The sequence below is a fragment of the Dermacentor andersoni genome, chromosome 1, assembly GCF_023375885.2.
Source record: "Dermacentor andersoni chromosome 1, qqDerAnde1_hic_scaffold, whole genome shotgun sequence".
Lineage (NCBI taxonomy): Eukaryota > Metazoa > Arthropoda > Arachnida > Ixodida > Ixodidae > Dermacentor > Dermacentor andersoni.
The window spans coordinates 322,097,260-322,169,348 of record NC_092814.1 but is presented as its reverse complement, the minus strand read 5'-3'; the positions used below and the strand labels follow the sequence as shown (position 1 = coordinate 322,169,348).

The 72,089-nt window shown below is 46.1% G+C and overlaps 1 protein-coding gene across 2 annotated transcripts; it reads right to left on the bottom strand.

Annotated features, from left to right (window-relative positions):
* Window positions 1–14,830: 14,830 nt before the first annotated feature.
* Window positions 14,831–65,361, bottom strand: LOC129381329 (uncharacterized). 2 transcript variants are annotated; one of them, XM_072285501.1, is made up of 5 exons: window positions 64,391–65,361; window positions 47,121–47,248; window positions 27,451–27,558; window positions 17,332–17,439; window positions 14,831–14,964 (listed from the first exon to the last, which is right to left on the bottom strand). In XM_072285501.1, exons 1-5 carry the CDS (start codon window positions 65,212–65,214, stop codon window positions 14,957–14,959), a joined length of 1,176 nt encoding a protein of 391 aa, XP_072141602.1. In that variant the 5' UTR covers window positions 65,215–65,361; the 3' UTR covers window positions 14,831–14,956. The 2 variants fall into 2 exon arrangements, with proteins under 2 accessions (XP_072141602.1, XP_054920049.2); XM_055064074.2 differs by having other exon boundaries at window positions 64,412–65,357.
* Window positions 65,362–72,089: the final 6,728 nt, after the last annotated feature.

The window sequence follows — 72,089 nt, the reverse complement described above, 5'->3', positions numbered from 1 at the left end:
CTTCAACTATGAGACCTCCTTATGCATACTACGCACATGTAATTTTCTGTATTTTTACCAATAAGTAAATTATGAAAAAAAAGTGCCAAGTGCATCTTTGGTTATCAGGCACAGTGAGTGGAAACAAAGGTTGTCTGGGCGTAACCTATTTATGGACGGGAAAAATGCAAAAGATCAATAGTTAGTGGAATGTCTAAGTGCCGTTATTGAGAATTTCGGCAATGATGCCGAAATTATCCCGTGAAGTTACATGAATGCCAACATACAGCATCTAGATGGTTATACCGAGAACGGGAAGTTTATGCTAGATCTCTGTGAGCAACATAACCTCCTTATAGTGAATACAGGGCCTAAGTGTTATGGCCAGATCATGTGAGAAGTCGACAATAGGCTATCAACCATTGATTACTGTCTGATAACCGAAGGAATTAATGATAAGTTGACAGAAACGGTCATTGACGAGGTAGGGTATAGCAGCATAGGGACTGAACATAAACGCGTCATATTGAAAATGGGATATGTAGTTGGGAAAGAGAGGAAGGAGCGAAAAATGGCCAATTCAAATTTGAAGGTTGAACGAATAACAAATATAGTCACAAGAGTCGAGAAAAAAAACTTGTCAAATGGCCAAGCAAAGAGTGGAAATATAGTGAGCTTCCAATTCTAATGACGAGCGAAATAAGGACAGAGAAGCGGCATGCTTGTTTTAAAGAATAAAAAGAAACCCAAAAGGTGGTGGAAGAGGGAGATAGGGAAGCGATCGATGAACGACAGAAAACATGCAAGGAAACATAAAAGGTAAGGTGAAAGTGAACGTTGTTGCCAGAAGTACGTGATAAAAAGAAGGCCGCACGTAGAATATTTTGGAAGCATATAAATTTAACAGGCAGGAAATATGGAACAGTTCAACAACATATCCTAGACGAAGATGGAAACAAACTGGAGAAGGACGCGGCTTTAAATTACATCCAAAAAGTAACAGCCGAATCATTTCGAGGAAATCACGAGGTGGTTTTTGAGAAGAAATAGAGCACGAAGAACCAGATGGAAAAGGAGCTGGCGCTGAGAAATTTCAATTGGAAGAAAGTCGAAGAGAAAATTCCTAAGCGCACAGCCACTGGGTTCGACGAAGTTCCGGTTAGGCTGATTTATGAACTAGCCCCAAAAAGCAAAGAAGCTCTGTTGAAAGCAGGAAAAAATTTTTTACAAGATAGGTGAATACGATACAGTTGGCGACAAAGTAGAAATAATTTAATTTGTAAAAGTAAGGGAGACAAAAATAACATTCACTCATATAGGACATTGACCATTACATCGGCAATGCGGGCGATTAAATGAAATTAAAACTGCAAGCATGGGCAGAGAATAATGGCATATTGCGAGAACTTCAGAATGGCTTTAGAATCGGAAGGCGTCTGGATAATAAATTGTTTGTTTTTACTCAGTGTACTTAAATATCTTGAGTAGAAGGGAGACCGTTATATGTGACTTTTCTAGACATTACCGGAGCGTATGAGAACGTAGACCGCTACATAGTGCGGGATATTTTGGAAAGGGAATGTTTAGGCGACCACTGTATACAGCTTTTGAGGGAGATTTACCCAGAAAATACCGTTTGTGTTGAATGGGAAACAATGATGAGTGAGGAGAAAGTTGATATCAACAAGGGACTGAGGCAGGGGTGCCCTTTATACCCGCTGCTGTTTATGATGCACAGGGTAAGGATGGAAAGGGCGCTAGAAGGAATCAATATAGGGTTTAATCTCTCATTAAACAGGCGCGCACAATAGTAGAGCTGCAACTTCTAGTTTAGTTTTATGCGCACTACATTGTGTTGCTTGGGAACAAGCAAAGTGATATGCAACGTCTGGCTTATATCTGTGAACAGGAGCGTTAGAACTTAAGCTTAAAATTTAGCGTTAAAAATCAGGTTTTATAGTATTCAATGAAACAGTGAATAGACAAAATATCGTTCAACCGACTCCGTAACTGAACTCTTCAGGAAGCTCAACCTACCTCCACTTTCAGAATGCAGAAGGATAGCTAGACTAAATTTTCTTTATCTGATCCGTCATAACTCGTTTAACCTTCACACGCAGCAGTACATAAAACAGCGTCTGTCTCGAACAGTAAGAAGCAGCAACCAAGAGAAAATTCAACCCATTTCAGCACGAATAGATGTACAGAAGTACTCGTTTTCCCCCAGAACGATAGAGGAATGGAACGCGTTGCCAAATCAATTACTAACAGTAGATAGTGTCACGTGGTGGTGAGGTTGAAGAACACAGTAGTAATACTGTGAAGGACAAAACTAACTTTTATTGGGCGAACCTTTGCCCACAAAAAGAGGCTACACTTATAGCACAACGATAGCGGCGAACACGGTCGGCGATCGTCGAAAATCTGATCAACGGGTCAAGCGCGTCGGCTTTTATACATAATCGTCGAACGTTCCAGACTAATCGTTGGGACCCACGTGCATTCCACAAAGTTCTACACCATTCGCGTCAGGTGATGAAATAAGATAACATAAGGTTCGGCGACGACAGACAGCGGATAGAAGCATCGATAACTTTCCAGAAACTTCGGATACATACAGGCGCGTCCCGCGCTGTGCGATAACATTTGTTAGGCGGCTAAACGTGGTCGCCCGATAAAGATAAGTACACGTGTCAATAGTGTAAATAAATTTGAAACCACACTAACAAAACTTTTTCCCTCGGCTAAAGGTACATAGCTACTACTTTAAAAGCTTTAATTTGTCTTATTAACTTATGTTCCCGGTTGTAATACACATGTTTAATCCAGCGGCTGGGGTACATTTGATGCCACGCTGATGTAATTTGTCTTTTCCTTCTTGCTTTTTATTGTGCCTTTTCCTCTGTATATGCCTCATTTGGTCTGTTACAGACTGCGGCAGCACTGATATCTTGTTTTGTTTGTCTTGCAACCGCACTGTAACGGCGTTCGGCCAACAGTATTGATAAATAAATAAATAAATAAAATACAGGGCCAGGAAATACCTCTGGCAAAAGAGTACAAATGCTCTAGTGTGTGGATAAACCAAGGCAATAGATATATATAAAAAGCAAGAAATAACGCCAAATTTAGGGGAATATAAGTGCGGCCGTAGTGAGAAACAGAGGGATATGGCGATGTAATAGGTAAGAGGTGCTCCGGGGTATGTGGAAGGTTTAATGGTTCGAGGATTTGCATTTGGAAATGCGGTTGTTTGCTTGAAGTGAGGGGAACAATCAGGGCTTGATGGTGACCAAAGGTCAGTGGGACGCCTCACATTGGGCGCTCACGGGAAGACTACAAATGAAGCTGTGCAGGGTGATATGGGCTGGGCTAGTTTTGAAGTGAGGGAAGCTCGCAGTAAAATTGAGTATGAAGAACGACTGAGGAACATGGAAGAAAGTTAATGGGCTAGGGGAGCGATGAGGTATCTGTACAGGAAAAACACTGACTCACAGTGGAGGAAAAGAACTAGGAAGCTTACCAGCAAGTATTGAATTGGATTTAATTCTGGGGTTCGACGTGCATAAACCACGATTTGATTATGCGGTGCGCCATAGTGGGGGGCTCCGTATTAATTTCGACCAGTAGGGGATCTTTAACGTGCCCGCAATGCACGAGACACGGGCGTTTGGTCATTTCGCCCCCATCGAAATGCGGCCGCCGCGGCCGGGATTGGATCCCTCAACGTCGTACTTAGCAGCGAAACACCATAGACGATAAGCCATCGCGGCGGGTAACCAGCAAGTATGCGACTGATATGGTAAGTAACACGGCCACAAAGAGCGTCAACCGCAAAGTCAGAGAGGCTGAGACAAATATCTTGCGTGACGGCAATGGAAAAGAAACCTGCTGTGAGCAACTACCTAAGAGGAAAAAACGATATCAGGGAAGGAACAATTTATAGTAACTCAAAGGGAAGCTCATTTCGAAGCGAGATAAGGACGCCATAGAACGCGTATCTATAAAGCGAGGTACACTAAGGAAGAAGAAGCATGTGCTTGCTGCCGTAAAAGGGAACCGTCCGTCCGTCCGTCCGTCCGCCCGTCCGTCCGTCCGTCCGTCCATCCATCCATCCATCCATCCATCCATCCATCCATCCATCCATCCATCCAGCCATCCATCCATCCATCCATCCATCCATCCATCCATCCATCCATCCATCCATCCATCCATCCATCCATCCATCGTTTACGTGTTCTCCTCTGAGTTCGACACACAAAAAATGCGACAACGTCCGAGATTTTGTAAGTTTTTGCACCTTTCAAATCAATAATGTCATGAAACAGAAGCGACGGACATTTTTAGCACCAGTAATTGCGTGGGTCTGCTCACATTACATGCCACGCTGCCCCTGAAACGAGCTAACAACAGTATCCCATGAACAGACGACGTATGCGCGGCCCCAAGAATTCACTCGCTCGCATGAGGTGTGCGTCCATGCGGTGTTAAGAATGGCCCGCTGAGGTGCAAGTTTTGCCAGCCTTTTGCGACAGCGGCGTTGACTTTTCCTGGAACGCCACCGCAAACCTCTAGCCACACGGCGTCACTAAGTCTACTGTGTCCGCAGGACAATGCACCACGTCCGCCACTCTGCGTCGCGGGATTGCCGAGATGAGTTCGACGAACCAGGCTTTGTGACTAAACACGTCACCGCCGACCCGATCTGCCGTGAGCAATTGAGGTCCCGAGGGAACGTCTTCCCACGCGCCTTTCAATACGCAAGACAATGGAGCACCGGCAGCCACGCTGCGGGGTTCAGCTGGGGGAATAAAATGCGCCTTTCCTGACATAAGCCCCGAGCTCTGCGAAGACCGCCTGACGTCGGTGGGGGCCGTGAAACTGTGCGGAAGTATGTGTGTGTCCCTCCCGCAGAGAGGCGGCTCGTTTACAATGCTTGGTCGAACGTTTCCCTCACTTGGGGTCGAGGGAGGACCGAGTGTTTATAAACCGGTGTTGTGCGGCTGCTCAAGGTACTTTCACGTCCTCAGCGTGGATAAGTTGGACGACGGCATGGGCCAGCTACCATCTAATTCATGCCCGACTCCAATCTTGACAACTGGTTAAGAACGGTGAGATTGACCTCCCAGTCCTCACAGCGGGCGTGCGTTGGTGACCTGGGGAGGCAAAGCTTCGATTAGTGAGGGTGTGATGTGCTCCGCCAAGCGAACTGTCTTGGTTCAATGTGTGCAGGTTTTCTGTCGCTCATGTTCTCGTGGGCTTCCGCATTGCGCTGACGGCACCGGTTTCTATGATAATATTATATATATATATAATATATATAATATATATATATATATATTGTGAGCATTATTCATACGCTTCATATTCTCACCTGTACATACTCATCATCACCGTTTTGGGGCCTGGTGGGGGGGCTCTCACTCGAGAGAATAAAGAAGAGACTGGCTGCCTAAACCTCGTCTCACAAGTGGTGGAGTGTGCTGTCCGGTTCCTTCGCCCTCTCGCTCCAGGTCTCTCTCCAGACTCACCTACGCTACATCCCTGGAGCTCCGCTCGGGTCGCCGCCTCTACCAACTGCACTCAACCATGTCGCAAGACCAGCAGACCAGTACCACGACATCCACCTTGCCTACTCCTGCGGGAACTCCTTCTTGGACAGTCACCACCCCTCAGAAGGATCCACCGGTATTTGCTGGGCTTCCAGGCGACGACGTTGAAGACTGGTTGGAGCTATACGAGCGCGTGAGTGACTTTAACCACTGGAACGAATCAGCAAAACTTGCTCACGTCGCCTTCTACCTAACCGGAGTTGCGAAAACGTGGTTTTCCAATCATGAGCTCGATTTGGTCAACTGGAGCATCTTTAAACACCATCTACGCCAGATTTTCGCGAACTCGTCTGTCCGCTCCGATATCGCTAAGAAGAAGCTTGCTGAGCGTGTACAGCACTCAGGCGAGTCCTACACTTCGTACATAGAGGACGTCCTCGCCCTCTGCCGCCGCGTGAACACCTCGATGGCAGAGAGTGACCGTGTACGCCACCTGCTCAAGGGTATTGGGACTGCGGCATTCAATGCTCTTGTAGTGCTGAATCCCACTACCGTCGCCGACATCATCACTACGTGTCAGCGTCTCGATGACCTTCATATGCTCCGCTTACGCCCTGACACATCTGATTTCCAGGCGTCCAACGACAGCGAGCTACGTGCTTTGATTCGCTCCATCGTCCGTGAGGAACTGCACGCCCAAGCTTCGTCAAACCGTCCTGAGGTCCATCTGACGCCCCCTGGTGGCGGCCTACGCCATATCGTGAGGGAAGAGATAGCTGCCGTGACCTGCCCGCAAATCACGAGCCCGCATCCTATCCATACGCCAACGTACGCTCAGGTTGCCTCTATAGCGCCACCCTCCCAACAGCCACCACAACAGGCACCTGCACCACACATGCCCCTGAATCCTATCACTGCAAGACCATCGCCTGTTCCGTCTTATAACGCATGGAGCCCACCTCGACCGGTTTGTTACTACTGCGGCATCCGTGGCCACATTTCCAGGTTTTGCCGACGCCGTCAGCAAGATGAAAGACGTGGCTATGACGGCTTTGAAAGGGATCAGTTTTCTGGCCCTGTACCACGACGTCGGCGTTCTGACTACGATTATTATCCACGACGTTCCCCATCTCCACAGGACTTCAACACTGCCGGTTCATTACGTTTCCCGCGTCGTCGCTCTCCATCACCGATGCGGCGCTCTTCTTCCCCTCTACGACCGGCTACTTCGTCCCCCGATCACCGCCCGGAAAACTAAATGGTGCAGCTTCAGGAGGGAAAGCTGCATCTTTTGGACAACGTGAAACTCCTCCGGAGCGCCCGTCAAATGTACTTCTGGTGTGTGTTGAAGGTGTCCGAATCGAAGCCTTGGTTGACACAGGTGCATCGCTTTCCGTTATTAGTGCTGACTTGTGTTCTCGATTGCGAAAAGTGAAGACACCGTATAATGGCCCTCCCCTTCGTTGTGCTAATGCCGTTCTTGTTCAGCCCTCCAGTGTTTGCACTGCGCGCGTTTTCATTGATGGCATCCTCCACCACATTCAGTTCGTCGTGCTATCTTCGTGCACTTACGCGATGATTTTGGGATGGGACTTCCTGTCCTCCGCCTCAGCTTTCATCTCTTGCCGTCAGCGAACTATTCATATGACAGACACTGAATCTTCATCCGCTGTCAATGATCATAGCCTGCGTTTTGTCACGTCTACCGACTGTTTCATTCCCGCGGGCAATGAGCATATTCTGACGCTGACTTCCGACACTATTATTAATGGTGATGTGTTCCTTGCACCGAGCGGTTACTGCATTTCTGGTGGGCTTAGCCTTACTCCTAGCCTAGTTCGGTTTCAGGGCGGTAGAGCGTTAGTCGCTGTTCATAACCCTACTTCTTCGCCAGTTGTGCTCTCCCAGGGCTCTACTGTGACATGCTTTACTGACACCGAACCTCTTTCGCTGGTACCGCTTCACACCGAATCACCACCTTTGTCTACCACAACTGATTATCACTCTGCTGCCGCTGCTTTAACGGCCGCGATAAATCCCGATTTGACCGCTGCGCAGAAAGAAGACCTTCTGGCACTCTTGCACAAACACAGAGCCTTATTTGACGTCCACTCCAAGCTTCTGGGGCGCACTTCCGTCGCAGTACATCGCATCGAAACGGAAGGCAGTTCGGTTGTCCGCCGCCGCCCGTATCGCGTGTCTTCCGCAGAACGGAAAATCATTGCGGATAACGTTGATGACATGCTAAAAAGAGACATCATTCGGCCATCCTCCAGTTCTTGGTCGTCTCCTGTCGTGCTGGTTCGCAAGAAAGACGGCTCTGTACGATTCTGCGTCGATTATCGAGCCCTTAATAAGATCACGCGCAAAGACGTATATCCGATGCCAAGAATTGACGATGCCATTGACTCCCTCCAGGGTGCAGAATATTTCTCTAGTCTAGACCTCCGATCCGGATACTGGCAAATCCCCATGCACGAAGCGGACAAGGACAAGACAGCCTTTGCCACACCAGACGGACTTTATGAGTTCAACGTCATGCCATTTGGTTTATGTAATGCCCCTGCAACATTTGAACGCATGATCGACACAGTTTTACGTGGCCTTAAGTGGAAGACCTGTCTGTGCTATTTAGATGACATCGTTATTTTTTCTACAACTTTTCGTCAGCACCTTCAGCGCTTGGACGAAGTTTTCACATGCATTTCCAACGCTGGACTCCAACTCAACACAAAGAAATGCCATTTTGCCAGAAAGAACATCAAAGTGTTGGGCCATCTTATCAGCAAAGATGGCGTTCGACCAGATCCCGAAAAGGTTGCTGCCGTGCTTCGCTTCCCTCGCCCAGAAAATCAAAAGCAGTTAAGAAGTTTCTTGGGCCTGGCATCCTACTTCCGCCGCTTCATCAGTCATTTTGCGGCCGTGGCGTCGCCGCTCCAAAAGTTGCTCACGTCGGGCACTGCTTTCCCTTGGACAGATGAATGCGAACTTTCTTTTCAAGCCCTCAAGCAGGCATTAACCACCGACCCTGTCCTCTGTCACTTCGATGAGAACGCACCAACTTGCTTGCACACCGACGCTAGTGGCCATGGGATCGGTGCTGTACTCTTACAGCGTGATACCACCTCACGAGAGAGAGTTGTTGCCTATGCCAGTCGCGCACTAACACCTGCCGAAAAGAATTACTCGATCACAGAACAGGAATGTCTCGCAGTAGTTTGGGCGATCCAAAAATTTCGACCATATCTTTACGGACGCCATTTCACGGTCATAACTGACCACCACGCCTTATGCTGGTTGTCGTCAATCAAAAATTTGTCCGGACGACTTGGTCGCTGGGTGGTACGCTTACAAGAGTACGATTTTGACGTTGTCTACAAGTCTGGGAAAAAGCATCAAGATGCCGACGCTCTCTCTCGCTGCCCGCTGCCACTATTAGCTTCGAGTACACCTCCCCATTGCTCGCCACTTGATGATGAGACTAAGTCGTCACTCCCGTTATTACCGTTATTACCTCTATCGGTTACTGACACGTTATCTTCCAATCGCGTCACTCACCTCGCCTCGTGTCAACGTTCTGACCCCTACTGCAACAGCATCATCCAACGCCTGTGCGGAACTACATCTGCACCAAATGCCAGATTACGTCGACAACTGCGACTATTTAAGCTTGACAACGATGTGCTGTACCGCTACATATACAACTCCGACGGACACCGCTGGGTACCTATTCTTCCACGTTCAATGCGCACACAAGTCCTTGAAGCCTTGCACGACGACCCATCTGCTGGCCATTTGGGATTCCACAAAACATACCACCGCGTTAGGAGCCGTTTCTTTTGGCCCGGCATGTCTACCTTTGTGGCCAAGTACGTCGCTTCTTGCGTTCAGTGTCAACGGCGGAAACGACCGACTTCGCCTCCTGCTGGGCTTTTACAGCCCATTCCATGTCCCGAGACACCGTTTGCCATCGTTGGGATAGACCTAGTCGGCCCTCTGCCCATAACGCCAGCGGGTCATCAATGGGTCGTGACAGCTGTTGACCAGCTCACACGTTACGCAGAGACCGCTCCTCTACGCTCTAGTTCGGCCTCCGACGTTGCCACCTTCTTTCTAGATGCCATTGTGCTGCGCCATGGTGCACCTCGTGTACTGTTAAGCGACCGCGGCAAGACTTTCATGTCAACAATGCTAGCAGAAGTACTCGGAGCTTGTGGCACAGTTCATAAGACAACATCCGCATATCACCCACAAACAAATGGCTTAACCGAGCGATTTCATCGCACACTAATAGATATGATATCAATGTATATCGGGCCAAACCACGACAACGGGGACAAACTTTTACCTTTCGTGACTTTTGCTCACAACACCGCTATCCAACGAACTACGGGATACTCACCTTTCTACCTAGTTTACGGCCGTTCACCGGCATTCACCATCGACGCCGCTTTCTTCAATGCCCCAACCAGCACCTCGGCCAGTATACCCGAACAGTTCGTCTCGAGACTTGAGGAATGCCGTCAACGTGCTCGCTTCAACACAGAAGTCAGTCAGCTAGATCGCAAGCAACGTTACGACATCTCTCGTCGCGACGTCTCCTTTCGTCCTGGAGAGGAAGTGCTCCTTTGGACGCCCATTCGTACACCCGGTTTGTGCGAGAAGTTTGAATCCCGCTTTCTTGGACCCTATATTATTAACGAACAAACATCCCCCGTGAACTATCGCGTTACTCCCGTAGACGTTTCTTCCGACCATCGTTGTCGTGGTTCGGAGATCATTCACGTTTCGCGCCTAAAACGCTTCGTTCGGCGTTCCCCTCCTGGCTAAGTCGCGGCCTGGCTGGCCGCTTACGCGTGCCGGGAAATTAGTGTGAGCATTATTCATACGCTTCATATTCTCACCTGTACATACTCATCATCACCGTTTTGGGGCCTGGTGGGGGGGCTCTCACTCGAGAGAATAAAGAAGAGACTGGCTGCCTAAACCTCGTCTCACAATATATATATATATATATATATATATATATATATATATATATATATATATAATGTAGACGCGCACGCCTTTGACGTCGATACAAAGGCCAGCGCTTTCCATCCGTGCCATTTGAGGAGGGGCGGAAATGTGCCGTGCTGAACTGCCGCAGTGGCTACGGATCCTGCAAGGAAAAGGTAATTACCTGCAATGGTACGCATTTTTTCGATGCTTCTCCATTGAGAGCACAAAACACTACGAGCTGATCAGCTTTTAGTGCAAATAGCTATGTGAGAATGCCGCAGCTGTCACTCCACTAATTAGGAAGGAGCCTTACTGAAGAGTGCATGCGCACAGCATATTTAACATATTTAGAAAAAATTCCCCGACGATTTCGCTTCCGTAAAGCGAAATTTGAGCGCAGCTCTATACGTGTATACGCGATATATTTGTCGGTTCGTACAGTATGTCTCGTGCGGCACGTTGAATACGGAGCGAAATGTGACGCGACTGCCTCGCTAATCACGACAGACAGCGCGTGGCGAACGTGCCACTCCTTACCAGATGCAAGTTGCGTGCTCTGTTATCAAAGCCAAAGTGCCAGTCGGTGATAATATCGTGGTACGACGGTATAAATGCGTACTTCCCTGAGCTAAAGTATACGGACCACAGATTCCGCGATAAGACCGATTATCTCGTCCGCCTGCAGATGTAACTTGAAATTAAGGAATGACACTAGAAACTAGCTTGGCACTGCGAACCTGCCAATGCACACGTCACTTCACGTTTGTGCGCCGGAATTACGAAGAAACTAACTTTTATTTCGTCGAGCCTGTGTCTGTATACTTTTTTCTCACGGGTACGTAATTGCCAAAGGCTCTAGGTCGTAATGAGATTAAATATTGCGTCGACATACGTCAATTTCTCTTCTGTGAGGCATGTTAAACCGATTCCGATTGCCCAAAGGTGGAACAAAATGCATCTAATAATTTATAATTTGTCATTGGTCACATTAGTAATTACGCGACCCGTTCTACAGTTATCTGTACTGTGGAATAATGCAGAGCTTAATATCAATGCAATTCGCCACACATTTTTTGAAACTGGTACTCAGCACAGAATTTCTGCTACATGCGTATTGCTTCATTACAGTTCGGCTTGAATGCCAGAGTTGTGGCATGCGCCGTATTATTATTAGTTAAAAACGTTCATTATTAGCTAAACTTTCTTATTAGCTAACGTCATACAGCAATTCGTAGTGATAGTGACGCCCGCCTGATCACGTAACCCAGCTCCTGTTATAGTAAGTCATTACCTAAAGTATCTTATGATTCTCATCAACCTATTTTGATGTCCACTGGAGGACCAAGGCTTCTTCCAACGATCTCCAATTATACCTATTTTGCGCTAGCTCATTCCAAGTTATGTCTGCAAATTTCTAAATTTCATCATGCCCCTGTAGTTCTCTGGCGTCCTCGAGTGCGCTTTACCTACCTTGGAACTCACTTTGTAACTCTAATAGAGCACCGGTTATCTGACCTGCACATTACATGGCCTGCCCAGCTCCATTTCTCCCTCTTAATGTCAACTAAAATATCGGCTATCGCCGTTCGCCCTCTAATCTACACCGCTGTTCTCCCGTCTCTTATACAGTCAACAATTTTGCTTTCCATCGCTCGTTACGTGGTCCTTACCTTCTTCCCAAAATTTTTTGTTGACTTTCAAGTTTTTGCATCATATGTTAGTACCAGTAGAATTCGGTGATCGTACACTTTTCTTTCCAAGGGATAGAGGTAGGCTGCCGGTCATGATGTGGTAATGCCTGCCGTATGCGCTTCAACCCATTTTTATTGTTCCGGAAATTTTCTTCTCATGATCAGGGTCCCCTGTCAGTAATTGGCCTAGATAAGTACTCTTGCTCGAATTCTATAGGCTGACTGCCAATCATGAATTTGTGTTCTCTTGCCAGGCTATTGAACATTACCTTTGTCTTGCCCATATTAATCTTCAACTCTACTCTTACACTTTCTCGGCTAGCATCAAACATTTGTTGGAATTGATCCCTGGCTTTGCGGAGAGGAACAATGCCATCTGTACATTGTAGCTTGCTGAGATATTCGCCGTTGATCCTTACTCCTAATTCTTCCTGGTCTATAGCTTGAACGTTACTAAGCATGCAGTGAATCGCAATGGGGAGATTGTGTGTAAGTCGTGAGGCATTGTGTACAAAGGGTCGCAAGCTGTTCAAGTAAATATACCCTCCATATTTTATAAATTGACTGTTATTCCATCTTCTTGTGCACTTTTTCCCGGGACATGTCATCTCTAGTTACACATGGAGCGTTTGTATACTGTTCGTCATTACTTCCAATCAGTGTTGCGTAGCTGCTCTGGATACTGTACACGTCAGTACAGAAGTCCTCTGCTGTATTTACTAGATCATCGAAATTGCTGATGACATCAGCTTGCTTATCTTTCACCGAGTACGTCTTGCTCTTTCCTAAGCCAAGTTTACTTGTCGCTGATTTCATGGTGCCCCCCTTTTCTGCTGCTTCCTCAATCTTTCCGACGTTATAATTTTGAATGCCACTTTCTTCTTTTTCATCAGCTTTTGCAGATCTGCGAATTCTATTTGACCTCTTGAGTTAGACACTTTCGTGATTTATGGTTTCTTATCAGGTCCTTCGTCCCTCGGGAGAGCTTGACTACTTGTTGCCTTGGCGCTTTACCACCCAATTCAATTGCTGCTTCTGAAATCACTCTAGTTACAATTTTATTCATTACCTCTATGTTGTTTTCACCTTCCTGTTCTAAATCCTGCACATTTGTTTGCGAGCACCAGCCTCAATCCATCTGCAGTTATGCTAACTGTGTCTGGTTTGGACTGTTTCCTCTTGACTAATGCAGCACTTTCTCTGTCCAAGTTGAGCGGTATCCTAGATTTCCCTAACCTATGATCACTGCCCTCTATAGCCTACCTAACACTTATACATCGAGCATTATGCAGGAGTGGGCACAAAGTATGAAATCTATTTCATTTCTTGTTTTGCTGTTAGGGCTTTTGCAGGTCCACTTCCTGTTATTGCGCTTCCGGAAGAAGGTATTCATTATGCGGAATCGGTTCCTTTCTGCGAATTCTACCGACATCTATCCTCTACTATTCCTGCAGTCGATGCCATAGTTGCCAATTGTGTGTTCCCCAGCCTGCTTTTTCCCATGCACTTTCGCATTGTAGTCGCCCATGACTGCAACTAGTATGCTGAGTTTGCGCCTTCCGCATTGATAATTCAGCACCCTCACAGAACTGTTCTATTTCTTCATTATTACTGTACGTTGTAGCGTAGGCTTGTACTACCTATAATCTATATCTCCTATTTAGCTTTATTACGACGACTGCTACCCTTTTGTTAATGCTGTAGAAATAATCAATGTTGCCCGCTATGTCCTTATGAATTACAATTCCGACTCGGTATTCTTTCTTATCTGAAAGACTTATGCAGCCAGCAGACGACGTGGCCATTAGTAAGCACTGTGTAAGCCTCAAAAATTTTCCCATATAACCTCACTAAGGCCACTGATATCTCAGGCAATGCCTGATGATTCCTCCATGAGATCTGCTAAACTAGCTTCAGTCGAGAGGGTCTCTTGTCCTAGCTGTCTCTATATATGCGTATATACCTATGTTCGCACGCACGGGTACTGATTAAGATGCCTCGCAAGGCAGATACGCACTCCAGAGCCACCATTGTATGTGAGCTCGAACTGCTAGCTGTTCGAGAGTCGGCCACAGTCGGTTCTAACTCGTGGACCACTTCGGCATCGGAGGGGCTTTCTCGTAAAAGCGTCGCGGGTAGCGTGGCGCGTACGAACTGGAGCCGTGTACGATGACCATCGGAGTCGGTGTCGAGGTTCATGCGCTCTTTTGTGCCGACGCCGTAACTATCACCGCGGATCCAGCTCGGCAGACGAGAAGTCGGCTGGACCTTCCATGAAGACGCTGCTGTGAAGAACTGTGACGTAACTTCGACTACGCATCTCAATACAGGGATTGCGGCATGGAGGAAAGAAAAAAAATTGGACTATTTTATTTCTGAACCAAAGCAGATTACCGCAGAAGCTGCGGACGCCATTGAATTGTTTGCCATCGATGCAGGGGCGCGCTCCTAATGCAGGCAGGCAGGGCTGTCGCACATGTCACTTAACCGTAAAGTGCAGTTTAGCCACGAGAAGCTCACGCATGTAGGATGCGTTAAAGAATCATGAAACATTTGTAAAACCGACTTGACGCGTCCGAGCGTCTGATCGACGAGACATATAATCACTTTTTTCTGTGTCACCAGTGAATTTATTGTAACTAGTGGGCTTAATTTTGCTCCTTTGTTACTATAGAAATGGGCGTCATAGCATGGTTGCGATGATTTTCTTTGGTAATTTGCCGGTGGATCCATTTACGCTCCTAGGAAGGAATGAACAAAAACAAGTATATAGAGCACATTGCTTTGGTAACCACAACTCTAGGCGATATTGCCCTGCTACGGCGGTAACTGACATTATGCGGGCCTTAGTCGTACACTCGAGAGACCATGAGGGTCAGAAAGAAGCGCTAGTCAAGTTTAAAAGCTCCTTGATAGGGAATTGACACCGTTTGCAGTAAAGTCGCCTTCCGAGGACCATGTTCACAAAACTTCTCGCACGTAAGTGTTCGTGGCACAGTTGTGTAATAACACGGACACTGACCGGTCGGTGTCCATGTGTTTTACTCAAGTGTGTCATGATCATCGCCGACCAGACAAACGTTCATCGAACCCTAAATTTAGTAATAGCGCTTTATCATTGGCTGCAAACTTTTATCTCGTATCATAGTGATAGCGACTGGCTCAATAACATCACGGTACCCACGACAATGGCGATATCACGGACGGCAGTTACGTAAGAGAAGTTTCGTGAATTCCAGGTACCCATGTTTTTTTTTTTTTTCTATTCCAGCTCGAGCCATCGATCTGCAAACGACATTTTCATCCAAAAGGTGCACGTACTCCTCCTCCTCCTTTTATTATTTTCTGTATCAAAAAAAATTATAATAACAAAACGCAGATTTTTTCACATCCCCATCGACAGAATGGACAGGATGTAGCCAACAGGTGTTGATGAGCATGATACCCCATCGCCCAGCGCATTCGTCCAGTGCCTTAATTAGATGTATATGCCTGCCTGTAAGAACTCTCTGGCCCATGTTAGCACTCTCACGATTGCTTTCCATATGCCGCAGAATCGCAATTGCACTTTCGACTAGCGTTCCGCACGCGCGCGGCGGGTACTGCGCACTCTGAGATTACCGCTGCTGTCAGGATGTTGTCGCTCTAAAGATGAACGGCGATTATACGAAAGCGGGCTGCTCACCAGAGTCTCCTATTCTGGGAAAGCCAGCTCCGAAGAGGGCTTTTTTGCATGACTGGCACGCACGCATGTATGCACGTCTGCGCGCACAGGCTTTGAGGCACGTCGAAAGTATCAATTACCCAGGCTACCGACTCTAAAGCATGAAATTGAACCCATAAAAAAAAACGCTGCAAGGGTGCAAACAAGCGGCAGCCGTATACGCATCCGCTGGCTGTGACGGCCGCTGAGCATATTCAGGTTCGTGATGGTGAGACATCAGGATTCGTAAAGCCGCTTATACGGCTAAGCTAACAGAACGATTCGCTTAGGAGACGCTCCCTTAAAAGTATAATACGACAGAAATTACAACAATGCAGCCTTCAGGTCTGTATTCACTGCTTTTCTGCATTTCGCACGAAAGAGGTGCGGAAACAGCTACAGTAGTCCGGTGTAGCGGTTGTTTGCGATACGAAGTCATCTGCGCAGTGACTGCCGACGCGTCCCACTTTCGCGCGAAAGTGGGGCGGAAGACGAAGTAGCGTACTTGTGGCTTGTTAAGTTTAAAACGGGACTTTAAAATACGCTTTAAATTTATTCCAGCAAGGTAAAAATGGTGCCGCCTGCAGCAGCAGCAGCAGCAACAACAACAACAACAACAAAAACAACAACAACAACCATTCAGCTGCTGCACTGCTGCCGTGCAGGACTCTAAATTTACAGCGGCAAGGGACCGATGACAGCTCGGTTGTTCCCGTAAGTCCTCACCCACCCATTTATGCGATCACATCACGATTGCTGGCCCAGGGTTTGTTTTTATATGCCAGCTAGGACCACCAGACAGGTGCTACACTTTCTTGAAACAAGGTAAATTTCCTAAACCGCAAATTTCTACTTTCTGCGTGTACGAATGAAATAACGAGCGCTTCTTGTCGGAAACTGCTCACCGGCGACCGCGAAAAAAAGAGACAAAATAATAACAAAAATAATAAAATTCGTCAAGCGGAATCGCATGCTACGTTGCCGCGTGGAAGGCCCTTTTTACAAGGGTCGTGTTCAGTTGGTCGAAAGACAACTCTACACGATCGATGTCACGCCAGTTAATCCGCGGCAGACATGTACAAACGCTTTTCGCCGCGTTTTCTGGAGTCTGCGCCATCTTGGACTGGTACACGAACAATCTCTCAGTTCCCTTGGCGCAGTGACGTCCTACTAACACGGCCACGAAACACCGAACGCGCCCGCACGGCCATGCATAGTAGTCGAATCTCTAGTACCGCGCATTTGGTTGTTACATGTATATAAAGCGGCAGCGTCAACCTCCTAAGATGGCGGCACTCTATAAGAATTGCATAGAATAGTGAAAGCGCAGTTCGTATGAGAAAACAAGGCGGATTGATGACGGCCGATACGGCAGATAAAGCTGCAGGCAGAAAGGGTTTCTCACCTTTCTTCCACGAGCAGATGCAGAAGTACTCCTTGCATGACCATTGCAGGTTGTCCTTTGCTTTGTACTTTTCAGTGCAAAGTGCCTTACATACGTCCGGGGTGCATACTAGACAGGAACCAAAAGACCGGTAGTGTTTGCCTATTAAAAGGCGATTTGCAATGCAAGGTGCTCCTCATACATATCTTTATCAAAAAAAGATTCACCGGCGATTACGATGCTCCCTAATGCGAAATTTGAGCGCAGCTCGTCAGGTGTTTTGCATTCCACCGGTTGCGTCGCTCATTGCTCAGAAAGTGTGAATGCGTTTCTCGCTCGGAGCGCATTCTCATGTGCGTCCTCTAGCGGCGGCGGCGCTGGCGAACTAGCGCATGCGATGGGAGTCTGAAGAACACGTCAGCAATTTGTTTCCAATACCGGTTGTCCCGTATAACTTGAGCCAAAATTTTAAAAATGAAAGGCACTCCAGACGCGAGTTGAACCGAATGCATAATGTTTGGCACTGGCCTAGAGTTACACAGGCTATTTCTTTATTTTCCCCTTAACTAACGGATTAGTTACGTTTAATTATTCAACCTTTTATGTATTGGCTGCAGACCCCAACTTTGATACGCAAGGTTGTAGAGCACCTTGAGAAACCTCTCAATAAATTGTCTCACGATATATCTCACGTGGTCTTTTTTTTCCGTGTTCCAAAGAAAGGCCGCGAAATATGAAAAAAAATACCACGTGACGGGGTGCTTGCTCACTGTAATTGTGCCTCTCTCAAGCCTGCGATGGATGAACAAAGTATGCATGAACAAGGCAGCATGCATTTCCACCTTCATGCGATAAGAGCCGGATGCCCAGATACCCGCGCCTGGCATAACGCCTTGTCGCGGGCCTGTCTCGGTGCAGATGACCTTGTTCATCCATCGCACGCTTGAGAGCAGAACAATAACAGTGCGCGAGCGCCCCATCACGTGGCATTTTTTCATATTTCGCGGGCTTTCTTTGGAACGTGGAAAAAAGGACCGCGTGAAACATGTCGTGTTGGAGACAATCTATTGAGAAGTTTCTCAAGGTGCTCTACAACTTTGCTTATCACACCTGGGGCCTGCAGCCAATACTTAAAAAGTTAATTAATTAAACATAACTAATCCGATAGTTCAGGGGAAAATAAAAAAAAATTGCCTGAGTAACTATAGGCCAGTGCCAAACATTATGCATTCGGTTCAACTCGGGTCCGGAGTGCCTTTCATTTTTAAATCTTTGCCTCAAGTTATGTGGGACAACCTCTATGGTATTGGTGGACGCGTTCGCCCAGCGCTCACCGCATGCCTTAGTAATGACGTCATCGGCGCATTACTGGATGGATGGATGTTATGAGCGTCCCCTTCGGAACGGGGCGGTGGGTTGCGCCACCAAGCTCTTGCTATTATACTGCTTAATGTCCTACATAGGTTAAAAACAAAAAAAAAAAGAGAGAAAAACACTATGAACTCCCAGAACCAAATTTTCTGATCCCCTATTGCAAACTTTGCTTTTGTATGTCTCCGTTTTTTCTTGTTTCCCAACTTTTCTTCCACCAATCTTCCGATCGCCTTTTACTAATCTCTATTGCGGACATGTTTAATTTTCTCCTGCTCTCGCTGAACCCAAGGGCTTCAAGGAGCCCAGTGGTGTATACTCTAAGAACAGTTTACACCTTTTGGCGTGCCCCGTCTGCCACACAACGATAATGGTCATCTGCCTTGATGCGTTTCCTTTCTTTAACGCTGCGAGCCCGCAACTTTCCAGTAACGAACGGCACGCGCGTTATCAACATAGAACAGTTTACACCCTTTTGAGTGCCCCTTCTGCTAACGCGCGTGCCGTTCGTTACTGGAAAATTCCGGGCTTGCAGCGTTAAAGAAAGGAAACGCATCAGGGCAAATGACGATTATTGTTGTGTGGCAGAAGGGGCACGCCAAAGGGTGTAAATTGTTCTTCGAGTGGAAATCGACCGCTGGACAGATAACTTCACATTCTATTAAACCATGCTCCATCGTTTCCCTAGCTTTACCGCAGCAATCACATGCTTCTTCTTCCTTCTTATATCTCGCTCTATAGGTGCGTGTTCTGAGGTATCCCGATCTCGCTAAGAAAAGTAATGAGCTTCCCTTTGAGTTATCATAAATTGTTTCTTTCCCGATTTCGTTTTTTCCTCTTAAGTAGTTACTCATGGGAGGTTTCTCTTCCATTGCTGCCACCCCTAAATTATCTCAGCCTCTCTGATTTGCCGCTTGACGTTCTTTGTTGCTGTGTTGCCCACCCTACAGGCTGCATATTTGCTGGTATGCTTCCTAGTACTTTTCCTCCACTGTGAATCAATGTTTTTCCTGTACAGATACCTCAACACTCTCCCAGCCCACATACTTTCTTCCATATTCCTGAGTCGTTCTTCATAATCAATTTTACTGCGAGCTTCCCTCGCTTCAAAATTAGTCCAGCCCATATCACCCTGCACAGCTTCATTTGTGGCCTTCCCGTGAGCGCCCAATGCGAGGCGTCCCACTGACCTTTGGTTCCCATGGAGTCCTGATTGTACCCTTGATTTAAAGCAAACAACCGAATTTCCAAAAGTAAGCCCTGGAAACATTATAACTTTCCACATACCTCGGAGCACCTCGTACCTATTGTATCCCCATAGCGCTCTGTGCTTCATTATGGCTGAATTTCTCTTCCCCTTCACTGTTGTTGTTTTTTCCTGTGTTTCCATATAGCCATTACCTTCGTTTATCCATATACCAAGGTATTTATATATAAAAAAAAAAAACTTTGGGCCAAATTATGTGGGACAACCTGTATGGTATCGGTATGCTACTGTGCACGCTACTGTAGCGCCATCTTGTAGTCTCGTGCGGCACTCTGCTTTCATCCTCACCCTTTCTCCATACTCTCCTCCTCCGCTTTCCACGTCATGCTTTCAGTGTAGCCTCCTCCTGCGCTTTCCTCCTCGCGCCCTCTTCGCTGTAGCCGTTTTTCATCCCCCGCTCCGTGCGCTCCGCGTTCGCTCGTTGATCCTTCGCAGTTATACCTTTATAATTATCTCGCCACACGTCACCTTAAAAACAGAGACTTTCTGACAATGTCCACGAATCCTAAGAGACCAAGGGTCTGCACTAACGTTTTAATTTTTTTCTTAGACATGCAGACTACCATAAGACAACTACAAAAGAAACTATGTCGAAACGACTTGTGGCGCGGCAAGAAGATTGTAGCGTGCGAAGAATGCGTGGCGTTCTTTCTGTTCGGAATTTGCTGCATTTGGAAATAGCGAAACGATACTGATGAAAAATTCTTAAAAATATTGTTTTCCCATCATGCGTTTCCATTGAATACCGAAGTTGGTATAGATATCTATCCGGCAGCAAACTTACCGAACACACGGGTTTTCAAATTTTTGTCTCTTCAAATCGGGAAATGAGAATGAAGTTAAAATATGGTTGTTTACATATCTTATTTCTAATGATATTAAATCCAGTTTCGTTTTCATTTACGACTAATAGATAAGGAACGAACTGCTAAAATTATTCCGGTATCGAAGGCGGGAAATGATCAAGGCGTACCCATAGAGCAAAACTTTCAGTGATTTAGCGCTAATCTCGAGACGGCCGTCATCAAGTGCTTTATGAAATATATTGGCGTCGAACTGACTTATTTTTCCCGGAACAGCTTTCGTCGCGTATGGCGGGATAAAGCTAGGTAGATGGGCAACGCATTTGGTGGCAGATTTTGGAAACGGGTATATCGAAACTGCTGTTCTTGTGAAGATCTCTTCTGATTAGCACTGATCAAACTATACTGCTTATGTATAGCGGCAGTTCTTTTTCAGCAGGAAACTATATGCACGCGTATCTTGCTGAATCCCTTTTAGGTGTTTAATATATTTCTCTACAACTTCCTGACACCTTCACAATGAGGGCAGTAAGCAAGAAGTTTCGCAATTTGCTATAATTAGCTATTTGAATGAGACGAAGAAAACCCGAGGGTTTCTTCGCGTAAAATAATTCATTTTTTAAAAGCTCGCTTTTTTAAATGATGATGGAGACACCCTGTATATAGGATTATACTGTTTGTTCAGAAATGAGGCCTATAAAGTTTAATTAGGGTCCTTCGTTTCCGAGTAAAACCCGATTAGAACAATTTTTACACCCTAAACAAAATTTCTGCAAATCTGTTTAACACGATGGCTCCCCGAAGTTCATCCGCTCGTAATGGATAATCACAAATGCAGGTGTTACCAGACGGGCAACCTCACGAGGGCCTTCCTAACCCTTATCTGCCCTCACGTAGTGAGGTGAGGATCGCCTTCGGGAACATTGGTGAGGGTGAGATGCAGTAGGGCAGACATTGTGAGGTGAGGACAAGGGAGGGTGCGGTGATGATGTGTAAATTAGGAAAATGGGATTCATATTGCTGAAGTACAGGAAAGTCACTCAGTATGCGTGGTGGGTTTAAAGCCTAAAGTTTTGAAGTGCGCTGGCAGGAAGTCTAAGTCCACATTTAACTGACTGACGTAAAAAAATGGCTTCTGATGCTAGCTGCCGCTAAACCTATTGTATGCTGTGGCCACCGACAGCGACAAAGAGAGTGGGAGGATTGACGGCTGCTTTTTGAAGCCACTCCAAGATTTTTTTTTTTCTTTTTAACTGATCACCACCGGTGAGCGCACTCCTTTACGGGAAGTAAACGTCCTGAAATTTACATTTTCTTCATCGAATTATAACGACAAAATTGGAGTATGAGGATTTTCGGGAACTGATAGCGTTTGTTGACATATGAACTAAAAGAAACATCAAGATGAAGAAAAAAATGCCAGTAATATGTCGGTAATAAATGTAAGATCAAAACACGAAGAAAAACATCGCTAATTCACTGCGTCGACAGCAATATGATACTGGATATATCAAGCGAGTGCATAAAGAAAGAAGAAGCACGGGAATACGCGGTTCTGCGCCACAATTGCGATTTGTCGCTCCCCCTCTAGTGTTGTGAGAATTATGTTTTTGCTGTAGTGTGCTTTTAGTGTTAATGTCCTCCATAATTCTCAGGAGGTGGGGAGTATTTCGTACAAATGACGGAAGTGTTTTGGGAAAGTCACCAAGGAAGTGGTCAAGAAATGTAGAGGGGCTCTCTGTCGGGTTGTTGTTGTTGCTTGATACTATCGGACGCCCTGGGATATTAGTGGTGTATAGTTGAGTGAGTGGAATATAATGAATTTTGGGAAGGAGTTAGAATCACTCTGCAGTGTTGTTGCTTGGTTAAAAAAATCTGAAATCTGACGGCGTTATCAATTCATCAGCCAAAAGTAATTTCAGCCTCTTGGTAATTCTCAATGTGTATATGGTAAAGTCGGATCATCGTCTAGCTTACCGTAATGTTCAGGGTTGTTTAGCTGTCTGAAAGGCTCGTGCTTGTACTTATCTATTGGCCAAATAACTATACTTCCACCCTTATCTACTTCCTTGATGACAATGTCGTTTCGGCTACTAAGATTTGAAATGAAACGACTCTTTGATGAAGTTATGTTTTTAGGTCGCTTACCTGTCTTGGATTCACTTATAATTTCTTTAGTGACAGTTTTAAGATATAGGTCGAGTTCTACGGTTTCTTCTGGTTCCGAATTCCTAGTGGATTGGGCTTTAAGTGGTGTCTTCCCGGTGTCTGGTGCGTTTGTATCTGCGAAAAAACGTCTGATACGCATTCGTCGGGAAAATTCCGAAAGGTCCTTGTGAAGCTCGAATTCATTTATTGCGTTGTTGGTGTGACAAAAGTTTAGGCCTTTGCTATGTACGCCGATTCCTTCCCTACTTAATGTTTTTGAAATGTCTGCAACATTAGACTCATTTAATTTTGTGGAAACTTCAGCCGCGTCTGGTATTTCTGAATTCGAGCTCCCTCTTGTTGACGTGAGGTGGCTGCTTGCATGTAAGGTTATTTTTTTATCACAGTTCGCTTTATTCCTCTGTTTTTGAACTAATTTTCTACACTGTAATTCCTGCTAATTTTCTAAATCTCTCATCTTATCCGGTGTCAGAGCTGTGTTCTGAAGTCGGTGGCTAAAACTTTTCAGTTGTTTGTCGCAGTGTTCCGTGAGTATATTCAAAAGCGATAGTGAGATACACCTTATCTCTCTTTATAACCATTATACCACTTATGGTACGTGGTAGGCTTTAGTGGCGACCTCTTCGCGTGCTCTCCATTCCAGGTACTCAGCGGATAAAAATGTTTGCTTTCGCATCACGTGGGTGAGGCCCTATTTCCCATTAGCCTTTTTAAAAATAGATTTATGACTATGCTTTAAGATCATCACGTGACGCTCCCTCTTAGATCTTTTCCATTCTCTGTGTTTGATGCTCGCTTTCGGCGCAAATGACAGCAAATATGGCTGTTGGCAGGGTCACTGTTGGAATTGCGCATCTGCAATTACGGTACATGTATATTGTCATGGGCAGAACTACGGCTGATTTTGTGGACCAAACAGGAGTTCACAAATTCTCAGCGCCTATAGTGTGTACGTCCGACACCTCAAAAAGCATTACAACGAGCTGGACCTCCTGCGGTTCTATAATAAATCGTGGACAAGTGGCATTACGTACAGTTGAGCTCCTTTGCGCACAACTTTAGCAGGGAAAGCATTTGTTTACGAGGCAAGCCTACATTTAGTACAGTGCTAGAAAGGACTGTGATTTATCCCGAACTGACAAAAATTCGCATGCGCAATTGAAAAAGAAAGCGTGTTCGTACCACACGCACTCACGCATGCACAAAAAAAAATAAACATTTGCGTATTCGTTAAAGAACTCCTTTGCATATTTTATGTTTAGGCGAAATTAATCCAGCACTGCCAAGATTGAACGCCATACTTATTTGGTTCTTAGAAGACATTGTGATCGACAAGAAATAAAGAAATTTCTTGTACGGTAACGACTCTGGTGCATACGCGTTTCTAAATTATTAGCGCTTTTAACTACTCCGCATGCCCTATAGGTTAGCCTGGTATGAAGGTGTTTTTGTCATTGATATGTTCAATTCAAGAAAAAGTCTGAGTTTTTGAGATCTGTGGGCCAAGAAGACCTTTCTGGGTCTGACTGAGTGAGTCCGAGTGATTCCGGCTGAGAAGTCTGAGTCCGAGTGAGCTCAACGCAAAAAATATAATTTGTGAGTGAGTCTGAGTGTGCTCCGTTTATTTTGCCACCTATGGTGAAGCACGTAAAAGCAAAGCGGCGTGATACGCTTTAACAATAGGAATGGCCTCACACAATAAGTGGTGCAAACTAAGCTCGCGGGTATAGAGCAAATGGTTTATCTGAAATTGTAGAAAACGGAAAGGAAGGATGGTAGCCCTTTCAACGTGAGGGTGAGCAAGGGCGGGTAATTTTATAGTTGAGGATACGGTTGAGGGGGTGGCGGTGAAAATTTTCAACGTGAGGGTGAGGCGAGGACGGTACTTGCGTCGTGAAGGCGAGGGAGGAAAGCAAGCGACAAGGGTAGTCGCTCAGCTATGGGTGTTAAAAATTAATGAATTAGTGAATTAATCAACGCTGGCCACCTTTCGTGTGCGAGTGGTCAAGATATCATATATTGATAATACATGAATATGTTATATGCCTCGCTTTCGCGAAATACTCAAACAAGGACCGGCCTGCATTTCGCCCCTCGAATTACAAAAGATATACAACCCGGAAACGAAGGACGCTCAGTACATATACAAGGTGTCTCACATAACTTGAGCCAGGAATTTAAAAATGAACGACGCGTCGGAAGCGAATTGAACCGAAGGTATGCTATTTGCAATAGCCTATAGCAACTCAGACAATTTTTTTCTTTTCATCATAACTCACTAATTAATTAGGTTTAATTACCCAGCCTCTGAATTATTGGCTGAGGATCCCAAATACGATACGCAGATTTGTAGAGCACCTTCAGAAACCACCGATCGAGTTGTTTCCTTTACAATACGTCTCACGTAGTCCTTCTTTCGGTGTTTCAAAGAAAGCCCGCGAAATATGAAAAAAGCCACGCGGCGGAGCGCTTGCGCAGTGGCATCGTGCTGCTCTCGTGCGTGCGTTCGGTGAACAAGGTCGGCTCCCGTCAGCTGAAGGCGAAAATGCAAGCTGCTGGCCTAGCGCTGCCGATGAGATAAAGAACGCCCTGTCGCTTCACCGTCGCCAGTCACGATGCAGCCGACCTGGTTCACTGAACGCACGCTTGAGAGCAGCACAATACCACTGCGCAAACGCTCCGTCACTGGGCTTTTTTCATATTTCGCGGGCTTTCATTGAAACAGGGAAAGGACTACGTGAGACGTATTGTAAAGGAAACAACTCGATCGGTGGTTTCTGAAAGTGCTTTACAAATCATCTGCGTATCATACTTGGGGTCGTCAGCCAATAATTAAAAAGTTGGGTAATGAAACTTAATGAATTAGTGAGTTATGAGGAAAACAACAAAAATTGTCTGAGTTAATAATTTTCTAATTCTTGGCTCAAGTTATGGGGAACACCCTATATATATATATATATATGTATATATATATATATATATATATATATATATATATATATATATATATATATATATATATATGTATATATATATATATATATATATTTACAAGCAGTAGCAGTACGGTGCTACTTACTGCTCTGTACGGGCGACATGCCACTTGATCTTTTTTTTTTTTTTTTTTTGTAACCAGGGTTGGAGTTGCGTAACGCTCCTAGTATACCGCGGTCTTTGACTCGACACAAACATTCAAGAAGCAGATATATTGTTCTTTGCTTCTCGATCGTCGCTGTGGCCAGACTACCTTTTGGCTCGGTTAAGACCTTCGACGACGGATCAAAGGCCGGTTTAACGAAGCCACACGTGCACGGAAGAATGGTTTGTACGTTCTTTTCATGGCACCTTTCTGCATACGCTGTCGGCGCCTCCGAATTGAAAGCTACATTTAGCACTTCAGTTTGTTTAGGTAACGTTTACCCCTGTATTACCTAAATAATTGTCGTTTCGAATCCATTCCGCTCGTCTCCACCGTGTGGAACACAGCGCCACTCCGCGACCGACCTTCGACAACTCTCCACGGAGATTCTTACGAGGAGAAGTTTGTTGAGAAACACATCTCAACTCCGTCGCATTTGAGCGGACGCCGAGGGCGTCGAGCTGCACAACTTTTCGTTCAGGAATTGCTTTGTAGTGTGACTGAACGGGGGCGCCAACGAGAAACACCAGATGAGATTACACCGAAAAAGGAGTATTTCAAAATTCAATTTTCATAAATTTCGCCGTCATATGATGATTGCTAATAGAGAAAATGAAGGCCAGACATTTATTTTTTGAATCTTTGGCCGTTAGCTCAGCGCCGGTACGTCAGTGTGACGTCACCACTTTAGATGTATCTTTCTTTGTGCTTGAGTCGTTGTGCCTCAGACAAAGTTCTTGAAGCTCGCTAAGTTGATCCTTTCTCTCTTTTAAGACACTTTAATGCGGTGCACCATTACCGATAAGAAATTAACTAGGCCCGAACAGACGCACTCAAAATCCATGACGTCACGGCGAACTGGCGGGAGAGATTAAAGGCGGCATGTCTGCTGGCTTAGCAAGCCTCTTCTTATACGCCCAGAGTGGCTTTCTTGCTATTGTAAAAAATGTAATCTGCTAATTTAATAATGCAGATCGTTTTATTCTTCTTTATAGCATCTCTTTAAGCGCAGGTGGCCGCTTCAGTTTAGGAGTGGCGCTGTCATCCACTCTCATTGGTCGAGGTGGAGTGTCGAGTGAAAGTACGTTCTAGAAACCAAGTGGCGCCCCCCTCCCCCTCCCCTCAAATCGTGACGGTGCTCTCATTTCGTGGCGGTAACTGCCATAAGCAGAAGGTCGGCCACCGCCCGATCATGATGGCCGCAGCGAGTTAATTGAAAGCGAAACCGAGTGCCAAATCGTAATTATGATCTTACAAAAGAGCGGCAATCCGAACACGCGGTGCACGAGACCCTGCAGCGGGATGACAACAACAACAACAACAACAACAAAAAAACACGTTCCCGAGCGGCTGTTCGCGCAGCCGACGGCCGAAGCTGTGTACACACTCACACTCCGCCCACGTGCACCGACAGGTGTACTGGTCGCACGTCGATGTCATGTTGCGCTTGGCAGAATGTTTGGCCTTGCAGGACGCCTCGCAGCGTTCTTTGGTGCAAACTGTGGTCCGGGAGAGAAGAGACACACGTTACAGGCTGTACTATCGGAGAGAGAGAAAGAGAGAGAGAGAAAGACAATTTTAATGGTATGACATTCCTCTAGTCAGCTACGCTGCGAATCAAGATGGGCGAGTACAAATAATTAAATTGTGGGGTTTTACGCGCCAAAACCTCGATATGACTGTGTGCCACGCCGTATTGGGGGACTCCGGATTAATTTAGACCACCTGAGGTTCCCTAGCGGGCACCAAATGCTCGGTAAGCGAGCGTTTTCTCTCATTGCACTTTTTTAATGCAAACTATCTTTTTGTTCTCAACTGTAGCTATGAGAAGTACACCTCTCTGAAAGAACAATTAGAATGTAAATTAACAATGAAATAGTACAGCAAGTAATGATTTAGTCATTGATTTCCTGTATTGTACTTGCAACTGCTGACTCGCTCGAGAAGTTACTCCCCCCCCCACACACATTCAGTGCGAATACCTCCCCTCCCCCTCAGTGCGAATAGCAGGAACACCAAAAAGGAACAGCAATCGCTCTCAGAATATATATATATATATATATATATATATATCCTGAGACCAATTTCACACAGAAATTTCGTGCTATTTTTGCTGTTCCTGCTATTCGCACTGAGATCGCGAAACAGAAGCTCGCCCAGCATGTTCAATTTTCCGGGGAGTCTTACATGTTTGACATTGAAGATGTCCTCGCCCTGTGCCGGCGTGTAAACTCCGCTATGTCTGGAAGCGACCGCATCCGTCACATAATCAAGGGAATCAACAATAGTGGCTTCAACGCCCTGGCTGCACAGAACCATACCAGCGTGCCCGATCTCATCACCGTGTGCCAACACCTTGAAGAACTGCAATCTCTTCGCGATCACAGCAATACGCATGACGGTCGCCTCCCTGAGGCTACGGACCTGCGCACTTTGATCCGTACCATCATACGTGAGGAACTCCACGCGCAATGCTCTTCCTGTGCTTCTGGCACCGTCACTTCCCCTTCTGCGACCGGCCTGCGCACAATCGTTAAAGAGCTCGCGTCTATATACTCCCCGTACCATGTGTTCTGACGCTACCGGTGCTCCTATTGTACCTACATATGCCGACTTCGCCGCGATATCTCCGCTTACGACCACGCCTGGGACCACACCATCTGCACACACATCCGTGGCTTCAGTATAGGCGCAGGTTCGTCCTCAACCTTCCTATACCCTGCTTGGCGTCCTATCCGTCCTCTTTGGTATCACTGCGGATACCGAGGACACATTTCCCGGCACTACCGATGGCGCCGAGAGGACGAGAGGCGCGGTTACGTTCCTCAAGAACGCTCCGATACCCGTGCACCTTTGACTTATCAGCGGATGACATACCCACCTTCGTCGCTCCGTTTACCGTCTCCCACATACATATGCCTTCCACCTATCGTTCATCTCGGCGCCGCTCATCTTCCCCACGCCGTCACTCAGTGTCCCCACTTCGGCCCGCCTCACAGGCCCATGACTTCCGCTCGGAAAACTCCAAGCTGCAGTTTTAGGAGGGGAAACTGCATCCATTGGACTGCCTATACTTCCTCCACAGCGCCCGCCGAATCTATTATTAGTGTTTGTGGAAGGTGTTCGCGTAGAAGCTCTTATTGACACTGGTGCCGTTATTTCTATCATTCGTGCTGATTTATGCTCCTGTCTACGAAAAGTAACCACGCCATATTGCGGCGCTCCTTTGCATGGTGCAAACAATGCCAGAATTTACCCGATCGCGCAATGCACAGTACGTGTCTCCATCAATGGCGTCCGTCATCGCATAGTATTTGCCGTGCTACGTGAGTGCACTCACAAACTTAATTTGCGTTGGGATTTCCTGTCATCCGCCTCCGCCCGCGTTTATCAGCGGTCGCCAGCGTCTCCTTTCCCGGACCGACACCAGTCAGCAATGCCATTGTACAGATGATACGCATAGCCGTTTCGTAACAGCCGCAGATTACGTGCTTTGGCCCTCTGGAGAATAAATTATCGCCGTTCGCTCCGCCGAGATTGTACATGGCGACGTGATCATTGGCCCTTACGGACGCATTTCATCTGTAGAGGAATTGTGATCGCTCCCAGTCTTCTTCGTTTCACTGATGGGTGCGCAATGGTTACTGCATTGAACACTACTCCCGACCCCCAATTGTTGCCCTGTGGATCAACTATCACTTGCGCTGTTGATACTCAACCCGTTGTCTTCGTTCTTTTGACTGTTGCTCCGACAGAATCAACTTCGCCTCCTCTCGACTCTTCTTGCTCTCCTCTGACAAGTTCCATCAGCCCAGACCTTTCACCTACTCAGACTAGAAATCTACTTGATTTGTTGAAAAACACGCTGCCTTGTTCGACGTCCATTCACCCGTCCTCGGTAAAACGCCTGTCGCCGCTCATCGCATTCACACCTATGGCTCCCGCATTGTTCACCGACGTCCATATAGAGTGTCTCTTACCGAACGCAAGGCCATCGGAAAAAATGTGTGAGATATGCTTGAAAGGAATATAATACGCCCTTCCTCAAGTTCCTGGTCTTCTCCAGTGGTCCTTGTACAGAAAAAGGACGGCTCAGTTCACTCTTGCTTCGTTTACCGCGCCTTTAACAAAATCGCACGCAAAGACGTTTATCCCCTGCCACGAATTGATGACGCGTTGGACTCACTGCATCGTGCTGAGTACTTCTTCAGTCTTACAGGAGTACGAAGTATTCGCTTACAGGAGTACGACTTCGACATAATGTACAGGTCTGGAAAGAAGCATCAAGACGCCGACGCTCTCTCCCGTTGCCCATCACCTACCAAGCACCTTCACCACTTCTGAGAAACTTCTTTATTCTCGAAGATTCCGCGCTACGACGACAAAAAAGCCGCGGCTATGATGATGATATGTACAGATGAGGAAGATGAGATGCGAATACCTTGCTCACGATACACACACACATATATATATATATATATATATATATATATATATATATATATATATATATATATATATATATATATATATATATATATATATATGGCTTAATTGAACAAAAGCTGTTACGATGTGCACTGTAAAATGTTGCCCTATCATCGGCGTTAATATACCGTCGTATTAACAATAACGCTGCGAAATTTAACTGATCAGACGTGATTAGCCATTTTGATAACGTCCATTGCCGCAGCAATGGGCGTTATACTCTATATACAGGGTGTTTCAGCGAACACGTAAAAAGATAGTTCAGTTGCTTGTGTCAGATAGCGCAATTCTAGTCCATGAGGTGTCCTACTCGAAGAGGCGGGCATTACTTGCACAAAATATTAAATGTATAATGAACTAATTAACAAAAATCCACTAATCAAGTTTTAAACGAGTTACCTAATGGCACATTGCAATTTACAAATTCTAGCAAGTGAGACTGCAAGGCATATCCACTTCAAAAGCCTTGTCTGGATGATACCATTTACGAGATATGAGCCGTCACGCTTGCGGTAAAAGTTCACTGTCATTCCACTTACTTTCTTAACAAAACATCGTTTTACGTATTGTAGCACAAAATTAACTCTAACGCTAATGCATTTCTCGGCAAAGTGCGGGAATTAATATCTCGAAACAGGTGTCGCCCTGAGAATACGTTTCAAGTGGATCCGCCTTGCTCCACTGCTAAAATTTGTAAAAATTGTAATACGTACAACAACGTCAGTAGTTAAAAGCTTAATTAGTGACTTTTATTAAGTAGTCGATTGTGCATTTCAATTTTTTGTGCAAGTAATGTCCACCTCTTCGAGTAGACCAGCTCAAGAACTAGAATTGTGCTACCTGCCACAAGCAATAGAAAAAAAAATTGAAAGTGTTCGCTGAAACACCCGCGAATACACGCAAAGTGCCTCTAGCGGCCAATCGCGCGGCAATTTTGCGTGCATTTGCGGGCTTCATTCATGCTCGGAAAAACACTTCTATGTAGCACCTATTTAGCAACAGAAAGCTGTATCGCGAGTCTTTCATGTTGCTCTACAATTTTCTCCTTTACGCTTTTGATCTAAATAAAATATTTGCATTCGCATACATCTTTAAATCTTGGTGCATGGTGGTTGAGTCACCCTGTATATACCACATATAACCGTTAGTAAATGAAGAAAAAGAGAACTCGAAAAAATTTTATTGGTGCACCAAACATGTCGGGAATCTTGGAAACATGTCTCTTGCTAATTCGGCATGCATGTCAGCCTACGAATGCTTTCATTAATTTCCCTAGAAAGCCAGCTGAACTTGCGTATTAGAAATGACTCGCAAGCTTCTCTGTCGTAGTGATGGGAGAACTCGGATTTCAATATAGTGGCCTTATGTGTTTACATGTTTGAAGCGGGGGAGCTGCGGTACAAATTTTACATGTGATTTGTTATTATTAAAACGTAGCCGGAAAGGGGTTTCCATTTGTCTGATGTATTGTGTGCGGTAAATGGTGAATTCGAGGAGGTATACAATGTTACAAGTGCCGCAGTTGTAATTGCAGTTGCAATGTCGCTGTTGTAATTTAATGGAAAGTGCTTCGTCCAAGTCAACGGTAATGAATGAAATCCAGGGTTCTACGGAAAACCGTCCGGTCGGAAAAATTCATGGCGGGAAATATCGAGTGCCGACCACTCGTTGAAAACAAAAAAGAAAAGAAAAATACGTTTCGGGCCCATTACGGGAGCCTTGGTCAACTCAATGGACACTAAAACAGGTTCCAATTACGCTAACATATATATATATATATATATATATATATATATATATATATATATATATATATATATATATATATATATATATATTCATGGCTATAATGGAATCAAAATTTGTTGAGAGCTGCGCGTGAAACCAATGTTTTACAAAAAGTTCATAGACTACGCATTTCTAATCTGGTCCTACGGCGAGGAATAGTTATTGAAGTTCATTTCTCATTTCACTGCAGTCAATTCACCAGCTCATTCTCCCATACGCTTTCGCAATCACCTTTCTGGATGTTAGTGTAAATGTGCACAACAAGGCTGTCATATTAGAATAAAGAAAACCAACCGATAAGCAGCCATAATTACATTTTGATAGTAGCCACGTGAAACATTGTAAAACAATAATCTCGTACAGCCAAGCTATTTTTTAGACGAATATGTATTCAAAAAGAGGCATTTGAATCGAACTGCGAAGAACTCCATAACGACTTACTACGTCGTCGTTATGCTCCCTCTGTTATCCGCGACGCAATTAAAAAAAAAGCAGACAGCCTTGATTGTCATGTGTTCATCAACAGAAAACCAGCTTCCCCGGAATCACGGACCAACCTTATCCTCAGGTATTCAGCATCAACTACTCACATAAACCGTATCCTCCGGAAATATTATCCCATATATTTAAATAGAGAGAAAATGCGCCAAATTGATGCTGAACTTCTGCGGGTGGCACACAGACGGGCCACCAGTCTCAGATATGTTGTCACGTCCTCCAATATTAACTCAGCTAAGTTCAAAGGCAGCGCACCACGCGGAAAACTTCGATGCAGACTTTGCTCCAAGCTGAGTACCGATGATGTTGCCAAGAGCATCACGTCTTCATTTTCATTCAAAATCCGAGGCGATTACAACTGCGACACTTGTAACGCTGTATGTCTCCTAGAATGCAGAATTTGTAGCGCACGATACATCGGACAAACGGAAACCCACTTTAGGCTATGCTATAATTATCAGAAATCACATGTACGATCAATACCGCAACACCCACTCTCCAGTTATGTAAACACATAAGGCCACCATTTCGGCAATTTACGGGTGTTATTTTGAAATCGAGATTCTCCACTCACTACCACAGAGAAGCTTGCGAGTCACTTGTAATACCCAAGTTCAGCACGCTTTCAAAAAATATAGGTAGGATGACGTGCATGCCCAACTAGCAAGCAACACGTTTCTAAGATTGCCGACATGTTTGGTGCACCAATGAATATCTTTCCTGCCTGTTTTATGCACTTACTAACGGTTATATAGAGTATGTAATATATAGCATGTTTCGGAAGCTACATGTATATTGCCGCATCATTTATCAGAGGTTCTCCTCGCCCTTCTGTTGATGTTTATTATTTCACTTTGTCATATAAACTATTATGTATCTTTCATTTTATTTTTGATTCACGCATAGACCTTGTATAAAAACGCTTGCCCGCAATCACAAAAGATAGCACCTGTGCAAAGAATGCAATGGAATGCAGTTTGCGGAACGCAGAAGTTAGTGGAGGTCACAGTGTGGGTGTGATATAACCAAGCAGGGATGCAATGACAGTCTTCGTAATCTCACACAGTTTCAGTAACTTCAATCACAGAATAACAGAAACACTCTTCTGCTAGCCGCGACCCCTCGCATGCTCTGTGCTACCATGTGACACCTCTCCCCTGCATTGCACTGGCTGCGTCTTTCCATCTTATATTTCTCACGCCTTGCGGACGCCACTGAACGTACGCGTGTTTGTATTCGTAGACTACTTACGGTATTTTTTTGTTTACTTGTATGAATGTACGCGTGTTGGTATTCATGACGCCTATTTTCTTTTTAAAGTTTGCTTCACGCTTAAAACGGTAAAGTAAAAAAAAACGGTAAAAAGCGGTAAAACAGAATGAAAAAAAGCGGTAAAAAACGGTAAGGAAACGGTAAAACGTGAGGCACATCCGTGGCATCTATGCTTCAACTATACAGGACGCTCTTCCTAGGATACCTGCGATATAGCACACCAGTGCTGTCCAATGCTAACAAAACTAACATCCATGTCCTACAGAGCATTCAAGGCCAAGCCCTTGGAACATGTCTGGGGCTACCTCGAAATGCTTCAACCGTGGCAACAATTGCCACCGTGAGAGACCACCCAATAATGACCTATATAGCTATCGACGCACTCCGGGCGTATGTTCGCCATATATCCAGAGTCCCTGACCACCATCTCGCTCGCTTACCTGAGAAAAAACCCAAGGCAGCGTTCTCCATATCAATTGCGGCTAACCGGCCCTCTTTGTATTTGAGGCACTCACCCGCAACAAGAACGCTATCCCCTATGTGGTGCTTGGAAAAGCCTCCTGTGTACCTTGCTGTTCCAGGAATAGTGAAGAAAGCTAGCCTGACCACCGCGGCTCTCAAGCAGATCACATTAGAACTTTTGCATTGTTCATACGCTAACCGAATCCATGTTTACACAGATGGTTCCGTCTCAGAAAATTCCACGGGCGCCATTGTTCTACCATCTCAATCGGTCGTCACCAAGTTTAAGACTTCACACGTAACGACATCTACAGGTTCCGAACTGGCCGCTCTTCGCGCTGCTGTCGAATACATTGAAAAAGAACCGCCCAACAAATGGGCAATATTTTGTGATTGGAAAGCAGCCCTCCAGAGCTTGAGAAGTTTACGACGTGGCAATTATGAACAGCTGGTGTCACAATTCAACGAAACCTGCCATTGCGCTTCTGAACGAGGACATGATATAATATTTCAGTGGCTGCCGGGAAATTGTGGCGTCGTTGGTAATCACCTCGTCGATGACGCTGCCCGACGTGCCCAGGCTGGCTCACCGACACTCCTTATACCTTTACCGAGAGTTGACGCTGCAAGAAAGCTTCGCAGTCTTGCTCGTACCATCACGTTAGGTTACTGGCATACACCACAGAACTCTAAGAGTCATTTATACAGCCTCGACCCATCACTGAAACTTAAATTACCAGTGAACCTTTCACGACGTCACGCAACACTGCTGTGTCGGCTGTGGGTAGGAGTAGCATTCACCAACTCCTACAGCTATCGTATTGGAATGGCGGATTCACCAATGTGCGCTAAGTGCAAGTGTGAAGAGACCATCAGTCATCTTCTGTACCACATTTCTCGCTTCGATAATCAACGTGAGACCTTCCAGTATGCCTTGAATAGACTGGACGGCAGGCCATTTACGGAAGCGAAGATCTTGGGAGCCTGGCCTCACAGTTCATTAGCCCAGAAAGCAGTTCGAGCACTTTTTCACTACCTGAGGACAACAGACTTGAGTGCCCGACAAGACACATCGTACACCTAAGTTCTCTCTCTCTCTTTCACTCCCCATTCCCCTCCTCACGTGTAGGGTAGCAAACTGGACTCAGTCTGGTTAACCTCCCTGCCTTTCTTCTTCCTATCTCTCTCTCTCTCTCTCTCTCTCTCTCTCTCTCTCTCTCTCTCTCTCTCCTCTCTCTCTGTTGCTTCACGCTAATAGAGAAAATTTATAAATTGAACTCTGGGTGCTCGAAATCGCGCTCTGAATTGCTCATGTGCGCCTGAACTTCTGTCAATATTCGTATATATATAATTACAGATGAGATCAAATTGTTTCAGATTTCATAGGGCTGCTGCTGTACACGTTCTACAGCAGCCTTTTAGTGTCGTTGTAGTTTCGGATGCAGTTCTGTTTAATGAACATTCCCGAAGTCATCAGTTTAACTCATGCATTGTGCCTTTAGACAGCCCAGCTATAAAGCTGCACCAATGTTGCGTATACAGATTCCGTTTAGGCAAGTTTGGTATGACAGGAGTTACGGCAGTAACACAGTGAAAACAGGGCACGATGCTCCACGGCTCAATTGGTGTGCTGACAAAAAAAAGGCACCGTTGTATCTTTACGGCCCTCAATAGAGAACAAGTCCAGGAATTGGGTAGGATGGATGGATGGACGGATGGATGGATGCTGTCAGCATCCCCTTCGGCACGGGGGCGGTGGGTTGTGCCACCAAGCTACTGTTATTATATTGCCGAATGTGCTCTCTATGGTAAAAAAAAAAAAACACGAAGAATTCCCATCACCAAACTTTCTGAACCCATACTGGTAAATTTTTTTTTGTATGCATACGGCAGACATTGTCAGCTCCCGACTGGAAGCTTGCCATTACCATTGAAAATGAAGGTGTACAATCAATGCATTTTACCAGTGCTGCCATATGGGGCAGAGATTTGGAGACTGACAAAGAAACTTGAGAACAAAATAAGGACCGCGCAATGAGCCATGGAACATAGATTGCTATACTCGCGAACGACTTTTCTTGACTATGAAGCGAAAGCTACGGGGGCAGAGCTTCTGCACATGACTGTATTCGTACGCAATGTAGTCCGCGCGCGCTTGGCACCGGTTTCGGTTTCGCCAACCTCGCACACCTCTTTAGTGAATGCAGATACCATTAACTCGGCGTGAATCAGTGTTTATTCACATTCGATATGTACAAAATTCTGAACAGCGAGCATCGCAGCCCGAGTCGGAGCTCCGAAGTAGCCGTATGACGTCTACTAGGACTTGGACGCGCAACCGACGCTGGCACCGGTAGAGCCGGCGCCGCAATCAGATCACTCCCTCGTTTTTACATGCCGAAGTTTGCGATTTCCAGATGGGTTCGCTTGGTTTCCGCGCAGACCTGCAAACACTTTTTTTGTGTGCTTCAACGGACTTCTGTTGCTAAAGTTGGTCAACAGCCCTCTCAGGGAAGTTGATTGACGGGACAGCAAGCGGCAAACACTCACCAGAAGAGGCGGGCGCCATTTTGCGCTTGATGAGTATGCAAAACGTGCGACGGTTTCGGGTGTGCGAAAACTCGGAAGACCAAACTAAAATACAATAAAATACCAATAGCTGACTGGTCAATGTTACGTATCGTTTCAAATTAGGTGCTGTAAAAAACAAACAAAAATATTGTTTTTTCTATTTCCCACGCAAGAAAACGTAAACAAAACTGCGGGGCTACTTTTAGCAGCGGGGAAAGAGGCGCGCTTTGTTTCCGTAGCCTTCGTCTCATAGCCAAGAAAAGTTGTCCGCGAGTATTGGCATAACGTTAAGAGACAGAAACAGAGCGGTTTGGATGAGAGAGCAAACGGGTATAGACGATATTCTAATTGACATCAAGAGAAAAAAAAATGGAGCTGGGGAGGTCATGTAATGCGCCGGTTAGATAACCGTTGGACCATTAGGGTTACAGAATGGGTACCAAGACAAGGGACACGCAATCTAGGACGGCAGAACAGCTGGTTATTAACAAATTCGCGGGCGCTAGTTGGAATCGGTTGGCGCAGGACAGGAGTAATTGGAGATCGCAGGGAGAGGCCTTTCGTCCTGGGGGGGGGGGGCAGTGGACATAAAAACAGGCTGCTGCTGCTGCTGCTGATGATGATGATGATGATGCCTCCGTTGTTTGTTGTTTCCCAACTTTTCATTAAAGATTCTTCCTATCGCCTCATACTAATCTCCTACTGCAGACATGTTTACTTTCCCCTTGCTCTCGCTGAACCCAAGGGCTTCGAGGAGGCCATAGGTGCCTAAATCATCCACTGGGTAGATATCTTCACATTCTAACAAAATATACTATATCGCTCCCCTAGCTTTACCGCAGCAAGCACATGCTCCTTCTTATTCCTTCTTTTGTCTCGCGTTATAAGTATCTGTTCTAGGGCATACTGATCTCGCTTAGAAAAGTAACGAGCTTCCCTTTGACATATCACACATTGTTCCTTTCCTGATTTCGTTTTTTTCCTCTTAAGTAATTACTCATAGCGGGTTTCTTTCCATTGCTGCCACCCATAAAATTATCTCAGCCTCTCTGACTTGCAGCTTGACGTTCTTTGTTGCCGTGTTCCTCAATCTAGAGGCCGCATACTTGCTGGTAAGCTTCCTAGTTCTTTTCCTCCACTGTGAATTACTGTTTTTCCTGTACAGCTACCTCAACACTCACCTAGCCCATTTACTTTCTTCCATATTCCTCAGTCGTTCTTCATAATCAATTTTACTGTGAGCTTCACTCACTTCATAAGTAGTCCAGCCCATATCACCCTGCACACTGCAGCTTCATTTGTTGTCTTCCCGTGAGCGCCCAATGCGAGGCGTCCCACTGACCATAGGTTCCCATCGAGTCCTCATTGTACCCCTGATTTAAAGCAAACAACTGCATTTCCAAAAGTAAGTACTGGAACCATTACACCTTTCCACATACCCCCGAGTACCTAGTACCTACTGTATCCCCATAGCGCTCTGTGCTTCATTATGGCTGCATTTCTCTTCCCCTTCACTCTTATTGTTTTTTTCCTGTGTTTCCATATATCTAGTGCCTTCGTTTATCCATATAACAAGGTATTTGGATTCTCTTACCCAAAGTGTTTTCTGCCACTCTATTGCCACTGTCTGTTCACTGTTTTCATAGAATGCCCAAACACCTGATTTTCTAACACTAAATTTCAAACTTAAATTCTTGCCCTCCTGTCCACAGATATTAGCAGACGTTACAAATCACTTTGTCTCTTAGCTAGCAACACAATGTCGTCCGCATAAAATAAACGTGGAAGCTGCTGCTCTACTACTGCACCCGCCTGTTTGTATGAGAGATTAAACTCGATATTACTTCCTTCTAACGCCCTCCCCATCCTCACCACGCACATCATAAACAGCAGTGGGGATAAAGGGCACCCCTGCCTCGGTCTCTTGTTGATATGAACTTTCTCCTCGTTCCTCCATCCCTTCCCACTCAACGCAAACTGTATTTTCTAGGTAAATCTCTGTCGAAAGCTGTAGACAATCGTCACCTAAGCCTTCCCCTTCCTGAATATTCCACAAAATGTTCTGGTCTACGTTGTCATAGGCTCCTGTACTGTTTAAAAAGGCCACATATAACGGTCGGCTTTCTATTCTTGATATTCAAATACACTGAATAAGAACAAATAAGTTATCATCCAAACGGCTACCTATTCTGAAGCCATTCTGAAGTTTTCCCGATATGCCATTATTCTCTGCCCATGCTTATAGCTTTTATGTTATCGCCTGAATTGCTAACCTGTATATTACCGATGTAATGCTCAACGGTTTATACGAGTGAATTCTATCTTTTGCCCCCTTACCTTTATCAATTAAATTCTTTCTACTTTGTTGCCAAGTCTCTGGGATTGGTCTATCTTTTAAGGTTTTTTTTTCTACTGCTTTCAACGGAGCTTTCTCACTTTTTGGTCCTAGTTATTTGATCAGCCTAACGGGAACCTCGTCTAGCCCTGTGACTGTGTACTTGGGAACTTCCTCTTCGGCCTTCTACCAGTTGAAATTTATCAGCACTAGCTCCTTTTGCATCTGGTTCCCTTTGAAGCTGTTTTTTTCCTCAAATACAATCTTATCATTGCCTTGGAAAGATTCGGCTGTTACTTTTCGGACGTAATTTATAGTCGCGTCCCCGTCCGGTTTGTTTCCATGGTGGCGTCGGATATGACGTTGTATTGTTCCAGCCTTCCTACCTAATAAGTTTATGACGATGAGAAAAACGAGAACAAGGTGAAAGCAGGAGCCAACTCTTCGACAAGTGGACTTGTCTTCTTCAAAGCGACTTCCATCTCTCGCCTAATAAGTTTATGGGGTTCCAAAATATTCTAGGTGCGGTTTTCTTTTTCGAATATATTTCTGACAACCAATGTTCACTTCCACCTTTTATCTTTGCTTCGACCAGTATTCGAACCATAGGTTTTTACAGCGAAGCTGTTGAGGGCTACTTTCCCCACCATTGCGTCCGCGTGTGGAAAAAAATCCCGGAGATAGTCCAATGCCGGGCCGACAGGCGGCGGAGGTTCAGTTCGCCATTAAGGGGCCCACATACGCAACTTCGCTGGCCTTCCTTTTTCATAGAGTGGCACTGAGCTTTTCTCCCGGTATGTTTCCCATTTTCTGGCTAATTCATCCTGCGGCAACTGCGCATTTTTTGGCTGTCTGTGCTTTGGTGATGCTTTCGGTCGTTCGGCGATCGTTTCTTGTATCTCCCTGTTCCACCAGCTTTTCGGTATCTGTTTTTCCTTTCCAACAAGCGTGTTTCTTCTCTTTCCCTATTTCTGCCGTAATTACACTTAGAAACTCACTATATTTCTTCTCTGCTAAGCTATTTGCCAAGTTTTTTTCTCGACTCTTGTGACTACATTTGTTATTCGTACAGCGTTCAAATTTGGACTGGCCATTATTCGATCCTCGCTCCCTTCTTTCCTAACTACATATCCCATTCTCAGAATGATGCCTTTGTGGTCACTCCCTACACTGCTATACCCTTCCTCATCAATGACCATTTTGCTCAACTTATCATAAATTCATTCTGTCAGAAGACAGTAATCAATGGCCGATTGCCTGTTTCCTACTGCACACGTAATCTGGCCATCACAGTTAGGCGCCGTCTTCACTAACACATAACAAGGTTATGTTACTCACAGAGATCTAGCATTAACTTCCCGTGGTGGTCGACATAACCATCTATTTCCTGTATGTGGGCATTCATGGCACTTGATAATTTCGGCATCATTCCCGAAACTGTTAAGATTGACACGTCTAGTTGTTTATCTTTATCGGGTGACCATGTTTCACCGCCTAAAAAATGCTATCGCACAGCACAGGACGCACCTGTGTGTATCGGAAGTTTCTCGAAAGTTATCGACGGTTCTATCCGCTGTCTGTTGTCGCCGAACGTTGTGTAATCGATTTCATCGCGCGTCGCGAATGATGTAGAACTATAGAGTAACATAGTAAACGACAACAGTGGACGCTCGAGCCATCTCGCGGCCGAACTATAGAGCTTCGCCGATCGCGCTAGGTGACAGAGCACATCAAGAAAAACGCGGCTGTGGCTGTGGCTGCCGCTAGCAGCTTGACAGGCGGCACGACCACTGGGCACGACCCAACACATGCGAAGCCTAGTCTGGCCGCGCCGCCGCGCTCTGGTCCAACATGGTAACTTCCCATGTGAAGGTTTAGGCGCCGGCCGCTGTTCGCGATGCTTGTCAAAAACGTCCCGAGAAATGACGCAGACAGGCGAGCCAGTATCCACTTCCATGGGAAGTTGCACATCCCCCCTATGTGAAAATGCACGTATCGGTGGCTCGAGGCGGCTTTTTTTTGCAGAAAGTAAGGCCAATATATGTGCCCATTCACTATTGTCGCCCTTAGATACAGCTTCTTCGAGAGCCAAAGCTTTTCCTGCATTACTTGCGGTGCGACACGGCCCTTTTTGGCGGTGATGCCGCATATCTTTGCAAGATGACCACGGAACCTGCAGCGATAACACCTTGCTCTAATCCAACTACAGCTGCTGTCGTCGCCTTTGCCGCTTCCACATCTGCAACACTGATGCGGAACGAATCGAACACGCGAAGCTTGAACAGAGTTGGCCTCAGAAGCTTGCAGCTGAAGCAAGGGTGCTGGTTCTGATGTCATTCTTTCGGCATCATTTTCAGTGGATTCGGCAGAAAGAGCCAATGTTTCGGCCTCTTCTAGCGTTAAATCCTTTTTTGCTAGCATTTACTTCCGCAAATTGTAGTTCTACTTTTCCAGTATGTTCTCAGTGTTCGCAGTGTATTTTTCAGTATGTTTTATCAAGTCATGTTCTCAGCAAATGGCGCTCGTCTTGCTTCTATATTTTCATTATTTCATCGTGATATTTAATGTTATGTAACCCCCTATATAATGCCTGTAAAATGCCCTTTAGGGTACATAAATAAAGGAAGGCAATGAAGCGCACGCTGCAGACAATGCGATCCCTAAGCATACGGTCAAGCCGTGCGCCGACATTGCAGTTGTCTGCTATTCGGCGACGGCAACAAGAAACGTGCTAACGGTTTCGCCGGGAAGCTGTGAGCGGTTGAAGAACTTGTAGCTCTCGGTTATCTCGTGCTTCAGCGGATCGTAGTACCCACCAAAACTTGAATGACTTCCTTGTAAGTCAATTCATTTGGTGCACGTGCGGCTACTCTGCCAGCTAGCACCTCGAATGTCCTGCTAGGCATCGCCGAAACCAGCAATGCTCTGTACTTAGGCGGCTCCGTTACGCTGTTTGCTTCGAAATACGCTTGTGCTCGGACAAGGTAAGGCATCCGCTTTTGTTTTGTTGAATCCCGGCAGCTGCAGGCAGGTCATCGCTGTCGTTCCGGCAGGACCTTCGGGATCCGTCTTGGTGGCGTGGGCACGGAGCAAGAAATATTTAGGAGTGGAAACTCCGCTGTTTGCGGCGACCAGAAAAGGTCACAAGCCCGCGGATATATTTTCATGCTGGCGGCACCTGGCGGCATGGGAAGAAATTACCGCCGTTTCGGTTGCCAGGGCAACCGGTCGAGCGTGTTGCTCCCGTTCAGCCGCGCGCCTGACTTCTACTGAGGGCACTCTCGCGCGCTTCGTTACCGCTTGTAGCCCGAAGAACAACTTCTGCTACGCTTCAGCCATTTGAGCACAGTAAAAAATAAAACGCGTTTTCCATGACAGCTATAAGATGATACGTAGCTTCTGGTTGTAGCCAGGGCTATCTTGCTCCGTGGCGGGCGGTTTTCGGCTTTTTGCGCTTGCGAAACTGATGGCTATCTCGTTCCTAATCGCTCAAAGGGCGACCGCTTGTTTCTCGCTCTAGTGCTCACAGGGGTGCGCGTAGAAAGGATGCCGCCGTGCATGTGTTTCCGTTCCTTTTCTTTTTTTTAAGACTCGCGAAAACTAGTTGCCCTAGCTGCTTGGCGATAAGAGGAAGATTAGCGAAAGTTTGCCACACGTGTTGATTTTTTTGATGGGCACACAACAAAACAGTTTTCTTGAGTGCGCGCACCTACGCCGTTCGATTACGGCGTGCCCGCTGAAGCAAACACCCGTGTCGTCTGCTTGTCGTCTGCTTTGAGCGGGTGCCGCCGGAGTGAGTGCCGGAGCTGCCGGAGCCGCCGAGCCGCCTGCCGGGCGCTGCTGTTTTTTTTTTCTGCTGCGGCTTCTACGACGCGCCGCATGGTGCCGCCACTGCATAGGGTAGCGTCGGCGCATGCAACAATTGTGACTTTATCTGGTCGCCCGTGCTCGCTTGCGCTGACGGGAGTTTCACCTCCTATATGTCTTACTCCGTGGGCGTGGGTAAGAACCGAACTCGTCGCCACTGTTGTAGCGCCAGCTACTCAGCAGCGAAGAACAGACGCATGGGCTGCAACAGATTCAGCCAAGTTTCTGTGCACCTATTAACGGTGCACTGTATCTAGGCCTTCGATTCCCCCGAAGCGCAGCGGTGCACCCTGCAACCCCCGTGCTAGATTGAACGGGATGCAAGGCAATGTGCCGCCGCGGTGCAGTGCACCCTTGAACATTGCCGTGAGCGGGTGCAGCCCGGCAAGCCATAACTGGCATCACTTGCACCTTTTCGTTTGTGGTGGCGTACACCTTTTCTGGGTCGAACAAACCTCCGCTACCCCCACCCCGCGTTGTACGCATTCCATGTGCTTTGTTAACACTCCCTGTACTGTCAGGTCGGGAGACGGTTTTCCATCGTCACGATCATTCTCATACATGTTGGCGGCGGTCTTCAGCTTTTCCTTGGCTGCTTGAAGTTTTTTTTCCACCGCCGTCCGTGTATTACGTTCCATATTTAGCTCATTTTTGAGCTCTACGACCTCTTTCACGAGCTCATCTTGGAAAACCTCTATTTTCTTGGGTCTACCATCGACATCACAGTGTCTGCCGATCGATTCGACTTTCTCTCTGTTCTCATCCTTCCCGTCGTCCACCTTCTGCCCCCCTCCCCCCCTTGCACACTGCCCATTTTACCGTATTTCTTTCCATGTGTTGCACTTAGCTTTTTCTAATGCAAACACCGAAGCTTTCATAGCACGCACCTCAGGAAAAGGTCAATATGAACAGAACCTAAATCTTTAACATGTCGCAAAATAATGATTACCAATGTTTTGAAAGCAATAAATGCCACACGGACTTAAGGTATGACATGTGTTCGCACGTGTTCGAACACCCGGCCACGCTCTCACTGTCCTACCAAGGCAATATTCTTGATACCAATAGGACACACGCTAAAACCACTAACAGCTATTAGTCTTGTCACTTCCAAACTACTAAAACTACTATTTAAAGGCTATAAAGACATAACGTCGCACACGGTTGCACGTGTTGAAGCATGAGGCACGCAGGGACGCTCTGACTATCCTGCAAAACCAGATATACACGAAACAAACCCGTACACACGAAAAAATAAAGAAAAAAAAGAAAATTAGCAAATTTGCTGTTTAAAGCCGGAAAAAGAATCAGCAAATAAAGAAACAGAAGCAAGCTCAAAGCATGCACAAAAAGTTATGTTTTCGTCCCCGCCGCAGAGCCCTGAAAAAACACATCGTCCGCCACAAACGAAACCTCATTGCGACTCGTCGCAAACTCCCAATCTCTCCGATCACCCAATTGGCAAATGGATGGATGGATAGATGCTATGAGCGTCCCCTTCGAAACGGGGTGGTGGGTTGCGCCACCAGGCTCTTGTTATTTGGCCAAATGTCCTACCTACATTTAAATAGAAAAATGAAAAAGAAAGCGGAATTCCCAGTATCAAGCTTTCTTAACCACTATAGGGAACTTTGCTTTTGTACGCCTCCGTTGTCTGTGATCTCCCTGCTTTTCTGCCACCAAACTTTCAAGCCCCTTTACAGGCGCCCAGTGATCCGCGCCATCTACCGAGAGACATCAACCACGACCGAAAAAATTGTCCGCGCGACCCGCGTGCAGACACCTTAGCTGTTCTTCCACCGTGAGTCCGGTCCATACTAGAATATGCCTTAGTTGCCTGGTTACCGCACTATTAATATAATATAAATGAACTTGCAGTGGTATGAGCGAGCGAGCGAAGCAACTTTATCAGGAATCCCTGCCGAACGATTAGCCTTCCCCTGTAAGGGAGGCGTCACCGTGACGCGGCCATGACGTCTTCCCGGCGTGTGGCGCCTCTACTCTGGCCGTGGCCGCACTACTCCCTCATGTCGACCATGCCTGCCCCTCTTTTGGGGTGGCAGTCTCCCTCCGCCTTCGCTCAGTCGTTGCCTTTCGAGGGCCGCCGAGATTTGCTGGACGGCCTGGGCTTGGACCTCGTAACGTAGCACCTCGTTGCGACCTCGAGCCGCTGTGGGATCGTTGTCATTGTTGCGGCATCGTGCGGGTTCTTGGCACAGTCCCAAAGGACGTGAGCTGCAGTGGCTCTTTCCTTTCGGCACACACAACACAGGTCACTCACATAAACACTCCGAGATACGTGCCTCCTCAGCACCTGGGTGAATAACGACCCCCGTCTGAAGTTGTTGGTGCAACACCGCTCCCTTACGGGTCAAGCCCGGATGAGGTGGCGGCGTATTCCTTCTGTCTAGTCTGTACCACTTCACAATTTTGTTGTAGGAGGTACAAAAATAGGACTGCGCCCATATTATGGCAAAGATACAATATCTACTGCGGATATATATATATATATATATATATATATATATCTTTTAACTCTTCATTTCGGCTTTCATATATCTCGGGCTAAGCAGTCGTCAACCCGCAGTTATCATGGACTTACCCTGAAACCAGTTCTTGCTCACACTAACAGATTTAAATGCAGTTTTTTCCGACGTACTATTGACCTATGGAATTCTTTACCTGACAATATCCGTTTCCTCCCATCAAATGAAATTTTCACTGCACTAGCTGGCAATGTAGCCTAATAACATTTGGCCCCCACTGCGGCATGCTTCATAATCATATCGTGGTTTTGGTACGTAAACCCCCACAGAAAGCCCCTTGCCTTTTTCGCCGGCTCACTCAAGGTTGGCGAAGAGGGGAATCGCAAAAGCCGCCTTCTGTGTTGCACTGCAAAGATCGTGCATACACGAGATTGAAATGGCCTTGAAAGGTCGGGTACAGCCGCTTTTGCGAGCTCGTTTTCCGAGCATCTTCCTGGTACAGCTAGCGCAAAACATGTTAGCGGAAATTCACCAAAGGAAGAAGCCACGCAAAACCGAGCGCAATACTTCCAAAATGGCTGTCATTTCCTATGTGCACGGGGTGTCCCATCGATTGAAGAAGGCCGCCGGTAGGGCGGGTGTTTCGGTTGTGTCTGCAGCCCCAGGCAAGCTGAACGCCGCTTGCAGAAGGGTCAACCGAAACACCCCCCCCCCCCCCCCCCCCCCCCCCCACAAAAAAATAAAATAAAGAAGGTTGTGACAAGAAGCATTAGGCACACCTCACCAGCTACATCACTGGAGCCGTTTATGAAAAACCTTTAAATTGGACGTCGTTTGGAAAGTTTCCGGCATCGTAACAAATTTCAAAGACTTCTTTCAAATTCTCGTTGCAACAGCGCGTATCGATGTGATTAAACATATTTACAATATTTCTCTCTTCATAAGACGATCCCAAGATAACTAGCGGAATTATATATATAACTTTGCTGGAAATCCCACACGTTCAATCGGGCCGCGGCTTAGCGATTTTGACGGAGTCGTTATTTTGCGTAATCGCTTCCGAGCTGATTTTGAAAATGATTGAAGGGCTATGTGCCAATGCAATATGCACGTAGGGTCACAGAAGAATGTAGGTGTTTCCTCTAGCTTCCTGGGGGTGCCCCGAGATGGCGGGCCTTCTGCGCGGCCTTTCTGCGCTGTGGCACGGAACCAGTCGCTACAGCTGCTCATTATGAAACGCGGCCACAGCACGCCTCTCTTATAAAACAGGCCTTGTGACTGGAGTGAGACTTACGGACAACGTGCGTGCACACGCATGCTTGTTCCTTGCAGTGCCCGGCCACGCCCTTGTAGCTCTTATTGGCCGCGTACTTTGTTTTGCATTCCTTGTCGCATGTGCTGTCTTCACACTTCGTTGGTGCTCTACAATCAATCAATCAATCAATCAATCAATCAATCAATCAATCAATCAATCAATCAATCAATCAATCAATCAACCAAACAATCATTCAATCAATCAATCAATCAGTCAATCAATCAATCAATCAATCAATCAATCAATCAATCAATGCAACCATGTAGCCGCACTCGAAAAACCATAAAGTAATAGTAGAACAGAATAAGCACATAATGGAGGCGGTTGTTTGTTTATTTGTTTGAAAAACGTAACGGTGATTATAACGCACACTGTTCCATATCAAACTGCAGCTTAATAGTTAATGCTTTGCTTAGAAGTAAAACAAAAAAAAGCCGATAGTAATCGCCTCAAAATGCATTTGAATGTTTATGTCGAAAGTTTAAAACAAGCTTAGAAAAATTCCTTGTTGAATACTGCCTGTTTAAAAGAAGCACCGAAAGAAGAATCAAAATTACAGTTGATAATTTCACTGAAAAGCACGATAGCGAAGGAAATCTAGGGCGGAATTCACTAAGCTACGCTGGTCGTAAGCAATTTCTTAGCCGAAAACTTTTTTTAAGATACGGGCGCAACCGCAGTCGCTGCGCATTTAACTTAAGGCGTCGTATGAGAGCGAGGAGGAAGCAAAGCTCAGATTTAACGACAAGGAATGTACCAATTACCCCGGTCAACCGGTAGCATGATCGCACATCATGCATCTGTAGTTGAGGCTGTATTCTTGCGGCAAATCACTGCATATCCCTATTCGACAGTTTCCTTTTCCGGGCGTCTGCTATATATACAGGGCCGACAAGCGCAATCGCGCTCATACGTTCCCCGCTCCACCATACAGAAGGAAATTCAACAAGAGGGGACACTCGGCAACAACTGGCAACAAACAGGAAACACGTCACGCCTGGTGCCAACTCCATCCGTTAGTTGACGCGAGCATCAGAAAAAAAAAAAAAAGAAGAATGTGAAATGAATTTACAGACAACCATTTATTTTTTTTTATTCTTTCCCACTAAAAATTTAGAAGTTTTGCGTGTAAATGAACTCATATTTTGCGACTTATTGTTCTTGCTTTGCCTAGCAACAAGCTAGCCGCACGCCAGACGCGCGTGCATACGTCATGCACCAGACATGCCACAGGAGCGAGCCAGGCCGGCTGCGCATGTGAAGCTCGCGTTCTCGCGACCCGCCTGTTTTGGATGTAGCCCATTTTTAGGGCTCCCGGCGTTCTTTTGTGTTCCGTCTGCATTACAACACGGCACTGCTGCGCTACTGGACTAAAGCAATGTGAAGAATTTAGTTTGACAGTCTGCGACGCACTTAAAGCACATTTACGCTTACTGCACAAAAGTGAACCTATATAGTGACGCAGTCATCGAAAAACAGCTCCGCCATCCAAGCCTAGTTAATCTGAGTTAATTACTCGTACTGGGAGATGTTTGCGACGCTTTCTATGAGCGCAAGCATTATTATAACTTATTTTGGTAGTTTTTGGGCACGCTCGCCGCACCTGGCTTTGTGACGAAAAGCACCTCGGCAGTGTGACGCAGTTTCGCGTGTAATGAATCTTACCGGGACAAGTTTTGGCGATTTCTCTGACCTCAAACATTATTGTGACTAATTTCGTTACTTTTTGGGGTAGTTTTCAAGCACAGTGGCCGCGCTCGGCGTAGTGGAGCAGTTAGCGAAATGCAGCTCTGCTATGTGCCGCAGTTTCGCGTCTACCGAATCTTACTGGGAGAAGTTCGTGACGCATTCTCTGACCCCAAAAAATTATTGTAATTCATTTCGTAACCTTTTGGGATACTTTTGAGGCACGCTCGCCGCGCCTGGGGTGTGAAGCTGTTAGCAAAAAAGCAAGCCGGCCGTGGTGAATTAGTTATGCGTATACTGAGTTTTAGTGCAACAAGTTTGTGACGCTTTTTATGGCCCTGCAACAACATATACCGTCTTTCGATACTCACGCTTGTCAAAAACGCGACGAGCGATTGCCCAGGCCGATAATGCGGGAGTGTGTTGCTTGCGCCCACAGGACGCGTAAAAGATAACACCGAGGAGCTCAAGCGCTTGACATTTGTATCTTCTGAGCGACTGAAAACAGGCTTTGCACCCACGAATCTGTCTTGAGTGCGACTAGAAGGCATTCTGCGAGCGTCTAACATGGCCTGTGTTGTAGCCACCTCTGTGTACTTGGCGTACCATCGCGTCGACTGAGGCCAAGTTGTTTTGGAAACGCGCAGTCAACCGTGTATTTGTGCTTTTAAAGTACAGGAAATAATGCCTGGGAAGGGAGGGATGCGTGAAAATCGGATGTTTTCTTCAGATTTTATGGCATTGTTTAGGAGGAGTCTATTTGCTACAAAATGTATGAAAAAGTGAATTTATCTGTAATGCCGCTCATTCACCACTTACGCACGCTTCGCCTCTACAGGCAATATTCCTGTTAGGTCAATATACCGAAATGATACATGCTTGCAATTAACTTATTTTCGGCTGGTGGCATCCGGTGGAGCTTCGTACGGCAACGACTGCTGCTTACCTGCATGGTGCCACAACTTTGGGTGAATGCACAAGAAGCCCGGAACGAGCATCTATGTAGAGCAAAATAAACATTTTATCATTTCAGAAGACGTCTTGCGTTTTCTTTATGAAATTGCACGCGACACAAATTCGGTGGAGGCTTGTAAAGATCATTCGCAATCATTTTTACTACATAATAAAACTATCCGCGCCAAGGCCGCGCGTGCTTCAACAGTAGAAGCGAAAAAAAAAAAAATGCCGCGCCGATCAGCGGAGCCGGCGTGGCGTGTACCAACTGGCGTTCTAAACGCGCGCGCCCAAAACCGAAACCGGAAGGTGTTAATACCATCCGCTTGGTGCGCTACAGTCAATTCGGCCGCTGGGCTCTATGGGAGTGTCCGCTCTTGTTGAAATTTCTTTCTCTATGGCTGCACCGTCAAAAGAATGGCAGTGGACGCATCACGCATTTTTCTCACATTTCTGCGAGACGGGACCGATGGACGCATGGTGACATATTTGGCGCAGAAAAGACGCTCAGGCGGGGCACTTGCCGGCCGGGTTCGCCAGCTGGCTAACCCCACCTGCAACAATATCGCCCCCTCTACAACTACCATATTACAAAGCGACTAAATGTGTTTATTTCGATGCTGATTCCGGGAACGAAAAAAAATGTACATAATAAATAGCTCATATGGCCTCAAGCAAGGCGACCAGCACCCGTATGTTCATCGGTATGGTGTGTGATCGCACTGCACGCCGTTGCAGGTGCGGTCCAAATGTTGCGCATAGGCTCAATACCAGCTCCCTCGGCAGCCGGTACCGCCTACATGTATAAGGTGCTGGTCGACGATGGCGTCGAGTGCCAATCGACGACGAAACACGCGCTCCCTTCGCATAGGATCCCTGCCGAGGGCACAGAGAACTATTAAAGCAGCCCTGAAAGAGAAATGCGGGAGGAAGCCGTGGTTACCGACATTCGCAATATTACGATAGAAAACTTCATTACGTAACATCCACATGTGCAAGTTTCGCTGCCTATCACACTTTGACGTCATGCGTATCAGCGTTCATCATTTCTTCTTGGCTTCTCCACAGATGATAAAACCCAATGATGCATCCCAGTAGGTGAAGAGCTTGTTTTGCAAATTCAGGCGGCCGCATTTCGAAAGAGGCGAAAGACACAAAGGCGTATACACTTCAATTTTGGAGACCAGTATTAAATCATAGGTTTGTGAGGTCGGGGCATAGAGCCCCTAACTACGCTATCTGTCACAGCCTTAGTGGCACCTCATAGAAGTCAAGGCTGATCAGTCAACATCCCCACAAAGATCAACGCCAACGATTCCATTAATTTACCAGCCTCATAAGAACACAAGTTAAAGGACATGTCAGAATACTGCAAAGCACCGTACAGGAAGTACATAATGGTTCAACGTTTCAAATCAAATCTGTTCATCAATCTGGCCACACTTACGCACTTAGTTCAGAGCAGTCACTGCACATATAGCACGAGGACAAGGTGGGGGGGGGGGGGGGGGTCCAAAATGCGCGACAGACACCGTTCTGTAAACGTGCGAATGTTGCCTCACAGTACGAAGCTAACTATGGCTCAAAAGCAAAAGTTCGCTCGAATACCAGTCGAATTTTGGATGTTGTAAGATGTCATCTGCGTATATTTATTCTCACTGCAGGATGACGGTCTCTCCCAGCGATCTCTAATTACCCCTGACTTGCGCTAGCTGATTCCAAGTTGCGCCTGCAAATTTGCTTATCTCATCACCTCGCCTAATTTTCTGCCGTCCTCGACAGCGCTGCCATCCTCCGGGCACTCACTTTGTGTTTCAGATGGACCACCGCTTATCTGCCCCACGACTTACGTGGCCTGCTCAGCTCCAATTTTTCCTCTTTATGTTGGCTACCACTAACCCCGCTTTCTCTCTGAAGCACACCGCTCTCTTCCTGTCTCCTAACGTTATGCCTAACATTTTTCGTCCCATCAGAGGTTTGAGTGGTCTTTAACTTGTTCTCAAGCTTCTTCGTTACCTTTCAAGTTTCTGCCCCATATGTCAGTACTGGTAGAGTGCAATGATTGTGCTCTTTTCTATTCAACAACAGCGTTGAGCTCCCGGTCAGTATTTGCTAATGCCAGCCGTATGCGCTCCAACTTATCTTAATTCTTCTGTAAACTTTCTTCTCATGATCACGGTTCCCTATGAGTAACGTAACTAGGTAATCTTACTCCTGCACAAGCTCTATAGGCTGACTCCCGATCATGAATGCTTGTTCCCTTGACAGACTATTCTACATTTTTGTATTCTGCACATTAATTGTCAACCTATTCTCACACTTTCTCGGTTACTAGTCCTCAGTCAATTGTTACAATGTGTCCACAGCGTTGCTGGACAGGACAACGTCGTTGGCAAGCTTAAGGTTGTTGTGATATTCGCCGTTGATTGTCGCTCCTAACCCTTCCCTGTCTAACAGCTTGAATATTTCTTCGAAGCATGCAGTGACTGTAATAAAAAAGATTGTGTAACCTGGCCTCACCGCTTTCTTGATAAGTATTTTTCCACTTTTCTTGCGGATAATTAAACATGTGAAGCCGGAACTATCAATGAGCCAACTTCGTTCCACCAGACAACACATCTTCAAAATGAAGGACCATTTGGTGACGTTATGAATTTTCCCGCAGCGTCAATAATAAAAGCGGTAAAATATGATACGGCATCATTGATAACAAACTTGTTTATAAAATATCGTTGTGAATAATAAGATTCTTTAAAAGGTTTCCAATCGTCGGAGTCTAGTTTCCATCAAGGGGCATAAGGAAGAGAGTCCTGTTGTGCTACTAAGTTTAAAGTGACAGGGACGGTGGTCGCTTCCAAAGGGATCCTTGATGACATTCCGTCGCATGTCATACTGAAAAGAAGTATGGCCGACAGCTATAGATATATTGATGAATACAAGTTGTGTTAGCCATTATAATAGGCCGGCTCCTTGTTATTAAACAGGCATGCATCGGAGGTCAGAAGAAAATTTTATATGACTCGATTCCTCGTGTCACAGCGGGAGTCTTTGCACAGGTTCATGACCACTAGTGGGTAGGGTTCCAGAAGCTGATGTATGAGGTTATAGAAATCTGTTTTTTCGAACTTAATTATTTGTGGGTATATACGTATATACGCAACACACAATAGGCAACTTATTGAAAAAATTCGGCAGCATGTTACACTCTTGTAACATGTGAAGGCGAAAGCCTGCTGCACACTTGGCAATGCATTAAGTTATACGATCGGAGGGTCAGACTTCTTGCAAGTCATAACAAGCCGCAGTATGAAGTACACGTGTGGCGCTTTAGGTTGACCTCCTCAACGACACATGCGAGCACTTAATGAGCTACCTAAAAGTACAGCATGCTTGTCACCAGCAAGTGTTCCAAATGTGTAACACAAGTCGAACACAATTACGTTGCATCCTCTCAGCAGGGGAAAGCCCCACTCGCGGTCTAACGCCTTGCCATGGCCGCTTCGCACGTGCACCTCGTTTCTCACTTGGCGAGCATCCCCGGCTGTAGCGTACTTTCGAGGCCTACCGCCCAATCCGCTAGGCCCCGCGCGAGCGTCCTCCATCGCCGTCTCTCTCGCTTCGGAGTCGACTGTCGGTACAACTAAAACCCTTTGATAATTTGAAAGTAGCGACACTCTCCTTCCCGCGGCACTTTCCTCTTCGATGCTTTCCTCCTCGGCGCTTTCCTTCTCCTTGGCTCCCGCGGACGGGCCACAGCATTCAATGGAGGCGCGTTATTTTGGGTCAGTTGCACGGCCCAGTGGTGTTGAAGATTTTGAGAAATGCTGATAACCACATCGATAATGTTCAAGACAACGTTTATGAGGAGGTTGGTTTTTTCCTAAAGCCGTATGAGCGCGGCATACGGATGTAAAAGGAGCTTTGAGGCGAGTTCGATACTGGAGACAATTTTTCTGCCACATGATGAGATGCTTTACTTTGTGCGTCTGAACTAGTATTGCCTGCGGCACATCCCTCTGCGTGTGGCTTATTAAGCCAAAGCCTTAGATCTCGGTTTCAAGGTCGCGTTGTGAGGTATTCAAGATATCACGTGACGCAAGGAATGCTGGAAGGGAACCAAAGCATACCCAGACGTGTATAAGAGATCATTACTGATTAGCAAAATTAATTAATGATTGATTAGCGATTGCATTCATATGGATTAAGGTGTATTAAGGAGGAATAAGGTGTGTTGAGGAGAATGAAGGTGGCTTAAGGAGGATTAGGGCGGATTAAGGAGGTTGAAGGTGGATTACGGTGGAACACGATGAAATACCTTGCGGTGCCAAACATTATTGCCTGCAGAGTATTTCTTGCATTACTACTTCATGACCACAATCACGATTGATTCCTTCGTAATCAAAGCGCATTGATGCAATGATTTCGGCTCCTGTTAAATCAATAGAAAAAGTCTCCCTAGAGAACAAACCCGCAGAAAGGTGCTTTTAAACATTCGCTATTAAAGCGAAGATTCCCGGCCTCCGCCTAGATGTCGATATCAACAGCAAGCGTGCGCGATCATGTGAACACCCCCCGTACATTTCCTGTATCCACGAGAAAACCAAATAATAATCGTGGCCCACTCATGCGTGCGTGGAAATGCAGTTGAAAGCAAATTCCAAGAATCCAAGGTGTCCTTAGGTATCGCCTAAGGGACGCGAATGCGAAAGCCTTGTAAAGCCTACTGTAATTCACTTTAATCCACCTCCATCAGCCTTCATCCACCCTATTCCACCTTAATCCTCCTAAATCCGCCCTTATCGGTCTTACTTCTCCATCAACCGTCATTCACCTTAATCCACCCTAATCAACCTTAATCCTTTCATTCACCTTAATGCACCCTAATTCTCTTAATTACGCATTAATCAGCGTTCATACACCGTAATCCTCCTTTATACACCCTAATCCACTTTAATTCATCTTAATCTTCCTTCATCCACCTTAATCCTTGTTCATGCACCTTAGTACACACTAATACACCTTAATAAACTTTAATACATGCGCACCCTAATTAACCTTAACCATCCCTACTGCCTTAATTAAATCACTAATGAATGATTAATTAGCTTGGCTAATCAATATTCTCTCATACACGGCTGGACATGGTTTGGGTCGTTTCTGGCCTTCCTGGCTCGCGGGAAATTTTCTGTTCACAAGGTGACCTTGAAACAGATCTAAAGGCTTTCGCATTAAAACCTAAAAAAAAAAAACGCAATGTGGACTAGCTTAGCGCTCATCACCTGCAATACTACGGGTATACTTGCCCCTAATTTTTTCGGGGCCTGCATTGATTGTATGACTGACGCACACATCGACGTAAGCTGAAAATAATAGCTCCTCTACAAGCCGCTATTTTAATTTCCAGTAAAACAGGCAACGTATTCTAACAATAACGGAAAGTGCGATCGAGAGGCTGTATCATCGCTCAGAATTCTTCACAGTGGGCAAAAACCTGCAGTGCTGCATTTCCGACTGAATAACAAGAGTTGGCGACGTGAGAGGTGACGAAGTCCCACCGGAATATTAAGCATACTGAGGCAACCCCATTTTTATGTGACGTACAAATTGCCGCAGCAATAACGCTAGTGAGCAGGCCGGGAGAATTAAAAAAAAATGAAGCATTATAGGGGATGCTTTATTACGAGCAATAAGAAAGACGCCTCACCTCGCAAACAACGTTGCTCTTTATCGGAACAAAGTTATTTCGGACAATGTTATGCAGCCACTGCTTCCTGCGCAAGCTTTCCTTGTGGTATCACAAATATTGCATAACCGTCGTTAGGCTTCTTGCGGCAGTTATATGCGCAATAGCACGGCATAGCGCTAGCACAAAGAGCAGGAAACACAGTGTGCAACGTTCGCTACACCGAGCTAAGGCGCCGAGCCAGCCGAGCTGAGGAGAAAAATGGCGCGGACGAAAAAAAAAACACAAGCAAAACGCAAGATCCGACAGGGAGACCAATCGTCGTGCAGAAAAACGGGCGCAAGACCGCTTCCCGCAGTGGGGACGCGCTAGGGACGAGGAGGTCGCACGGCGGCGGCAGAGTTCCCAAAGAGTGGTGGTACTTTCAAATTATCTAGGGGCTTTAGACCAAACCGCCGCCGCCACCACGTGACGCCAGCGACGGAACATCCGTTTTTCTGCCTGCGCGCGCCGCGCGTTCCCATCTCCTCCCGCCACTCGCTCGAAGAAGGTCACGTGTTGTCTTTTTTTTTTCTTGCACCACTCGACTGGACGCCGCGTTTTTTCAAGGCCAGCGTGCAACGAGCCACTTTAGGCTTCGGCCTCAAAATCATTGCTCGTACTGACATTGCAAGGGGCGAACGAAGGCTACATGTTAACAAGGTGCAGATTTGTTGCAACGATTGCTACACCGCCGGACGAGGCGTTGACATCGTCATGGTCTTTTCGGAAGGTGGCGCATTGCAAAAAAAAATATATTGTGTGTGTAGGTGTCAGATGTTTCTTGAACGCACGTAACTCTGTATTATCTTCACGTAGGAGTTCTTTAACGACGTCGACAGTGTGGACAATTACATTAATTAAATTATGTGGTTTTACGTGCCAAAACAACTTTCTGATTATGAGGCACGCCGCAGTGGAGGACTCCAGGAATTTCGACCACCTGGGGTTCTTTAGCGTGCAGCTACATCTAAGTACACGGGTGTTTTCGCATTTCGCCCCCATCGAAATGCGGACGCCGTGGCCGGAATTCGATCCCGCGATCTCGTGCTCCGCAGCTCAGCACCATAGCCACTGACCAACCACGGCGGGTTCAGTGTGGACAAGACCTCCGACGTTCCAGTGTAATATTTGTTTATCTATAGTCAAGGTGTTTTGTGCTGTGTAATTAAGAAAGGAAAACTATGTTAGCCCAACGGGCCCTTTTCAGGCCCCGTCATATCGGGTTTGTCTTGGCGCCCTCCAGGGAGCTGCGCCGATCTGTCGGCGTCTGGAGCACCGATGCAATAGGTGATGTTTCCATCGCGTCCGCCGAGGCACTGGATGCCCGCTCGCGAGGGACGCTCGCAGGTGTTTTGGGCCTTTCTTTTCGAGCAGAAAAGCCAGAGCTCGCAGGCACGAAGGCTTGCTCGCTCTTCTTGCTAGGTGACGGTGCAGCGCAGGCTGCTTCCGCTTCGGGGGCTGATCACGCTACTGCCGGTCCACTCTGCGTGGTCTGAACTGTCTCCGAGAACAGTTGTGGCAATGGCCTATCCGGTGACACACCGGCTTGCGAAGTTCCCTGCACAAATGAGAGCCGCTTGTGCACCTATTTAAAACAAAACGATTTTTTTCCCACAATTGTGACCTCCTTTTCCTTCTTCCATCAAGGACAAGACGTAGTATTGCCGGGTGCTTACCGTCGCAGTTTGCGCAGTAGTTCCTGTCATGGCAGTTGTCGGCAGGATGTCCGTGCGAAGCGCTTTGCACAGGTAAGGCGGTCTCTGCAGCTGTGAGAGACATGGCCGAATCGTTGGCACTTGAAGCATGCACCGGCGTGGGTTGGGTATGTAGCGTCTAACATGAATTTCCGCATAGCCTGTTTCTATGTATTAGGGTAGTGTGCTGGTGCCGAAAGTAAAGATGATGTATTAGTAGGGATTCCTTTGTCATCTCGCTTGATTCTAATCCTCTCTACATTTGTCAGATGGTATTCCTTCCAGCCCTCAAGGAGCTCTGACTCATTCAAGCCTACAAGATCTTGATCAGATACGACACCACGTAGGCTGTTGAGCGAACGATGCCGGCTTATCATCATTTGAGTGTTTCCAAGTTCAACAAGTTCAGACAACTTCTGGTACTGATGTTTGTCACTGAATTCGAGTAAGAAATCACCACTGGTAACTTTCGTGACCTTGTAACCGGGGCGTAGCTTTCAGTCAGACACTCCGCAATACCAAATGGTGATATTATTCTTGCAGTCTTTTCAATATTTTCGCAGTGTAGGGCGTGGTACTTTGGAAAGATCTCTTTGGGCTGGATGAAAAAATAAGTCATCGCTGCGCCCTCTTTTCCAAAAAGGACGATCAGGCAGTTCGGGAAAGAGCTCAAAGTCTCAAGAATTGAATTTATTTTGGCAGTTATGACAGCGGCCTGCCACCGAGTACAACAGGGAGACGCTACGAGAGTAGAAAGAATCGTGGACGCTGTTGTAAATAGCTCCTATTGCCTAATATATCCAAGGTTCGACTGACTACACCAGGTTAACTCTTGCTGCCTGGAAGGTCGGACGTAAAAGGAAGTGCGAAGAAGAAAGGGAAGATTGAAAGTCAGAGATAAAGACGAAGGTTGGAGAAAGAGGCAAAAAAGTCAACTTATGCATTCCGCCGCGTAGGTCAGTTCAGGGGCGCCGTCTACGTGAAGTGGAGCCTAAAGCTGTGTGTTGCCACCGCCGAGGGGCCTGAAGGTCCTAACAGTCGGGATTGGCTCCAACCTCCAGCATTCCCCTTTTCCCAGACATGGTTAAGCCACGCACGGTTAAACGAGGGGGGATCCAACCCGCATGTGCTCAGATCCCTGGTGTCACAAGACACCAAACACTGGTTGACACAGATGCCCTTACGGCGTCCTAGCACCTAGGTGTTAAGGAAAGTAAAGCCGCCTATATCACTCATGTACCAGGTTGCTTGCGCAACGCAGAATCATTTGTCAGGACATGCTGCATATTTCAGCGTGTTGGCAAGCCAGTGGGCAGTCGAAAGCGTCAATTAAGCTAGTAATAATCACTACGCAGCCCTATCGCGTACTCGAAACGTGTAATGCGTAAATCACCAAAATGGCAGGTGGAACAGGGTGAAGTGACCATCTGTGACTAGAAGAATAAAAAATCGGAGGACCCCTAAGCACTTCTGAGGAGTTTTGAATGCGAAAGCATTAATATCCAATTGAACGACGCTGAGCGATCTTTCAGGCTATGAACTCCTCGCGGGCAAGCGAGCGCGTTAAGACGCTTGGCCAACACCTCCTAGATAGCATAAGGCCGATGCACTTCGATCTGTGACGTCATGCTACCTTGCCCGCCTGCGATATAGAATCTAATGAGGGCGCTCCGGACTAAGCTACGGTGATTTTGACTTCACAGCCTTGGTCATGCCAGGCTTCGCAATGGAAATTTCGATCCAAGTAACATGACACCACAAAGAGTGTACAGACGTGCGAACTGGGAGGCGTTGTCTTGGCGCGTTCTAACGCGACAGCGTTAAGGAGCTCGTGTCGCAGAAAAGCCGGTGTCCTCGGCGTTGGCCGTGAGCGATAAATCCCAGAAGCCACTTCATAAATAAAAAAAAACATCTTGCAAGATGGGCGGGTGGGATCGAACCAGGGTCTCCGGAGTGTGAGACGGAGACGCTACCACTCAGCCACGAGTTCGTTCCTTCAAAACAGGACAAAATTGCGTCTAGTGAATGCGGTGTTCCCTTAGAAACGTGCCGTAGAAAGTTATACTGCGGTGTATATCGGTAATTATGACCATGTAACCTACAGAAGTCGCAGTTTCACGAGTAGCAAAGTACGTTTCCGCTACATTTCTTCTGCACTCTGCGCACAACCAGAGCCATCTTGCGGCAAACACAGAAGACCCCCTCCTCGCAATGTACGGCGCTGCCCCGACACGTGGCGCGCCACTCGCCCCATGATCGCGTCCGCCTTCATGGCGTGTCGGGGCCCGGCTATCTGTGCCGATCGCGACGTTTGGTTGGCGTAGCGCGTTTGAGTAGCCGGTGCGAAGGGGTGCGATAACGCTATCGTGTTCCACTCTTGAAGGCGAAGCTTAAGCGTCCTCCAATTTTTGACTTAGCCTTACCGAGGCGCAGTTAGAACGGACAAGGAACGAGAAACGGAACGAGCGGACAAGGAACGAGCGGATAACACATGCTTCCGAGAGCGAGAGCGACCGCGATGTGGAGTCGCGGCGATGACCTCACCCCTCACGTGACACCTGGTGCGCTATCGGGCAGCAGGTGTTCCCTTTCGCCCGCTCTTCTCCATTGAGGCGCTCTCCCGATATGGCGCCGCAGCCACAGGAAATTTAGGTGCCGTTTTTCGCTTGTCCAGGCGACAGACGCCGGCTTTCTTGCTCAATGAGCCATTTGATGCTCTCCCATAAAAAAAAGAATGCCTTTAGAGCCCTGACGAGCGCATTAAGAAGCGCACCTGTACCAAGATCACCAGGCTGCACTAAATAAAAAGTTCGGGATGCTAGCGAGCGAGGCATGTTCGTTGCACTGTGTCGAACAAAGGATGGAGATGGGGAGCACGCACTTCTTTATTTATGCAGCTCGTGAGCTGAGTAAGCGCAAACAGGCTCACAGCGCTACCGAAAAAATTGACAGTCACTTTAGCATACGTGAAAGAGGGTGAAGGCGAAAGCCTGAGCCCTGAAGTGACATTCATTATGTTACTTGATATTCTCATTCGAATGCCTTGTTACTTCTTATTATTTTCTCCCACCAAACTTCGTGGGTTCACGAGTGCATTTATTGACGCTACCTTAATTAACCATGTCTTAATTAACTTCACCCGAATTAACACAAGAGGCCGCGGATTCGACTTCCACATAACGTAATATCCCGAGAGATGCCCCACCCCCGAAAGATAACCCACCCATGACTAAGCTCCCGGCTTTATTGAAAGTTTCCCACATCAAATTTACCCCCCCTCCCCACCGAAAGTTAGCCGATCTTATATTTTTCACTATATTCTTTCGATTTTATGTGGGCTATCTCTCGAGATTTTACGGTAATCTCGAGGGTTCCACTCCCACCGAATGTCGTGGGTCGAAGTGCCTGAATTAACTCTATCTTAGTTTGCCTTTTTTTGGCACGATGAGCGGCATCGGAGCCAGCTGTGGAAGAAGACGACGAACGCGCGAGCAGTCGCACGCGCACGACACACTTTCCAGACCAACGGGGGGGGGGGGGGGGGGGGGGTGAACCACAAAAGGCTTCGCCTTAAAAGACTGCACGTGCCTTGTGGGGGTTATTCAGAAGCTGTCATGCTTCCGGGATCGAGATTCACCGCCGAGACGGATTACTGCCCTCTCAAATGGACACACACAACGGCTTAAAAAAATGGCCACTTTCTCCTCCGGACAGTCAACTTGCAGCAATAATTGTTCTGCGTACGTTGGCAAAAGGGGAATCGTAACGTTATTGCTGATGGCTTAAGTCGATGACCCCTGAATCAGCGTCAACAATTCTGATTCCGTTTGTCTGTTTTCATTTATGACGCAAGATTTCGAATTCCTTTCTTTTGCTTTGCCATATTCAGTGAGAATATGTTCTTTCGTATCCAAAATTTATGATGGTCTTTTTAGCGCTGATATGTTACTTTGATGAGCTTTGCTGTTAAAACGGGGATAGTAGGCCTGGTGGAGAAAGGTGACAATGTGTGTCGCTTGCTGGATGACGCCTGCGTTTTCAGTTAGTTTCTTACTGACGCTTGCTGTGAACCAGAAACTGCGGCTCAACCTCACGAGTGAATTTCGCAGACTTTAGGACGTGGAACCGAGCATCACGGAAGAACTTCTTGGACTGTTTGCCTATCTCAAGAAAGTTGAAGGACAACCGCCAGATTCAGGGAGCGTACGTCAGCGCCGTCCCTCTGGACAATGGTGGGACAACCGGCGGGACAACCTATTACGCGTCGCTTCCGGGACGAACAATAGTACCGTTTAGTCAAAAATGACGCAAAGAGCTTCACAAGATCGCGTGGACAGTGGAGACACCACGGATGCTTCAAAAAGTCTAAATAAGTCGCGCGTTTCCAGCGGTGGACGACACAATCAGTTATCTGTTTGAAAACAACAGCAGTAACAACAAAAAAGATCCGATTTAATATGCGTGAGCTAATGTGCAAAGATAATTTCTAGGTAGTAGCGATAAGAAGACTACAGTGATAAAAATACATAAAGAAAGAGAGAGAGAGATTCTAAAGGTGTAAAACATGGCCGCCGCGCCGACCATAATACGACTGAAGCTTTTAACGAAACTACAGCACGTTTTGGCCTTCGCACGGGCGCCTTGTTCACAACTGTCAGCGCTCAAAACTGTGGTTTTATTGTGGTGAGCGCAGGGTCCATTTTTCACCTTTTGCAATGTTTCGCTCCCACCAGACAGGTTTACATCGAACGTTGAACTTCGTAGAGAGAGAGAAAGATGCGCAGAGGAAAAAAGATCTGTACTGTCATAATGTCTTTAGACTCTCCAAAGGAGGAGAGAAGACTGCGGTGGTAAAGAAAAAAGTAGTAAAGAAATACTTGAATAAAAAAATGGACAGACCAGTGAGCATGACTCTGGCCCTGGAGTCATGCGCTCTACTTATCGCATCTTGGAGGCGGGGCGCGGACCTCTCAGTGGCGCCACTGGATGGCGCAACGTGTACAGAGCGAAGTGCGAGAGCGGATTCCAGCTGCAGTAAACGCCTCATACATGACAAGTTCGGCGGTGACTATCAGGTGGGTGGCTACATTGCTTTATTGCTAATCGCGTTAACGTTGAGATTCGCCGTGACATGGGTTCCGTCGGGATTTTTTTTCTTGACATTTCCCAATTTTCCTAAGTTCTTGTAAAATAAATTACAAGCCTTAGTCAAAAATATGATTTCATCAATAAAATTTTACTTTCACATAGAAGAGGCTACTGAAATTGGTTCAGAGGCTGCCTGATAAGAGCACTTCTCTATTTCACCTACATTCTAATAAGGAGAGGCCATCCCCGTAGAAATGCCTCAGTCAAAGACCACCTCGAACGTTGTTCTAGAGATGGGTGATGTTACACCCTGGACCAATTTAGCGTTACATATACTTGAAATTATGGGATTTAACGTGCCAAAACCACTTTCTGATTATGAGGCACGCCGTAGTGGAGGACTCCAGAAATTTCGACCACCTGGGGTTCTTAACGTGCACCTAAATCTAAGTGCACGGGCGTTTTCGCATATCGCCCCCATCGGAATGCGGCCGCCGTGGCCGGGATTCGATCCCGCGACCTCGTGCTCAGCAGCTCAACACCATAGCCACTGAGCAACCACGGCAGGTGTTACATATACTTGTAGGGGCGTTCGGCTGGGCAAAATTTTAAACATAATCGAATGCGAAATACTCAGCATAAACGACCTTCGAATATCGAATCGAATGCAGATATTTTCTAGTCCCCGAACGCGATGAACTATTGGGAAGCGAGCGCCACAACTGGAAGCGCTGGCGCCGCTGTAGTTCTTGCGTTGAAAGTTGGATCTCCGTGACTCTTTTTTCATTTTAGCCTCGGTAGCACTATATGAACGGGAGTGCAATGCGCAATCTTACGCGTAGTTTAGGAGGCACTTTTTAGGGTGTTTTTTTTTTATCCAGGCCCGTCGTCACTTGTCGCAGGCAGTCGCTGACTATCGTATTATACAGTAGTAGACAGTAGCACAAAATTGCTTTGTAGCCTTCAACGGGTTCATTTCGAAGCTCCCGGAGTAAGCAGTATATGCCGGGACGCGACCGTGTTTTGGTTGGCGTTCGTGCATATACAGGGTGTTTCACGTAACTTGAGTCAAACCTTACAGTTATGCAAACGCCACGTAGCTGGACCGCACAAAGCTAATGGCGTTTGCCGTCGATTGGAGATACTCGGATTATGTTTTTTGCATTCTGCCTAATTACAAAATTAGTCTTAATTAATTAATCATCTTCTGGATTATTATAATTATATGGAAAATGTCAATGAGAAAAAACATGAAAAACTCCCAAGACAGCTTTCTATTGCTCAGCACTACGGGCTCCATAAAAGTCAGCATTGCCATTTGTTGAGCGTGTTGGTAAACTGAAAGCATATTTAGCGCCAGCAAACAAGGACGGGAGGGAGACGACACCACTGAGCATTGTGGTATCGTCTCCCTCCCGTCCTTGTTTGCTGGCGGTAAATATGCTTCCGTAAAAGCGATTTTTTTTTCAGAGCGTGAAAGAAGCCTGATAATGCACGCGAAATTGCCGCGCGACTGGCCGCTCGAGGCACTTGGCATCTATTTGCGGGCTTGAACACATTGTTAATGGAATGTAGCACTATGAGTCTTCCGCCAAAATAACTTTGCTTGAATCGAGACAACACATTTGTAGGTTAACTAAAAGCGAGACATCCCTATTGAATGACTCGAACTTGTTGAGCAGAAGTTATCTGAAGCGTGCATTCACTCAAGAACTGGTGCCTCTGCGTGACAAGAGCGGCTCTCCTACATCACACTCGTTCGGAACTGTGCCCGCTTGCACCGGTATTTCTCGCCCAAGACCACAAGTGTTATCCGTCATATCTGACGAAAAAAAAAAAAGAGTATTCGATAATTTCGAATAGGGAATTTTTTAATCGCGTGCGAATCGAATAGAAAAGACTTTCATTCTGACTCAAAATTTCAAATGATCGCACACCCTAACTTTCTTGACCCAGTAAATACTTTAAAAAGCACGTACAAAGCTGCTATTTACTGCGAAGTTATTCTTGGGTTGACCGACTGGGGTCTAAATGCACTTCTCAGGAAACATTATTCTAACTAAGGCAACCGTTTGGGAGCAGTAACTCTAAGTTGTACTAACTTGTCAGGTGTCTTTTCTTGCCCAGCATCCGGCTTCTTATCGGCTGATTTATTTGGCATGTTTGCGCCCTCATCCGGCTTCTTATCGGCTGATTTATTTGCCATGTTTGCGCCCTCATCCGGCTTGGCTTCGCCTGGTTTCGTAGGCTTGTTTGCGTCATCATCCGCTTTGGGTTCGTCTGGAGTCGGCTTGTTTGTGCCATCATCCGGCTTGGGTTCGTCTGGAGTCATTGGCTTGTTTGTGTCATTATCCGGCTTGGGTTCGTCTGGAGTCATTGGCTTGTTTGTGTCATTATCCGGCTTGGGTTCGTCTGGAGTCATTGGCTTGTTTGTGTCATTATCCGGCTTGGGTTCGTCTGGAGTCGTTGGCTTGTTTGTGCCATCATCCGGCTTGGGTTCGTCTGGAGTCGTTGGCTTGTTTGTGTCATCATCCGCCTTGGGTTCGTCTGGAATCGTTGGCTTGTTTGTGCCATCATCCGGCTTGGGTTCGTCTGGAGTCATTGGCTTGTTTGTGCCATCATCCGGCTTGGGTTCGTCTGGAGTCATTGGCTTGTTTGTGCCATCATCCGGCTTGGATTCGTCTGGAGTCATTGGCTTGTTGTCGTCATCTTTCTCACCCGTGCCATCCTCTGATCCGCCTCCTGAATCTGGCGTGCCCTTACTATCCCCACCGTTATTTTCTGCCGGCAGTGCTTTTGATTCATCTTGGCCGTCATTGGCATCGCTGTCCTCCTGTTTTCCACCGTCCGACGTGCCTTGTGCACACACAATTGAACATGTTAGTGCCATCCCGAACAAGATCGAAACGCGCCGCGTTGTCATCATCAAGACACTACTATAGAGTAATGAACATTCAATTTCAGTTGTTGAGGCAGAAAGCAAGACGAAGAGCTCCGCGTTATTCCTCCCTCTCTCGTTTTTTGTTAATTTTGTGTGTGCAGTCAAAAGAGATGTTAAAGAAACTATGTCAGCTGTGTTGGGCTTTTTAGACACTATAAAAGCAGAGGAGCTTTCGGATAAAGCCATATACCCAACGAGCAGGCGGCGTTCCCTTTTGTGAGTTGCAAGCTGCGCTTTCCTTTATTTTCTTTGTAGTTTGCTGGAGAACTTACAGTAACACTTGCAGCAATATTCTTTTGCCCGCCACAGACATAATAAATGTGTGCGTTTACGGGTAGTTGCTCATGTAAATTTCAATCCTGGGCAACGTTCGCTCTTCCAGTGGAATGAGCGCCTGTGTGTTATTCTTTCACACAGAATAAAGTGCTGTTTTCAGCGTGAATAACTGCTGACAAGGTGGGGACGAGAGTCGAAATTAAGCCTGACGATAAAACGGGACATAGTTTGTAAACAAGCGTCTTACCAAAGCGAAGTATCGTTGGAAACTTCATTTTAACTTGAAATAGTTGATACCTTTCTGCAAGAGGAGTAAGAGGAAAGAACTTTCTTTAAGAGAAATTTCAAGTCTTTGTAGATGGTCGCTTGTTTGCGGCGACCTTTCCCGCCCAGGCAATGAGTGCTTTTGGTATATTTTCTTCGGAATACCGTATTAGGGCTTCCCATGTCGTTTTTAAGGGAGCTGGCACAGAGCAGAATGTGGCTTTGGTTTGCTATGGTGTTTTTATCGCAGGTTTTGCACATTCGGTCAAGCTCTCCATTTGTGAATATCGCTAAGCGATGAGGAGCGGTAAGGGTGTTAGTTTGAATTCGGCGAAAGACAGTGGCCTGCGCCCTCGTGAGGCTCCTGTGTGGTATAGGGTATATTCTCCTGTCCCCTTTATATAGGGGAGCCAGTTCATTGTCATTACCTCTCCTATCGGGGGATCCCGTTCCAAGGAGAGCGCGATCCGATTTCTTAATCCTCGGGCCACTCTATGAGCCTTCTCGCTGCCGCGATTTCCCGAGTGAGCGCGGACCCAGAGAAGATTGATTTTTGTTCAGTCATCCTGATTGAGGTTTCTCAGCATCTTGGCTGTATTTAGACCCACACCGCCCCTCATAAAGCTGATAATAGCGATATTTGAGTCGCTAAGTGCAGTGTGGGTAGTTGGGTTCATGATGGTCACAGTCACACAGCCATAGCGCTGGATTCAACTCCCGTCTCAGTTGGTTATTTCTACGGATGCAACACAAAATTTGGAGAAAGCCGGAGTTGCCATCTTTTCGAATCAGATTAACTGGTCTTTTGCTCTCCGTCCCGATAATTATGCACCAATATTCCTTGCAGAATTTCCTGCAATAATTCTGGCCATCAGAAAATTCGGTGTACAGAAATCTAAAGTAATAATTGTTACCGTTGCGGTTTCGGTGTGTACACATTCAACTTCTAATTATCACTAACACCTACTGACTATATTTAAAAAAATTAAATCATGGGGTTTTACGTGCCAAAACCACTTTCTGATTATGAGGCACGCCGTAGTGGAGGGCTCCGGAAATTTCGACCACCTGGGGTTCCTTAACGTGCACCTAAACCTAAGTGCACCGGTGTTTTCGCATTTCGCCCCCATCGAAATGCGGCCGCCGTGGCCTGGATTCAATCCCGCGACCTCGTGCTCAGCAGCCCAACACCATGGCCACTGAGCATCCACGGCGGGTGAGTATATTTTCGACTTTGGCGCCGGATAATTTGTCTGAAGCCCGCTTTGTCTGGGTCCTCGGTCATAGTAGATTCTTTTTAAATGAATCAGCTGACTCGTTTGCATCGTGGTCAATACATTGGCCAGTATAAAATCATCTTCCCGATTTCCTTATTATAATAGGGGCTAGATTTAAACACCTTTTATTTCTAAATTGTTATGAATCATCCATACTTTGCGCGGATGATTTCGACATCTACATTTTCAATGGAAGACGATCAAATGCCTTTCACGACAATGCGAGGTGACCTTATAAACTTCCGTTGTAGAGTTCCCGACCTAAATTTTAACCCTCATAGAGCTGGTTTATCCATGGCTAACCTATGCTCATTTTGCAATGAGCCGGAAACTATGGACCATTTCTTTCTTTCTAGCCACCGCTTCTCCTTCCTCCGCAGAATGTTCCTCTTACTTCCAACTAGTAAACTTGGATTAGCGCTTACTACACCAAACATATTGTCCTTTGGCATCTGTCAATTAGGTACAAGCCATGGGTCAATGATTATTGCTGTCCACAGGTTCATTAAAGCATCATGAAGTTTTCGCTGCTTGGGTACCGACAGTGGGACACTTTACTTTCATTTTATTTTAAATTTATGTACAGGCCCTCCAGAAATTTCTATTAGCATTTAGTTGCCTTATGGTTGGTTTTGAATGTTGCCTTCACCCCCTTTCGTATTTTGTTAGACGCTCTTTTCAATCGACCTTGTGTGGCCAATCCCCCCTGTGCGTACGAGCCATGTTTTGAAGCAACAACAACAACAGCTTAGTCTCGCCCACTTCACCCATCACACGTCGCAACACCATAGCCACAAGCCTACAGGCTTTTTCGAACATTAGTCCTGAAGTGCGTGTAAAGCAGCATTTAACTTCACGCAAGCTTAAAACGGAAGTAAGCAAACCTAGCTTGAGACATGGACGTTACTGGGGGAGGACAGTCAATAATGGTTAACTGCTGGATATTGGGAGGGTGGTGCATCGACAGGTAAAATCTTAAGTCTGTTTTCATTGCTCGCTTTATTCTTTGTGTCTGCATAAACTCTGATAAAAAAAATACTATGGTAAACTCTTATGCTGCAGTCGTTCAAACAACGTTGAAATAATGGGTACTACATGGGTTATGGTACGTTTTGACATAGCTACGTTAATACTGCATGTCATGTCTTCTTAAATTTGGGGGAGGGGGGGAGGATTTATATGTAGCGTGCTAATCGGCTCCATTAAAATAAATTCCTAGGTTTTACGGGCCGAAACCCCTACATGCTTATGAGGCACGCCGTAATGGGGGACTGCGGATGAATGTTAACCACCTGGGGTTCTTAACGTGCACCCAAAGCATGGTACACCGGCGTTATTACATTTCGGCCCCCTCGAAATGCGGCCGCCGTGCCGGGATTTGATCCCACGCGCTCAGGCATAGCAGGCTAACGCCAAAACCACTGCACCACCACGGCGGGTATTCGGCTCCATGTTTCTTTAGAAGTGTTAAGTGCTTGACGTTCACAATGAAGGGACATTAGTGCATAAGTTTAGGGCATAAATAATACAGAAACTTCCTAGTATGCCTTTCGCTAAGTCTTGATGATATATTTTTTTAATTTTATTTATACATACTGCAGCCCGTTAGGGCTATGGCAGGAGTGGGTGTACATGCGAGGAAAACTGAATATGATATGCCGAAACAAGAACATAGAAATATAAAAAAATGTGAGGGAACTATACATCAGCAATAGCATTTAAAAATTGAGAAATGGGTAACAAACGAACTTCGGCAGGTAACAAATCCCACTGTTCTATCATGCGGAGAAAAAAAACTGTGTTTGGAAGTGTTAGTGCGTGGATGGAGTGGTCTGATATTAGAGGAATGATAAGCTCTAGTTAAAGTCGGGCAAGCAGCCATTAAAAGGGAGGGATCTGATAGGTGACAAAGAGAATTTTTATAAGAATAGAAAATCTTCAGAGATTCCATGTGCCGCCGTCTAGAAAGAAACTGGAGGTTTAATTCCGCAAGACCAGCTGACGGTTAAAAGTCTTGGTCGAAGCGACGGCAAACGAAACGAATGGCCTTCCTCTGGACCGACTCAATACAATTGATTTCACATTGTTTATATGGGGTCCATACGGAAGAAGCATATTCTAAAATTGGGCGAATCACTGCAGTGTTTTGTATGCTACTAATTTAGTGTCCCACGGAGCAGTAGACAACGTCCGGCGGATGTAACCAAGTTTCTTTAACGCTTTACTACAAATGTAATCTATATGTTTAGACCAAGACAAGGTAGGTGTAAAAATGACGCCTAAATATTTGTGTTGAAACACTCGTGTTAGTGCTACACCGTCGCATATATAATCATTACATACGGGTATGTGTCTGTTAGTAAAAGACATTATCACAGTTTTATCAAAATTTATGCTCATTTGCCAAGTATCACACCAGTCACAAAATGAAACAAAGGCATCTTTAAGGCGCTGATGATCAGCGAGTGAGTCAACTTGGCTGTACATAACACAATCATCTGCATAGAGGCGTATTTTTGAAGTAACATGGTCTGGGAGGTCGTTAATAAGCAATAGGAATAGTAGAGGGCCAAGTACGGATCCCTGTGGGACTCCTGAGGTGACGTCGACTACAGAAGAATCCGCAGAATCATAGCATACGAATTGGGAACGCAAAGAAAGGAAACTGGAAATCCAAGACACTAAGTGAGGGTTATTTAGAATATTATGGAGTTTCAAAAGCAATTTAGAGTGTAGTACTGTGTCGAAAGCTTTGCTAAAGTCAATGAAAATGGTGTCAATTTGATTACCTAACTTGATGTGATGGAAAAGGTCATGAGTGAACTCCGTAAGTTGGGTTACAGTACTAAAACCGCGCCTGAAGCCGTGCTGAAAGCTGTTCAATAGGTTATTATTTTCAAGAAACAGTATTATATGCTTATAGATTATGTGTTCTAGTAGTTTACATGAGGTTGCAGTTAAAGAAATAGGCCTATAGTTAGATAAAAGCTGTCTGCCACCAGATTAATATGATGATGATGATGATGGCCTCATGTTATGGCTCATACCCACGCTGGGGGATTGGCCAAGAATTGCGTGCTGAAACGTTCACCTAATCTTTTGAAGTGCTACTTATTCGATGAGAAGATTTATATAAAGGTAGTACTTTAGCTTTTTTCCAGGAAGAAGGCACAATGCCACTATTAAGGGACTTCTGACATATAATGAACAGATATTTAGATGTCCATAGCGAGAATTGTACTAAAAAGGAATTCGGAATTCCATCAGGGCCGGCTGGTTTTTTAGTATCTAAGTTTAGTATGAGGTTCAAAACACCTTCTAGACTAATGTTGATATCATCAATTGCATATGAATCGTTAGCTGTAAATATTGAACGACTAGAATCATCCGAGGCGAACACTGACTGAAAATACGTATTAAACGCTTCTGAAATCTCTAATGGATCGTTAACAACACTGTTGTTGATTTTAAAAGGTGTGGAAAAAGAAGAGCCAGGAGATATGGAAGACCAGAATTTACGGGCGTTAGACTTGAGCAGTTTCGGCAACTGAACATTATGGAAGAAATTTTTGGCCGAGGCGGTTTTTTTCTGCAGTTAATTTTCTACCTGAGCGTACAAAACGCATTCCTGAGGATTGTTCGAGCGTTTAGTGCGAAGTCTACCAGCACGTCGCGATAAGTGCAGCCGTTCTCGGTTCATCCAGGGAAGGTTATTGATTTTTTTCTTAGTTTTCAAAGGAACGAATCAATATATACATAATTTTAAATGCTTTCAAAACACGCCACGAGCACATCAACGTCACTAGATAGTACAAGTGCCAAAAATGCGTCGAAATTATTGGATAGTTCATCTATGATACGGATGTCATCAGCTCTGGAAAAGTCTCGAAACGTGGACAGCGTAAAACATTGGTTACGGATCGGCCGGTTTACAGATACAAAAACAGCGTTGTTATCCGAGATACCATCAATTATTTCGTACTTGTAACCCGTCTTGGCAAACCCATTGCTGAGAAAAATCAAATCCAGTTCTGCGTCACCATGGGTGAGACTGAACGACCTGCTTTAAGCCATGAGGTAACGAGAATTCAACAAATTTCCTGTTTAACGCATTACCATGATCAAAAAATGAGAGAGACGTCCAGTCGATTCCGGTAGCTTTAAAATCACCCAGTAAGACGAAATTTGAGGACGCTAAATTCTCTTGCAGTAAAAGTTGGTCCAGGTTGTCAAGAGTTTCCCACGAGCTATTAGGGAGACGATAGAAAATGCACATGTTTAAGATTTGTTTGCCGTAGTAAAGTCTACAGCAAACTGATTCTATGTCTAGTGGAGAGAAGATGACTTTGAATTTGAAATCCGAGCGAGAAAGCAATGCAACACCACCTCCTCTTTGATTATGACGATCATTTCGCACGGTGACGTAACCTAGCGATGTAAACTCCGAGTCACGAATTCCCGCATGTAACCAAGTTTCGGTGATACCAATAATGTCAGGTGAACAGGACAAAACAAGGGCAAGAAAAAGGGGAAATTTATTAGCTATACTTCTAGCGTTGATGTTCATAATGGTAAGATCTCTTTGGGTTGTAGGAGAAGGTGAGCCTGTTGCTGACTGTGATGCGGGACCTGCTGTCTTAGAAAAGTTGCGACAATTAGAGCTCTTTACAAAAGAGTTGGTGGAATCGCACCAGTTATACCGAATGTTGTCAATGAAAATGTGGTCAAACCTAATCTTAACAGAAGACCCATTGTTGCGATGCTGACTGGACGCCTCCCATAGTTGCTTCCGAATACCACGAACTCTGGGAGAAAAGTCATCAGAAAGCCTAAGTCCGGAAACAGTAAGCTTAAAACCATTCGTCAGCAAAGTAAGCTTATCATTAAAATCAAGCATTTTCAAAATTACCGAGCGTGGATGGTTTTCACGAGCTCTCCCGAAACGATGGAGGCGTTCGATGTGAGGACATTGAATGCCACGATTTTGTTGAAATAATTCAGATATTTTGGAAAGAAGGGAATCATGAGTTTCATCAACAGTTT

What these genes read in the sequence shown, in the direction of transcription:
- LOC129381329 (XM_072285501.1), bottom strand. Translation starts at nt 65,214, where the DNA reads ATGATGACAACGCGGCGCGTTTCGATCTTGTTCGGGATGGCACTAACA. An exon ending in CAAGAAAAGACACCTGACAA is followed by an intron (nt 47,249 to 64,390) that starts GTTAGTACAACT and finishes GATTGATTGTAG; the next exon opens with AGCACCAACGAAGTGTGAAG. An exon ending in CGTGTGCACGCACGTTGTCC is followed by an intron (nt 27,559 to 47,120) that starts GTAAGTCTCACT and finishes CCCGGACCACAG; the next exon opens with TTTGCACCAAAGAACGCTGC.